The 72,089-nt window shown below is 35.7% G+C and overlaps 3 protein-coding genes across 3 annotated transcripts; 2 read left to right on the top strand and 1 right to left on the bottom strand.

Annotated features, from left to right (window-relative positions):
* The first annotated feature begins 29,221 nt into the window (after positions 1-29,221).
* LOC137942421 (uncharacterized) lies at positions 29,222-33,218 on the top strand. Its single transcript, XM_068788058.1, has 4 exons — positions 29,222-29,575; positions 29,901-30,004; positions 32,376-32,505; positions 32,787-33,218. The coding sequence occupies exons 1-4, from the start codon at positions 29,474-29,476 to the stop codon at positions 32,823-32,825; spliced, it is 375 nt and encodes a 124-aa protein (XP_068644159.1). The 5' UTR covers positions 29,222-29,473; the 3' UTR covers positions 32,826-33,218.
* Positions 33,219-36,121: 2,903 nt separating this feature from the next.
* On the bottom strand, positions 36,122-50,679 carry LOC137942683 (PGR5-like protein 1A, chloroplastic). The gene is made up of 7 exons (XM_068788416.1): positions 50,349-50,679; positions 48,078-48,140; positions 47,896-47,982; positions 46,789-47,020; positions 46,326-46,399; positions 46,145-46,243; positions 36,122-36,391 (listed from the first exon to the last, which is right to left on the bottom strand). Exons 1-7 carry the CDS (start codon positions 50,595-50,597, stop codon positions 36,302-36,304), a joined length of 894 nt encoding a protein of 297 aa, XP_068644517.1. The 5' UTR covers positions 50,598-50,679; the 3' UTR covers positions 36,122-36,301.
* An 8,881-nt stretch (positions 50,680-59,560) lies between these two features.
* On the top strand, positions 59,561-63,763 carry LOC137934970 (protein IWS1 homolog 1-like). Its single transcript, XM_068779580.1, has 11 exons — positions 59,561-59,828; positions 60,508-60,967; positions 61,137-61,253; positions 61,403-61,623; positions 61,732-61,861; positions 62,031-62,093; positions 62,176-62,253; positions 62,761-62,852; positions 62,952-63,017; positions 63,136-63,295; positions 63,491-63,763. Exons 1-11 carry the CDS (start codon positions 59,809-59,811, stop codon positions 63,587-63,589), a joined length of 1,506 nt encoding a protein of 501 aa, XP_068635681.1. The 5' UTR covers positions 59,561-59,808; the 3' UTR covers positions 63,590-63,763.
* Positions 63,764-72,089: the final 8,326 nt, after the last annotated feature.

Genomic DNA, 72,089 nt, shown 5'->3' with positions numbered 1-72,089 from the left:
AGGGTGGTAACATATATGTAGTAATAAGCATTCACAAGACGGCGATAAAAGACGTGATATGTGATAAGTGTCTATCATTCACAAGATGGCAATAAAAGATCTGATGATAATAAAAGACCCACGGGTGTATATATATAAGTCTCAATGGACTTAAAATACCCAACCATGATGACCTTAAACTCCAAGGGGGGAAGATCTCGGCTGAGATTCTGGTTGCACCACTTCCATCTAGTCTTGACTATTTCCATCATGTGAATCATGCTCATTTGTATCATTTTGATGTTCATTGTTGTAATTTGAATACTCACCACTTGTAATATTCAAGGTGTCCAAATGACGATAAGGGTCTGCAATTCAATCATGTTCTCCCTTGAATTGAAGACTCGGGAGTATAATACATGTTATCTTCATAAAATACAACATCAAGAGTGACATACAATTTGTGAGAGGGAGCATGATAACAGCGATAGCCTTTCTTATGTTGAGCATAACCAACAAAGACACACTTGAGAGTTTGGGGTTTCAATCTATTTCTCAATAGCATATGAAGATGAACAAAGGCTACACACCCAAAAATCTAGGTGATAGATTCAACACAGCAGGTGAACTCACGACTTCATGAAGAACAATCAAAGGGGTTTGAAATTGCAATGCACTCAAGGGTATTTGGTTGATAAGATAAGTTACAGATGTGATGACTTCACCCCAATAACTAGCCAACATATGAGCTTCAAACAAGGAAGCACGAACAACCTCAAAAAGGTGACGGTTCTTGTGCTCTGTAACCCCATTTTGCTGAGGGGTGTAAGGAAAAATAGTTTGATGAGTAATACCATGATCATCTAGATATTCCTTCAAATCTTGATTAATAAATTCTCCACCATTGTCACTGCGGAAGGTTTGTATTGTAGAATGATACTGAGTGACTATAATTTTGTGGAATTTTTTGAACAATGAACTAACTTTACTCTTTGATTTCATTAAGTAAATCCAAGTCATACGGGTGTGATCATCAATGAATGAAACAAACCACCGTTTATCACTAAGAGAGGGGGTATTTGTTGGACTCATATCAGAGTGAATAATCATAAAGAGTGTTGGACTCCTATTCATGATTATTTGAAATGGAACATGGTGCCTTTTAGCCAATTCACACACATCACACTTAAATTTTGAAATAGATAATCGAGTAAAGAGTTTTGGAAACAATTTCTTTAAATATTCGAAGGATGAGTCACCCAACCGTTTATGCCATAGCCAAATTTTATAATCTGCAGATTTATTCATGGAGGATGCTTGAGCAAACTAATGAGAACTCGCTGGCATTAGATCAAGATAATAGAGTTTACCCTTTCTAGTAACATAACCAATTGTCTTCCGAGTTAGAATGTCCTTAAAAACACAAAGGTTAGGCCAAAAAATCACAATACAATGCTAAGTGAGAGTTATTTGAGCCACTGACAATAAATTATGATTGAGGGTTGGGACAACTAATACAGAATCAAGACTTTGATTTTCAGTGAGGGTGATAGAGTCTTCTCCAATAATTGGAGAGGGAGTACCATTTATTGAAGACTTTCACAAAATAAAACTCTCTTCTTTAGAAGATTTTCTATGTCTTGTTTATTGTTCTTCTTTGTTTTTACATAAAGCTGAAAAAATGTAAGCTAATGATAGAGAGATAAGGAGAAAGAAAGAGAATAATGTGTGGGAAATTAACAAAGATAGTTATCTCCATAATCTCATCTCTCACAAATTAAAGACCTACAACAGATCTCCCTCTTGAGAAAATTTTATTACATAAATAAACTTGTTGAACCTTCTTCTATCCCATCACTTGTTAATTTCAAAAAATAAATATGAAGGAAAGAACTCCAATATGGCAGAAAGTGGCAAACTATGAAAATCAATTTCAAGACTTAACATGAAAAAGGTGGAAGAAATATAAACATGGAAGACATAAAAATGAGAAGAAAAATAAAAGATATATCTAATTTTACCATGAGAAGACTCAACATCCAGAATGTGTGAGCAATTAACAAAGAAGGAAAGAATGGAACAGAAGAGGGAAGAAGAGGTTGACTAGCTGCTTCATAACAAAAATATATTTTTCTCAATACCAATAAAACTGACAGAAAGGAGAGTTTCTTTTGTGAAGCCTTGATGGGATCTTCACTTCAAACAATACAATTCCATAAATGGAGCTCTCCGAACTTTTTATTTTGCGGGAAAAAGGCGAAGAAAACACGTTGAATGCCGAATCTAAGGAGCAAGAGGTGGTGAGTTCAAACATTAATAAAAAAAACACTTAAAACTCAAAACACAACAGAATGGTAAGAGCTAAAAACATAAAAATCAACAGTTGGGGAGAATGAGATTACCTTTGAGAAATGAGTAGGAAGGAGCTCCTAAAATAGCATCAGCATGAGGTGTTCGTCCAATTGAAGATAAATAATGGAATATAAAAGATAAAAAAAAAATCAGTGTTAGGTCGACGATGAAAAAAAAACCAAGAAGATAAAAATAAAACAACCTACCTCTTTCCGTCACTTCCATCGATGAGGAAGAACTTCGGAGGAAGAAATCGAAGAGGAAAAAATCGAAGACTAAGACTGAGAGTAAGCAATCATAGACTGAAATTGAGAGTAAGGAATCGAAGAGGGAGAATGAGGAGTAAGAACGAAATCCCCACATTTTTTTTAATCACCACCTAAAGAACGCCGTTCTATGTTCCCCTGATTCCCTCCAAGAGAACGAAAGGGGAAGAGACGAAATCAAAAGTCGACCTACTAGTCCTGCTCCCTCCTCCCAACTCCCCGAATCCTAGGCCCTCGTTAAGTTAACGACCCATCTCATGATCTTTTGAACCGAACTATGGTTCGGTAGAGCTTGGCTCGTTAACTTAAACGAGCCATCGAATCGAACTGAGCCGATCTCGAGCCGCTTACAAAGAAACTGACCAACATCAACATCATTACCAGTTCCTCGACACAACTTAACAATAGGTTCCATAGGTGTGTCCATAGGTTTACATCCAAGTATCCTAGTCTCCTTCAGTAAATCAAGTACGTACTTCCTTTGTCATAGGAGTATACCATATCTAGATTGAAGAACTTCAATCCCAAGGAAGTATTCGAGAAGCCCGAGGTCCTTGGTTTGGAACTCCTTACTAAGGTCTTGCTTTACCTGCTTTACATAGCTAGAGTTCTTGAGATTTTCCAATTTGAATTTTACTCTAGATCATCAAAATTTTCAATCTCTATTTCATGTAACTTTTCGTATATAGTAATAATCTTCAATGAGTTTTTGCTTTGGCTCTTTACTTGGCAACTTAATTGATCATTTTTTTTTGTCTTGATTTTTTTCCATTAACCATTTAATATTTGTGTTGGAAGACATATGTCTAACATACACGGATAACACCGTCAACACAATTTCTTACTACCCTTTTTTTGTTACCAAAATGATGGCGACCAATATGATTTTACCAATGGTCTACCACGTGCGACTACACAAACACCATTAGATCGAAGAAGAAAGAGAAAAATCATTAAAAATGTCCACTCAAGGATTCATCAAAATGGCCCATGTCAAAGAACCAATGAAGAAAAGAAAGAGATGTTTGATGAAGACTATCTGATTAGTCCGAATGACACATTCCAAAAAAGTTGTGGAACTAGATTAATGGTTTTGATTCTACAAGATAGATCTCCATAATTTGTAAGTGACTATCTATGTGATCAACATTTTTTATGAAAAATTAATATTTTATCATGTTTATTTAGTTGATATTTTATTGAGATTTTCAAAAGGACAAATATTCCCCTTAAGAGCTCAACGGCTATTTTAAAACATTCAGAACTCATCTATTTAATTTGTTTTTGCCTCAAACTATATGACTCTCATGTCCTAAAGCTTTCATGATCACTGCAAAGCACACTTGCACTCTGGAATCATATTTGGAGATTAGATTTGAATTTTCAAAAAAAAAAGTTGCATATGAACTAAATATTTTTTATCTCATATTTTAAAATTTCTATTTATTTGAAATATTTTAGCCTAAGCTCTCTACTCTCATTCTTTAAAATTAGATTATTCATTTTAGCATATCAATTTATTGGGGCAATTTGAAAAGAGTTTTTGCATGAAATTAGATTATGAAATAAATCTAAGTTTCAACATGCCTTTACTTGTGAAATACTTTGATTGAACTTGGTCGAGTACGCTCAACTTATGCGTTCATAATTTGAAAACCTTTATCAAAATTCAAATTACAACTCATAGACTTAGATTTTGAAATCAATCATATCAGCCCTAGGGTCAAATTTTCCTATTTTTTCCTTTTATTTTGGAACACAGCAGCTCAAACCGAAGAGGTATGACTAGTAATTCATACCATGGCCCTTCCTCGGGATATAGAACATACCATTGCTGTCTAGCCTCAAATGACGGTGAAGTGGGTTCCCCGCGGAACAGATAGATTCCCAGAAAAAATTCCATGTCGAAGTTCATACACAACAGTCGTAATTCCCTCAATCCGGTATTGTTTCTCCCCCCAATTTGGAACTTGGGTATGCTCTGGTCTACCGAGAAGTGGAGTGCGAGTGGGAGGTGGTGGCTGGAAGTCACATCCCATCGGAGATGTTTTCAACGGAACCTCATCCGTGTTCGGTGGCGAAGGGCAGCCCATTGGGGCTTCGCTGGTTGGGGGTTGTCCCTGTCGAAGGTGAAAAACCGACCTTCTGCCAGCCGTGATAATGGATTTGAGGAGGTCGAACCCAAATCAGCCTTGACCAATGAGATTGTGGCCACATACCCCTCCGATTTCAGATTTCCAGGGTCCTTCTTGGGGATTTTTGAAGCCCCCGTAGTCGGATTTGGGGTCGCACCAGTATCGCCCACCACCTACCCTTCCGATTTCCCCAACTCTTCATCATTGCTGTTAGGCTTTGGATTTCCTTGCGCGGAAATCTTGAATTTTTCTAGAGTGTTGCAGTTGGGTGCCCACTGAACTTTCTTCGACGGTGAACAGCACCCCTTAGGGGCTTCTCCGCTGGCCGATTTTATTGGCATCGCCTGTGGAATTCTGGTTTCCTGGGGTAAGGGGTTTGGAGTCGCCCCCAAACCTTCCGCAGGTGATTTGGCCGGTAAACGGGACGAAAATTTTGATTTTTTCGGCCCTTGGCCTATTGCCCCGTCCGAGATAGCTTCTGCTACCTCTTGTGCACATATGTGGTCAGAGATTTGAGGTCGTGTGACCTATTTTGCTGCAGCAACGAGTTCCTCCCTTGCATAACGTTCAATGGAAGCATCTAATCGTGCTCGTATTTCTTCCAATTCCTTACCCATAGCAATCCATCTTTCTTGGGATATGAATAACCCCTTGTGTTCCCGCTCTGATACCAGTTGTTAGGATCCCAGATCTGACACAAGGATTCTTTGGGAGGATCTGGGATCTGCCACGATTACGGGTCTTCCATGCATTACTGTAGGGATAGTAGGAAGACATGGGGAAGATGAAGATTAATGAAGGATGAGAGAATACATGGGTTTTTGAGGACAACCCTAACCTCAAGATCAAGAAGGTGATCTCAAGCCTGTTTACGCTAGATTTAACCTAATTCTCAATACTTCAATCCCCTCTTTCTCATTAATCTTACCCCTTAAATAGGGTTCACCCTGTTAGGGTTTAATAAAATATTACAAAAATATCCCTATGAATAAAATATTCCAAAAATATTCCTAGTAATAAATAATTCCAAAAATACCTTGTGACCTAAAACTGAAATAAAATAAAGTAAATTAAAGAAAAAAACTAAAATAATAATGTTATCCCGTGCATAACACACACCCCTAGGAGGGGTCCCCCCCCCCTCCAACCCCCACGGTGACCTTACCGCGAAGGTTGATCCAAGTACCGATTCAGCGTAGAGTGTTGATTAGGCTCCACAAGTTAACACATATTTGTGCTCACTAATCCATGTGGGACTATTCCTTAACACTCTCCCTCATGTGTAGGCCCTCTGGGCTCTTACATGTGGATAATTTTGAGTGGAGTCCCACATATGAGTACTTGCCCAGATACCATGTGAAGTTGGGTCCAATGCCTATCCCAAAATTATTAGCCAACTTACGAAACCTTTTCCAACTAATAAATTCAAGATATTTTTACTCGCTAATCCATGTGGGACTATACCTTAATGTAAGCATGGTGGGTTTGGTCCCACCTTCTAACAGTTCTAAAGTTTGCATTCTCACGAATGATTGTCTTCCTTATGTCCCATGACTTTTGAAGTACCTTGAGAACTTGTCATTTTGTCATCTCTTCTCCTAGTATATTCAATTCATTGATTATGTGAGTGAACCTAGAGTTCATCTCAGCTATTGATTCACCCATTTTCATCTTAAATTCAACATATTGGGCTTTCAACATACTAATTTTAGCGTCCTTGACTCTGTTGATTCCCTCACGTGTGACCTCTAGTTTTTCCCAAATTTGTTTAGTGGTCTTGTTGAGTCCTAAGGCATATAACAAAAGGCTGATAACCTTAGAGTTCATTTTGAGCTGCTTCTTATCTTCTGTAGTCAACTCATGAATTCCTTAGTGACTTGAATGCCATTTTTCAATTGTTGAGGTTCAAATGGCTCATTATTGGCTACATGTCATATGTCCCAATCCATGGATTGGAGGAAAATTTTCATTCTTACCTTCCAATATCCATAATTTACTCCAGCAAACAATGGGGGATGATTGGCTGATTATTCTTTAGGAATGAGCAATTTGTCTTCAAAGGCCATTTAATCGGTTTCAAAATCAAGTAGATTTTGAGTCAAATTAAACGCTTTTCCTGCTCATATTACCAATTGTTGGCCTAGGTAGCTTCTGAAGAGGGGAGTGAATTGAGATTGCAAATTAAAATTTTACTTAAGATGTGGAAATAAAAAACTTACAATTGTGCATTTCAAATGTAAAACATTCACATCCACAAAGGATAACGCATTTTTTTTTTTTATCAATTCCCCTATTGGTATTCACCACCCAAGAACCTTTGCTTGGGAAATTACATCAAAGAGATTACGACTCTCTTTAAGCCATGTTTAACTCAAATAAACTCTTTTAAAATAAATCTCTCCAAGAGATTGGCTAGATTCTAGATATAGCTAGGATCTTTCTATCTACATTATAATAGGTTCTAGATAAACCTTTCACAAAAGATAATTACAAAGGGAGGATAACCACTTAACTTGGATAATACTTTCTCCTTGAGAATCCAAGCATTAAACTTTTTAGTACAATGGAAATGTAGGAGTTTGATGGATGATATGATGTAATTAGGGTGGCAATGATGTAATTAGTTTATGATTTATGTCTCTTACTCACTCTTACTAGGGTGAAGTGTATTCTTTTAATATTAATACTTTTAATATCTATAAATACAACTTAAGGGGGAGGTTTTGTCTAAGTCCATAACCCTAATTATCCACCCTCTTTCTCCCTATCCTAATTCATAACTCTTCTTCTCCTCCTAATTCTTCTCTCCACAACTCTTCTTCATCTTCTCTTCTACTTTGATTATACATCATTAAATCCTAAGTTTCAACATGGTATCAGAGCGGGAAAATATCTGATGTGGAAAAGGAGAAGAAGATGGAGAAGAAGGGGAGGAAGAAGAAGAAGAAAAATAAAATAAAAAGAAAAATAAAACAAGAGGAGTTTCTCGTTTTTCCTTTAGTCTTCTTTCCCAATTCATATTTTTCATTGATTTTTAACTCTGTTACCATATGTTTCACATAGCAAATTTTACACATTAGAAATATAATTGAGTATATTTCTAACACAAAAAGAATCATTAAAATAAAAATTTTCTAGAAAGAGAAATCGACATCTGGAGCAACAAAGGTCAGGCAATAGAAAAGCTTCATGCAACAGCAAAAAGCTTCAAATTTTGAGCCATTTTATGCCATCAAGAACGAGAATTTATATGTAGAATTATATATAAAAAATAAATATTGTAAGTCTATTTTCATACTTATTCAACAAATTCTCAATCTGATTTTTTTAGATGGGGATATCAATTTCAAAAGAGTCCATGGTCATGTTGGCCAAAGAAGAACGAGTACTCAGTTTGACTAGATTACAGATCCAAAATCTATCAGATTATTTATCTGAAATAAGTATATTTTATAAAGATAAGTTATAAAAATAGTTGGATGAAAGGTATGTAAGTTTAGTTTCATAAGGAGAAAACTTCATATCAATCTAATCTATATTTAAGGAGAAAAGTATTGGAAGATTCAAAGGTCATGTTGGAATCCTACTGCATGCGAAGATCCTAATTTAAGCCGAATTTTTTGCTTCACTTTTTGAGTTGATGATATTGATCAACAATATCAAGAAACTATCTCACGATCTACCTGTGGAAAAAAAATTAACTAAAAAATCTGGAAAAAATCTTTAGAAGATCATCTTATTTTTAGAACCTTTCCTTGATTTATTTGTCAAAGAGAAGAAGTTTTCCTATTCAAAATTATGGCAACTTCCCAAAAAAATAGTTGATTTAATGCTGCAAATTACATAAGCATCTAGGATCATATTCAAAACGTGTATTTCTTCTCTAGTTATCATAAATCCTTGCCGCATATTAACAACATATAGCAACAGACATCCTTCTAGTAATTAAGAGGATGCAGGTGTTTATTGGTGGTGATAAATTTCTATTTTGTTACATTGATGACATATTGCTAAGATACGGATGTTTGCTACTGATATAGGGATATAAAGCCCGTCAAATTTGGACTATCTATATCAAATGGTCAACAAGTGGTTTGTGAATGCTGTTTGGATTACAAAAATTGAAGATTACAGAATTCGATTCCCACTAAAGAATCCAGGTTTCATGTTGTTTCTTATTTGCAACAAATCACTGGTTCATCAATTATCATCTAGCATCGCCTACTTGGTTATAGAACTCATTTAGTTCTGGAGTTATACGTCAGCTTATTATTTAGTTCAACTTATTATGGGCCATCTATTACTTGGATTGGGCTTATTACTTGGTGCATAGCCTATTGTTACTTATTTGTTAAGGACATACTCGTTCCAAGATATCTCATGTTTTCTTATTGCTCTTTAGGACTTTCACTACCTACCAGTTATTTGCTACTATATAACCATATTATTTGGTATGTGTTATTTGGACATTGGCTCATATCCGTTATTTCTATTGTTTCTTTTTTACTGATACATTATTATTGAAGGACTCCTCGGTTGTTGATTGTTGTCAGAATGGTTCAAATGATGAAGAATTTGAGTTACTTTAGAAAATAAACTACATGATGGCCCCCCCCCGGCTTATTCACATTATCTTCCGTTGGTTCTCCATTATCCTGATATTATTTGGCAAACTTTCTCCTATCATCTTTTATTTGACTCTCATTGGCTAACCTTTTTGGAGTGTTGCTTTGGTTGGTCCTTTTATTTATATTTCATTGGTACCCTTGGGTCTTTTATCATTGTTTTGTGAATGATAAGCATTACCCACTTTAGTGATTATTAACACCGTATTTGGTCGAAATCCTTTGAGGTTGGTTTTGACTTATATTTTTTCACCCATTTCTATCCTTTGAGAGTATGTGCCCAGTGTTAGGACACCGTGATGGAGGAGCTTATTATTACATCTATGTTATTTGGTTCAAGATAGGATTACTACCAGCTTGAGAGGGAGTGTAGGAAGATATGATGTAATTAGGGTGACACTGATATAATTAGTTTATAATTTATGTCTCTTATTCATTCTTACTTGGGTGAAGGGTATTCTTGTAATATTAGTATTTGTAATATCTATAAATAAAACTTAATGGGGAGGGTTTGTCTAAGTCTATAACCCTAATTCTCCATCCTCTTTCTACATCTCCAAATTTGTATCTCTTCTTCTCCTCCTAAATTTTCTCTCCACAACTCTCCTTCATCCTCTCACCCCTTAATTCTCTTCTACTTTGATTATACATCATCGAATCCTAAGTTTCAACAAAGTTTGTCTACTGTAGATGCAAAGGAGAGATTTTGAGAAGAGGGTGTGGAATTTTCAACAATGTGGGGTCACTCTTTCTCACAAAAACACTTTGAGAAGATTTTCAAGAATTTGAGAATGAAGGCTTAGGAGTATGTCAATAAATGCTCATCAACGTCTCAATGAGATGTCTGATAGGGTATTTATAAGTTCCCTAAGCCAAAGTAGTTTTTTTTTTGTTTGAAAAAAGTCAGTGCATACATTGGTCGATCACTATAAAATGACTGATCGATCAATCGAGTGTAACAATTATTTTTCTATTAGAATGTGTCTTATTGATTGATGGTATAATCGATCAATATCTTCACATTGGGTTTGTCATTTTAAGTTAATCCATCAATGCAAAGGTATGATCAATCAATCGGAATTTCCTTTGGAATACATTGCAAGTATGATTGATCAATGATCTTCCCATTGTTAAATTTTGGAGTCAAATCAATGTCTTACGCTGAGTTATTACGCACTTGGGGATTCTACTCTTGTATTGTGGATATATTGACTGTTGTTTCATTTAGGGTACTTTGGGGATTTTACTCTTGTATTGCGGTTGCCCTAATTTTTTCTTTTTACTTGAGGGTGCAGTGATTAGGGTTTTTTTATCATCATCATCATCATTCAGAGAAGAATCTTGAGTTGCGGCCCGAGAGAGGTTAGAGAAAAACAAGTTGAGTGTGTGCGATTTTTCATGTAAACTATTTCATCTTCATAATGGATTATTGCAGTGGTGGAAGACAAGACGTAGTCTCACTTGAGGCAAACTATTATAAATCTTGTTTGTTCTCGTTAGTTTGCAATTAGGGCATCTAATTCCTAACACCTTTGACCGATCATGTTTTATGTCCCTGATAGACAAAGTTTTGTATGATTGATCAGTCATATAGGTTGATCGATCAATCAGAGTAAAATTCACTTGTTTGGACAGTATTGATCGACCAGTCCAAGTAGGATGATCGATCATGCTTTATAGTACGGTTTGGCCATGTTTTGGATGATTGATTCATCGACTTAGGTTGATCAAACATGTTTTTTAATCTTGGCTTGTGCACTTTTGGACGATCTATCATTGATAGATGTTGATTGATTGTTCGAGTACTAGTTCAACTAATTTAACTTTGAAAGTATGAGAATGAATGATCCTAAGTGCTTATAACATGTTGGAAGAGTGTATATGATGGATTTAAAACATGAAGGAATGCAAAATATGTCCTAAATATCCAAGTTTGCATTGTACCTCAAATTGAAGGAATTGGATAGTTCTCTTTTACATAGATTGATTTTTGACATTTCTTAATAAATCCTAAAATCTACTTTTCACTTGTCTTCATCTTTCAAGGGTGGGTCTTCAAATTTTTACTTTCCATGATGCTTGAGGTATTTGAGAAGCTTGATTCATTTTGATGCTTTAGACCCTGAAATGCATTTCTTTTAAAGGAAAAGTATATGAAACACTTAATTTACAATTGTTTGTTGATTTCTAGGGCCAACACATAAACACAAGACATCTCGAGGGAAGGAGAGATGAGAGAAACTCTAGCTCTTGGAAGAGAAGAGAGAAGAAACCAAGAGAGAGAAAGAAGAGGAAAAGAGAGAGAGGTATATAGATGAATTTGAGCCAAAAGGATGAGACTTGAATGCTCTACCCCATGACTTGAGGTCATATTTATAGTTGTGGAAAGATATTTACAATGACTACAATGCCCTTAGGGCTACATGCTTGAAAAGGAGAAAGACATACAAGGACATATACCAGCTTGCATAATTGCAATTACATGTCATCTCTATGGGAGTTCTCTTTATTTACTGTAAAAGATAGGCACCAACCCACACGACCAAGGAAGGCCCACATATCTAAGAGTATTAGAATATGGGCCACAAGACCAAGAAAGGCCCACAATATGGGCTCAAGCCCATAAGAAGTAGGACCCACCATGATTACTACAAGCTGGCATCCTTATCACATAAGTTGGAAGATCAAGGACTCACAAAGGCATCTTTATCTTATGGTCACGTCCTAGAAGAGTTCTAATTTGAGTTATTTTTTTCTTTTTTCTATATTGACTTATTTAATTATGCTAGGACTTATCTTTATGTGTTAGAGTTTGGGTATAATTGGGACAAAGGTAGTTTTATTGTAATTGGAATCTACTACCTTCATCTATTATAAATAGAGGTTCATGTACTTTGATTATAACATGTCAATGAAGTATTTTTATTTTCTATAAATTCAAAATGGTATTAGAGCAGGTTCTGTGAGTTGACTTGATCAACCCACAGAGGTAATGAAATCCTTTTCTCCAAACCCTAAACTCAAATTCTAGGTTCATAGTTATGTTTTTTTGGTCCCCACACCCGTAATTTTCTTTGCGTTTTTCACATCTATAATGAGATTTCCATATTTCAAATTATATATTTAAGGAAAGATATTTGAGTCTACTTTCCATTAAAAAATTATTTTTTCCAATCGGAGTTATCTGAAAAGAGATATCAATATTTGAATGAGCAAAGGTCAGATTGCAAAAAGGTTCGAGCAGCAGCAGCAGAAAGCTACAGATTCTAAGGTATTTTATGCTATCAAAAACTAGAATTTATACAGAGAAATATATATCAAAGAAATATCTTTAAGTCTATTCTTTTACCTATTCAACTAATTTTTTATCTGAGTTGTGTACAAAGAGAAATAGATATTGGAAGCAGCAAAGGTCAGATTGAAAAAGAGGTTTGAGCAGCACCAGAAAGCTTCAACTTTCGAGGTATTTTTTGCTATTAAGAAAGAGACTTTAAATGGAGAATTATATATAAAAATCAATATATGTAAGTATATTTTCTTACCTATTCAATCAATTCTTGGCAAGAGTTTTTTATAAGGAGATATTGATCTTGGAAGTGTCAATGGTTATGTTGGAAAAAAAGGAGAAATAGTGCTTAGTTCGGCCAGATGACAAAGACCGAAATATATCAGATTATTTATCTTCTTATAATTATATTTTATGAAAATAACTTATACTTTTATTAAAGGTATTTAAGTCTAGTTTCATAATGAGAAAGTTTCATGTCAATCTGATCTATATTTAAAGATATATTCTTACTGGAAGAATCAAAGGTCATTCTAGTATCCTGTTACATTGAAAATTCCGAATTTAAGTTGATTGTTTTGCGTCATTTTTTGAGTTGCTATATCAAGAAAATATATCACTTTTCCATGGTTTGAGGGCTTATTTATACATCTCTTTTATTTTGTCTTATTGCTACATCTATGACATTTGGTTCAAGCTTGGATCACTGCCATTACCTCCCAGCATGAGGGGGAGAAGTAGAAGAAGTACAAGGAAGAGGTATTTTATCCATATGTTGTGGATAAGTTTATGTGACCAAAATATTCAAGAAAGGAGATGCACAAAAGATGAAGTTTCAGCACCTAAAAAAAAATTTATATCAGATTATGATTATTTCATGGGTTCTTCTACAAGGTTTATTATTTTGGTTCGTGTTATATGTGTTGGAAGATGGTCGTGTTACATTATAGTTACTACTATTATGTCTCTTTGGATTTGACATTATTATTGAAGAAGAGGTGGCTTCAGTACCTTTTCTCATACTATAATTTATTTGACTCTCAAAAATATCACGATTGGGACACCATGAGAGTCGGTACCCGGATTGGGACACCAAGATAAATTTAACTCTCAAAAATAACATGGTTGGGATACCATGAGAGTCGGTGTCCAAGTTGGGACACCATTATAACTAAACCCACAACCCCCCCCCCCCCCCCCCCCCCCCCCCCCCCCCCCCCCCCTTGTAATGGCTTTTATTACTCCTACACTTGAGAGTCATTTGTCATGTGGAGGGACACGGTGATGAACACTTCATAGTTATGCCGATAGACACACTGCCTATAGAAGACGGAGTGTGCCCTACATCCAGCATTAGGACTGGAGCATGGAGCAATGTCATACAGACTAGGAGTGATTTTTACTCTCACTTATATTATACCAACAGGGCCTCATGGAAGGACGCAATAGCGTGAGGGGTAGTATTGGAAGATGAAGGCATATTGGGAGATGTGCCATTTCATACAAAAATATTCTATACATCATTTGCAACAAGTTGGGAGTTTATGATATTCTCTCACCCCCAGCTTGAGGGGGAGTGTTGAAGATGGGCACCAGCCCACACGACCAAGGAAAGCCCACATATCGAAGAGTATTATAAGATGGGTCACACGACCAAGAAAGGCCCACAAGATGGGCCCAATCCTATAAGAAGTAGGACCCATAATGATTACTACAAGTTGGCATCCTTATCACATAAGTTGAAAGATCAAGAAGGACTCACAAAGGCATCTTTATCTTATGGTCACGTCCGAGAAGAGTTATAGTTTGAGTTATTTTTGTCTTTTATCTATATTGAGTTATTTAATTATGTTAGGACTTATCTTCATATGTTAGAGTTTGGGTGTAATTGGGACAAAGGTAGTTTTATTGTAATTGGACTCTACTACCTTCCTCTATTACAAATAGAGGTTCATGTACTCTGATTATAACATATCAATGAAGTATTTTTCTTTTCTATAAATTCAACATTTACTAGCCATGCCTCCCCTACATATGTGGGTTTCTTTCAACACTCCCCCTCAAGGTGGGGTTTGTAACTCCATTTTTTAAATAATCTTGCTCAAGAAACTTGAGTTCTTGAAAAAAAATTCTATTGTCTTTCTTTCATTCATTTTTTTCTTGTTCACATCTTTTTTGTCGTCTTCATCTTATTCTCATCTTATTCTCCCCCTTGGATATTTTAGTTACATAAAAATTAATTACCACAACACGTGGAATAATTCATTGTACATTATACTTCTTCTTCTTAAACATAGAATTCAGAAGGAGGCACAACCATTGTAGCACTCAACTTCCAAACTGAATTCTTACATGTAAAAAAAAAAAGAAAAAAAAAAGAGGATTTACATCAAATCAATAGAATAATGAATTTGACTTGACTTAATTCAGCTTGTGGAATCCTTCATGGTAGATTATGTCACCTCACTAATCCATGTGGAACTATTTCTTAACACTCCCCCTCACGTGTAGGCCCTCTTTTGTGGCTTTACATGTGAATAATTTGGGTGGAGGCCTACATATGAGTACCTGCTCTGATACCATGCGAAGTTGGATCCGAGGCCCATCCCAAAATGACTAACTAACTTAGAAAGCTTATTTCCCAACTAATAAATTCAAGATTTTTGTACTTAACATGGTGATTTTTAGGATTCCATAGATCACATTTTTATGCAACGGAGAGAAGAAAGAAGGAGAAGTAAAAGGAAAAAGAAAAGAGACGACCAAGAGAGGGAGAGAGCATGTTGAGAAAAAAAAAGGAGGAATAATTAGGGTAGTTCATTTCACACCCTCCCCCATAAGCTTTATTTATAGATTTCAGAAATATGAATATTATAAGTATACTCTTCACCCAAGTAAGAGTGAAGAAAAGACAAGAAACTTAAACTAATTACACCAGTGTCACCCTAATTACATCATATCTCCCAATACTCCCCCTCAAGTTGAGAGGTAATGGCAGTGAACCCAGTTTGAACCATATAACATAGATGTAGTAATAAACTCCTCTATCACGGTGTCCCAAGGATAAGTACGACACCGGGTTGAAAAGGGACACCATGATAAAATAATAATCAAATGGTAGAAATTGGTGATAAAATATAAGTTGAAATCAACCTCAAATGATTTCGAACAAATATAGTAATAATAATCACTAAAATAGGTAATGCCTATCATTCACAAGACGACGATAAAAACCCAAGGGTACTAGTAAAAAGTCACAAAGGACTTTAAAACACCCATATAAATTAAAGGGACCACCCAAAGCAATGCTCCAATAGGGTTGGCCAATAGAGGTAAGTGAGAGTCTAATAAAAGTCGGTAAGAGAAAGGCTGCCAAATAACTAATGGGTAATCGGTAATGAGGAAGATAAGATGTTGAGGCCACCATATGCTTTATTTTTCTAAGAAATTCAAATTTTGTATAAGAAGAACCAATGCTGACAACAGTCAGCAAATAATGAACCCAATGTAAGCAACCGATGAATTTTTCTTTAGAAATAATATCTTAATCAAAGAGATGCAATAGCAGTTGCAGAAATAGGCCAATGCCCAAATAACATGTACCAAATGTGCAATTGTATAGCAGTGAATAATCGATAAATAATGGAAGCCCTTCAGAGTAATAAGGACACATGAAATAATTCACAGCAAGTCCATCAGGAAGTTGTACGCCAAGTAATAAGCTCAATCCGAGTAATAGACTGCCAATAATAAGTTGAACCAAATAATAAGCTGAGGTATAACTCCAAAACTAAAGGAGTTCTGAAATTGACCAGGTGACGCCAGATGATAATTGCTGAACCAGTAATCTTCAATTTCTGTTATCCAAAAAGCATTCACAAAAGACTTGTTGACCATCTGATATAGAGAGTCCAAATTTAACGGATTGTATATCCTCCCATCAGTAGCAAACATCCATATATCATCAATATAACATCAATGTAAAAACATGTAAATTTATTACCACCAATAAACACCAACAGCCTCTTGGACAGCAAGAGACTTCAATAATAACCTGAATTATGTCTACTAATAATCAATACATAAAAAACCCCAAATATGTATACTAGATAACAACATACCTAGTATACGAGTGAGAAAATCAAATCCTTAAGAGGACTATGCTGAACTGACGTGGGCATCCATGTTACTCCATGGGGAGTATTTATTGACCAACTAGATTCAGACAATAGATGGAAAGTCGCTGATTAAATTCCATTACTAATTAAAATAGCCGATTCACCAGCTTGATAAAAATAGCCAATAGAAACTGCAACGGGTGGAAGTCATCTTTATGTTAGAATTCAAAAGAACAAAAAAAGTTGGCAACAGAATAGCAGAGGCACGTAGATGAATCTTCATCATGCTGGAATTTAAAACCATGCTGATTCACCAGTTAGATAAAGACATCAAGAGCAGCAACATCACCCAATTATCTCAACACCAAGTGTATTTCAATTAAAACAACAATCACTAATGAAAGTTGTTGTATCAAAGCACCATCATTAAACAGCAACATCACCAATAAAAACACCAAGTGTTAGAATTCAAGAGAGAATAAAAGGCAATTGTTGCTTCTCTTATCAAAGCAGGTGGCATATGTTGAATTTGTCTTGACACGGTTAGCTTGTTAAGATAAAAGATTTAAACTATGCCAACAAATTTCTATGATTAGATTTTAGAATTAAGAAGTATGCTCAGTAGCTCACCTTACCAGAATATAAAACTTTGTTGCTAAGAGAACTCAAATCGAAAGTCTCTTATTCTACTGCTCAAACAGCTACTATAAAACAAAGAAAGATAATCGAGTAGAAGACTAGCTGCTACTGTTGGAAGAAGAAGATACACTCTTGATATCTGCTGCTATACTTACATCTTAAAAGAAGAAGAGAAACGTCTTCCTTATGCTGCTTAGAAGATAATCTTTGCTGCTAGTAATTGATATGTTTTGAGAAGAAACAACAATGTTTCTTCCTTGGTATTGCAATAGACGTAAGAAAAATTATATCTCTTGATCTTCTCTACTGCATTCGGTATGTAGTGCAGAGGTAAAACAATAATGCTGATATGTAGTTACATAACTAAAATAGGTTCTGAATAGTAGGGAGGTTAGTCATGAAGCTTGATAATTCAGCTCGAATTAAGGCTATAATGGGCTGGATCTGAGAGCTGATGCAAGGTTTTCTCAAAACAAAAGGTAAATAAACAAGTAATGTATGTTTCTTACAAGTTATTGCACCAGTAATTATTTCAGACATTCAACCCAGAGCTAGCCATATGAAACTAGCCATATGAAACTAGTTGACTAGCAGCCAATACCATAATAACTAGCAGCCATATAAAACTAGTTGACTAGTAGCCAATACCATAATAGAATTTGTTCTCTATTGCTGAATTTGATCCAAGTCTGAGAGGTACAATTACAGAACTAAAACTAGTTCTAAAAACGTGTTTAAGGCAAGAGACAAGAAGTGCAGGTTGTAGATATTTTCCTCAAATTTAGTAGCAATTGTACGGAAACTTCCCAACTTCTTAGCAAAAGAAAGATGAATCTTGATTTGGTAATTGCATATCTTAGAAGTAGGAAGTTTATCATAGGTAATTTTCTAGAAATAGAAGTCTCAAAATATTTTGTGTGTAATACTTTCCAGAGTATGCTGATGAAAAATTAGAAACTTACCTTGAATCGTACTTGCCTTAAATACAACTTGTCTTTAATAGAACTTCTCTTAGCTTAAATACAACCTGTCTTTAATAGAACTTGTTTTCTAGATCAAGATACCAAATTCAGATAAACTTCAGAATCTGAAACACAATTGTCTCAAGTTATCTAGATCTTTGAAGCACAAAACAACTTGCATCAATGAGTGATTTCCAAATCCAATACCTGCACCAAGTAAGATGAGGCTGATGATAGGCATAGTAGCATCATTAACAACTACATCCAAGAAAAAAATAGTAGCAGAAAACAGAAGACAATAGACAAGACAAGTTCAAATTTCTGATTTGATAAGTTTATGAATAGAACAATTATTATGCTGAACTGAAAATGACTTGATAAGGATTCCATCTATTTGTTGTAACTTCCTAAAAAAACAGGAATATTGATCAGCCATAGATACTCAGAGATAACAGAAGATAAGATACAATATAATTTGAATCACGTGCAATCACAAACCAGAGAAGAAAACACGCAAAAAAAGACTACAATGATGTAGCAAAAACTATAATTTTTTATCCACAGAGATAAGGTTACTGGAAACCAAGATCCATAAACTAAACCGCAGGGTAGCAAAGACAGATAAAAAAAAGATAGATTGATCATTATGTTGATCATCCACTGAGTAACAGTAAACAAAATGGTGACGAAGATGATTATCAGAATAAGACTCCGTCAAATTTCATCAAAATAACAATGCCTTCATGGTGCATAATCCAAGTAGGGAAAAATAATTAGAATCCTGAAAATCACTGCTCTAATACCATATTGATTTTCAGGATTCCATAGACCATATTATTATGCAACAGATAGAAGAAAGAAGGATAAGTAAAAGGAAAAAGGAAAGAGACGACCACTAGAGGGAGAGAGAGCACATTGAGAAAAAAGGAGGAATATTTAGGGTAGTTCATTTCACACCCTCCCCCATATGTTTTATTTATAGATTTCAGAAATACCAATATTACAAGTATACCCTTCACCCAAGTAAGAATGAAGAAAAGACAAAACACTTAAACTAATTACATCAGTGCCACCCTAATTACAACATATCTTCCAATATCTTTCTATTATCCCCCCTCAAAATGGGATTTAATGGCAATGATCCCAACTTTAGAAAAAAATAGTTGTAGTAATTAGTTCTTGCACAAGGTGTCCCAAGGATAAGCACTCAGTCGGACACAGACTCTCAAAAAGTATAAAACATGGGTGATAAAGCAAAAGACAAACCAACCTCAAAGGATTTCAAAAAAAATAGTGATAATAATTACTAAAGAGGCTAATGCCTGTCACTTAAAAGATGACGATAAAAACCCAAAGTGTACCAATAAAAAGAGTCAATGCATTTAAAAACACCCATATACAAAAAAGAGGACCAACCATAGCAACACACCAACAGGTTGGCCTAAGAGGGTGGGTAAATGAGAATAAAAAAAGGATGGTAGGACAAAGACAATCAAGTAAAAGGTAATGGAGGATGAAAGGAAGAGAAAAATTTAGAAAAACTTAATCAACATTAGCAAATCAAGAAGTAAAGCAAACAAATTGGCTTAAATTCGAACTTTTACATGCAATGGGCTACCAGCATAACCTTTGATTCTTCCGAGTTGATAGCTCTCTCCGTTCAAAAAGTTGAGGCTTTTTGTTGCTTGACTTTTGTTACTTCTTATGTCGAATTCTCTTTCCATTAAAAAATGAATTTAACAATGCTTTTTGAGTTGGAAACTAGACTCAAAGATCTTTCCAACGATATAAAATTTTCTATATGAAACTTATGGTAAGAGAGTAAATCATCCAATGAAAAATAGGAATTGGGAAAGAAGAGTAAAGGGAAAAACGAGAAACTCCCCCTTTTCTTCTTCTTCTTCTTCTTCTTTTGCCTCTTCCTCCCATTCTTCTCCATATTCTTCTCCTTTTCCATCTCAGATCTTTGCCCACTCTAATACAATGTTGATTTCTTGGGCCAACACAAGCACAATAGATCTCAAGGGAAGGAGAGAAGAGAGAAACTCTAGCTCTTGGAAGAAAGGAGAGAAGAAATTGAGGGAGAGAAAGAAGAGGAAAAGAGAGAAAGGTGTATTGACAAATTTGAACCAAGATAAAGAGGCTTGAATATTCTATACCATGCCTTGAAGCTGTATTTATAGTTGTAGGAAGTTGTTTACAATAACTACAATGCCTTGAGGGCTACATACTTGAAAATGAAAAGACATAAAAGGAAATAAAATAATTTTTATAATTACAATCATATACCATCTTTGTGGAAGTTCTCCTTATTTACTAGTCATGCCACCCTTACACATGTCTTTAGACATTGTCCATATATGATCAGATCGAGAATTGGTTAAATATTTAAGAAAATAGACTTACTAATGTTGAATTTATGGAAAAGATAAATACTTCATTGACTTCTTCATTGATTTATTATAATCAGAGAACATGAATCTCTATTTATAATAGAGGAAAGTAGTAGAGTCCAATTATAATAAAACTACATTTGTCCCAATTACACCCAAACTATAACTCTTAAAGATAAGTCCAAACATAATTAAATAACTCAATATAGATAAAAGACAAATATAAATCAAACTAGAACTCTTCCATGATGTGACCATAAGATAAATATGTCTTTGTGAGTCCTTCTTGATCTTCCAACTTATGTGATAAGGATGTCAGCTTGTGGTAATCATGGTGGGTCCTACTTCTTATGTGCTTGGGCCCATCTTTTGGGTCTTCCTTGCTCATGTGGCCCATCTTATAATACTCTTAGATATGTGGGTCTTCCTTGGTTGTGTGGGCTTGGGCCTATCTTCCAACACTGCCCCTCAAGATGAGGGTGAGAGAACAACATGAACTCCCAACTTGTTGCAAATGATGTATAGAATCTTTTTGTATAAAATGGCACATCTTCCAATATGCCTTCATCTTCTAACACTCCCCCTCAAGCTGTTGCCCTACTGGCATAATATAAGTGAGAGTAAAAATCACTCCTACCCAATAAGACATTGCTCCATACTCTAGTCTTAATGTTGGATGTAGGGCACACTCCGTCTTCCTTAGGTAGTGTGTCTATCGGCATTGCTCTGAAGTGTCAACCACCGTGTCCCACCACTGGACAACGACTCTCAAGTGGTAGTAGTAATAAAAGTCATTACAAGGGGGGAAGTGGGTTTATTTATAATGGTGTCCCAATCTGGACACCGACTCTCATGGTATCCCAACCGTGATATTTTTGAGAGTTAAATGTATCATGGTCTCCCAATCCAGGCACCGACTCTCATGGTGTCCCAACCAAGATATTTTTTAGAGTCAAATAAATTATGGTATGAGAAAAGGTACTAAGGTCACCTTTTCTTCAATAATAATGTCTCATCCAAAGAGACATAATAGCAGCAGTTGTAATGTAACATGACCATCTTCCAACACATATAACACAAACCAATATAATAAACCTTGTAGAAGGACCCATGAAATAATCATAATCGATATAAATATTTTTTCTTAGATGCATGATTTTCATATTTTTTGCTCCCCCTTTCTTGAATATTTTGGTCACATAAATGTTATCCACAACATCTGGAATATAATACCTCTTTCATGTACTTCTTCTACTTCTCCCCCTCAAGCTGGGATGTGTTGAATTTATGGAAAAGAAAAATATTTCATTGACTTGTTATAATCAGAGTACATGAACTTCTATTTATAATAGAGGAAGGTAGTAAAGTCCAATTACAATAAAACTACCTTTATCCCCATTACACCCAAACTCTAACACTTAAAGATAAGTCCTAGCATAATTAAATAACTCAATATTGATAAAAGACAAACATAACTCAAACTAAAACTCTTCTTGGACGTGACCATAAGATAAAGATGCCTTTATGAGTCCTTCTAGATCTTCCAACTGATGTGATAAGGATGCCAGCTCATAGTAATCATTGTGGGTCCTACTTCTTATATGTTTGGGCCCATCTTGTGGGCCTTCCTTGGTTGTGTGGCCCATCTTATAATACTCTTAGATATGTGGGTCTTCCTTGGTGGTGTGGGCTTAGGCATATCTTCCAACACTTCCCCTCAAGTTGGGGGTGAGAGAACAACATGAACTCCCAGCTTGCTGCAAATAATATATAGAATCTATTTTTGTAAAATGTGGCAGATCTTCCAACACTCCCCCTCACGTTGGTACTCTCGTTCATGAGGCTCAGCTGGCATAAGAAAAGTGAGAGTAAAATCACTTCAAGTCACATGATATTGCTCTTTAATCCAGTCAACTAACTCCTATCTTCTATAGGCAGTGCCACTCCTATCTTCTATAGGTAGTGGGTCTATACGTTGTTCAGAAGTGTAATAATAAAAAAAACTCCTCCATCACCCTGTCCCTCCACAGGACAACGACTCTCAAGTGATAGGAGTAATAAATGCCAATTCATGGGGGTATAACATAGAGTTAGTAATAAACTCTTCCATCATGGTGAAATAACATAGATGTCCTTACAATTAGTGGATGTGGTAATAAACTCCTATGTCATGGTGATATAACATATATTGAGGCCACTTCTTCTTCAATAATAATGTCTCATCCAAAGAGACATAATAACAACAACTGTATATAACACGACCTTCTTCCAACTCATATAACACGAACCAAAATAATAAACCTTGTAGAAGGATGTTATGGGCGTTACACCCAACCCAGGGTAATATGGGACACCCTGGGGGGGCAAATATTAAGCACCTAGCCAATACTACCCAAAAGACCGGCCTACTAGGAGCGGAAGACATAGGTACTCAACCCTTAGTCCAGGACCACCAAGGCCCCAAGGTGTTCCATAACACCCAGTGCCACCACCCCCCCCCCCCCCCCCCCCCCAAGGGTGTCTCATAACACCCTAGTTGGGTGTAACGCCCATAACATTACACCCCCCCCCCCTTCGCGGGCCGACGCCCACGGCCACCCACTCATCCACAGCTGCCCACTCTTCTACGTTGGCCCACTAGGACTTAATACCTGTCGCCCCTTCCGTGTGGTCGCTCCTTTCCGCAAGCTCGCCTTCGCTGGGAATAGAACCCGCGATCGAGGGTTGGCTCTTATACCAAATGTTAAGCACCTAGCCAATACTACCCAAAAGACCGGTCTACTAGGAGCGGAAGACATAGGTACTCAACCCTTAGTCTAAGACCACCAGGGACCCAAGGTGTCCCATAACACCCAGTGGCCCCCCCAGGGTGTCCCATAACACCCTGGGTTGGGTGTAACGCCCATAATAAAGGACTCATGAAATAATCATAATCCAATATAAATATTTTTTCTTAGATGCAAAAGCTTCATCTTTTTTGCACTCCCTTTCTTGAATATTTTGGTCACATAAACTTATCCACGACATATGGAATAAAATATGGCTTTCTGGTACTTCTTCTACTTCTCTCCCTCAAGCTAGGAGGTAATGGCAGTGATCCCAGCTTGAACCAAACATCATAGATGCAGAAATAAGCCCAAATAACATAGATGTAGTAATAAGTCCTCAAACCATGGAAAAGTGAGATATTTTCCTGATATAGTAACTCAAAAAGTGACGCAAAACAATCTGCTTAAATTCGGATTTTTCAATGTAAACAAGATACCAGCATGACCTTTGATTCTTCCAGTACAAATATATCTTTAAATATTGATCAGATTCATATGAAATTTTCTCCTCATGAAAGTAGACTTAAATACCTTTCATCCAAGTATAAATTAACTTCAAAAAATATAATTATCATGAAATAAATAATCTGATATATTTAAGTTTCTGGCCGAATTAAGTATTGTTTCTCCTGTTTTTCCAGAATGAACATTGACTCTTCCAAGATTAATAACTTCTTATAAAAAATCATACCGAGAATTGGTTGAATATTTAAGAAAATAGACTTATGTATCTTTCTTTTTATGTATAATTTTTAATATAAAATCTCTTTCTTGATAACATAAAATACCTCGGAAGTTGAGGTTTTCTGCTACAGCTAGAACCTCTTTTTCTATTTGACCTTTGCTGTTTCAAATATTGATTTCTCTTTGTAGATAACTCAGATAAAAAATTGGTTGTATAGGTAAAATAATAGACTTATAGATATTTCTTTTGATATATATTTATCCATATAAAGTCTAGTTCTTGATATAAAAAAATACCTCTAAATCTGAAGATTGTTGCTGCTGCTCGAACCTTTTTGCAATATGACCTTTGCTTATTCAAATATTGATATCTCTCTGTAGATAACTCCGATTGGAGAAAATCATTTTTATTTGGAAATTGGACTCAAATATATTTTCTTCAATATATACTTTTAAATATGAAAAACTTCATATAGAGGTAAAAAAACGCAAAGCAAATTACAGGTGTAGGGACTGAAAAAAAAATAACTACAAACCTAGACATAGGGTTTAGGGTTTAGAGAAAATGATCACATTACTTCTGTGGGTTGACCACGTCAACTCACAGAACCTATTCTGATACCATGTTGAATTTATGAAAAATAAAAATATTTCATTGACTTGTTATAATTAGAGTACATGAACCTCTATTTATAATAGAGGAAGGTAGTAGAGTCCAATTACAATAAAACTACCTTTATCCTAATTACACCCAAACTCTAACACTTAAGATAAGTCCTAGCATAATTAAATAACTCAATCTTGATAAAAGACAAACATAACTCAAAGTAAAACTCTTCTTGGACATGACTATAAGATAAAAGTGCCTGTATGAGTCCTTCTTGATCTTCCAACTGATGTGATATGGATAACAACTCATGGTAATCATTGTGGGTACTACTTCTTATGTGTTACCCATCTTGTGGGCCTTTCTTGGTTGTGTGGCCCATCGTATAATACTCTTAGATATGTGGGTCTTCCTTGGTCGTGTGGGCTTGGGCATATCTTCCAACAGGATGTAATGGCAGTGATCCCAGCTTGAACCAAATATCATAGATGTAGAAATAAGCCCAAATAACAAAGATGTATAAATAAACCCTCAAGCCAGCCAGTGAGGAGTGAGATATTTTTCTGATATATCAACTCAAAAAGTGACACAAAACAATGGGCTTAAATTCGGATTTTTCAATGCAAGAGAATACCAGCATGACCTTTGATTCTTCCAATGCGAATATAATTTTAAATATAGATCAGATTGACATGAAATTTTTTCATACTAAAACTAGACTTAAATACCTTTTATTCAAGAATAACTTCTCTTCAAAAAATATAATTATCATTAGATAAATAATCTGATAGATTTTGGTCTCAATCATCTAGCTAAACTTAGTATTGTTTCTCTTTTTTTTCCAGAATGACCATTGACTCTTATAAAAAATCATATCGAGAATTGGTTGAATAGGTAAGAAAATAGACTTACATATATTTCTTTTGATATATAATTATCCATATAAAATCTCTTTCTTTATAGCATAAAATACCTTGAAAGTTGAATTTTTCTTCTGCTACTCGAATTTCTTTTGCAATCTAACCTTTGTTGTTTCAAATATAGATTTCCCTTTGTAGATAAATCAGATAAAAATTTGGTTGAATAGGTAAAAGAATAGACTTATAAATATTTCTTTCGATATATATTTCTCCATATAAATTCTAGTTCTTGATAGCATAAAATACCTCAAAAGTTGAAGTTTTCTACTGTTGCTTGAACCTCTTTTGCAATCTGACCTTCGATCATTCAAATATTGATATATCTCTGAAGATAACTCCGATTGAAAAATATCATTTTCCTTGGAAATTAGACTCAAATATCTTTCCTTCAATATATAATTTTCAATATAAAAATCTCAGTATAGAGGTAAAAAGTCAAAGAAAAATACGGATGTAGGGACTAACAAAATAACTACGAACCTAGACTAAGGGTTTAGGGTTTTGAGAAAATAATCTCATTATCTCTGTGGGTTGACCAAGTCAACTCATAGAATCTGCTCTGATACCATGTTGAATTTATGAAAAAGAGAAATACTTCATTGACTTCTTCATTGACTTATTATAATCAGAGTACATGAACCTCTATTTATAATAGAGGAAGGTAGTAGAGTCCAATTACAATAAAACTACCTTTGTCCCAAACTCTAACTCTTAAAGATAAGTCTTAACATAATTAAATAACTCAATATAGATAAAAGACAAACATAACTCAAACTAGAACTCTTCTAGGACGTGACCATAAGATAAAGATGCCTTTGTGAGTCCTTTTTTATCTTCCAACTTATGTGATAAGGATGTCAGCTCGTGGTAATCATGGTGAGTCCTACTTCTTATGTACTTGGGCTCATCTTACAATACTCTTAGATATGTGGACCTTCCTTGGTATTGTGGCCCATCCTACAATACTCTTAAATATGTGGGTCTTCCTTAGTCGTGTGGGCTTGGGCCCATATTCCAACAAGACATAAGTCCTTCAATTGGCAAGCCATGCTAAAAATTCCCATGTGAGTTTAGGCCAAGTGTGTATAGGACAACTGCTACAAATCCTTATGTGAGTCTAGGCTTGTATAGCCTAGTTAGTTGTTGGAAAATCCCTTTGCATATTTAGGCTATTTGTGTAGTTTGCTACTGTTAATCTTATGTGAGGGGTGAGTTTATATAAGTTGGTTGTTGTGGTCATTGAGTAGCGTAAGTCCTTGTGTGGGCAACATTTTAACCAACCTTATAGCCAATTTATTGTAAGTATCATTTGATAACCCAAATATAGTTGTATAACTATAGGGAGTGGATTAGTGATCCATGATAAGATTGTGAACCACTATAAATCTTTGTGTATTCTTTGTGGGTTTAATTGATTGGGGTTGAACCTTGATTGTGAATTTAATTTTACATACTCAATTGTCTAAGAGTGTAAACATCTACAAGATACTTAAAAAGAAGCCACAAATAAGCAACGAAGTTAACAAACCCCCTCCCCCCAGGTTTATTCCTTATTGGACCTAACATTTTAGATATAAATTTTTTTATACAAAAGATGTGTTAATTTTTTTTAGAAATCACCATGCTATTGTTGTGCTTGGGACTTAGCATTGTGACTATAGATAAACATTAATTTTATATTTTGTGATAAATATAATTTGAATTGAATCACCTTGTTTTTAGACAAGCAACAAAAACAATTGCTTGTTTTTTTAGAAAATTATACGTTTCATCTTTCTGCTCAAGTATCTCATGCCCACACATTCCTTTTCTGGCATAACCATATTTTAGTTAAAATTACTTTAACCAAACCCAATCTTATAATAAAAAAAACAATGTTCGTTTCCTTTTTCAACTTAACAAACAAAAAGACAAATATAGATTTTGCTCAAAACCTATAAATACCACCACTTCCGTTTTCCTTTCACTCAACACACAAACGAACATGAAAGTGAGGAAAAGAAGGTAAAAGGAGAAGCCAAGGAGGTGGATGATGGACACCAAGTAACTTCTAATAATGTTTGTATCAATTTTAGTTTTAGCATATGATGCCAAGCAATCTGCTGCAGAATAGGACAAAGTCACAGCATCTCGTAGTGAAGCCCCTTGTTGGCTCAGTTGCTATGATCCATGCCACAAGGACCACCCTGGAACTCTTGGTGGTACATATTGCGGCATAAAATGCTTTGCTAAGGATCCTTGTACGACACCAAAAGCTGGTACTAGTTCATTTTAACAAAATATTTCTTAAATTTGTTTATATATGCCATTTCTTTTAATGCCCTTCGACATTTTTTTTACAATTCTCACTTTAGTTTTTAAAGAAAGTACAAGTACAAGGTACATTTTGTTTACATGGCTCACTTGTGATTGTTTTTTTTTTTTTTTTGTAGAAAAATTAAGTACCAAAGATGAACGGAGGGGAAGAAGGTTTAGGCTGCATCTTGACTTCCACAAGCAAAGGCCCTGAACGAATGAAGGAAGAATCTTTATATATTTAATGCCTTTGATGCATTGTATTGAATAAGTTGAGTGGGTTGATGAGAAGTATATGAAATTGCGACAAAAATATTTAATAAGATTTTTGTTGTTCAATTCATTTATATGTTGTTATTTACTATGTGGGAACGATCTAATATGAAATGTAAACATCAAAATAAATAAGAAAGTAATGGGAACAATATTACATTCCTGCCTTATTGGTATTGTAGTTATTCATATTAATGAATAACTAAAACCTTAAAAAAATTTGGTCGATTTTTAAATACTTGAAAAAGACAGTAGAAACTAACAACCCAATTGAAAAGTGAGATATTGTGCAAATCAAAGAGAGAATGATGGGCCCACATTAAACATCTCATATGTACACAAGATAGTTGTAGTGTCATGTTATTATTATACAACTAAAGTATTTATAGGAAGACCCCTTGCACATCAACTAAACCATTTCTCTTTTTCATTTTAGCCTTCTATTTATGTGCTTCTAAATGTTGTATGATTTCCTACTTGTTGGATTTGGATGAGAGTTTGAGTTTGAGTTTGTCTTGGCTTCTGTCTTGATTTTGTCTACTTTGATCACCAAAAAGTTGTAGAAAAACGGATGAAACTGTAATTTTTAGCTTTCATGCCAATTTAGTGGATAGAAAATTGATTTTTCTTGTCCCACAAAAAAAAATTATAAGGGATAGAAAAATGAGTTTTATATTACTCTAATTCTGTTTTTGTAATATTATTGTAATCATATATTTATTTTTTAATAAAATAAATAAAATATAAAAACGCAGCCGTAATACTCAGGATTGTGGAGGCTGGGCTAGGCACGCACATGCGTAAAACATTGAACATGGGCCAACGCCTTTCGTCCCCTTTGCACGGAGTAAACTAAAGCGAAGGAATCCTCGTTTTTACATCTTTTTAAAGTACTTCGATCAGTGTAATATCTCTTTCAAAGTGGTTCTTTGTGTTTTTGGATTTCTCTGTTTCCATCGCCGTCCGCTCTGTCAAACCCTAGCGGATGCGATCCTCCAGGCGGTGAAGCAGGTCGACTTCGGCTGTTAATGGAGCTCATAACGAGCCTTTGATCCACTCAATCCAGTTAACTGCCGCTTCCGACTTTTCATCTTTGCTGATTTCACACGCCATGAAGGAAGGGAAATCCGCTAAACACCATCTGCAACAGAACGGTCACGTTTCTCCGTTTAAACTTTCCAAATTATTAGATCCTGAGGCTTCCTGGGACAAGGTATGGACAAGTGCGTCCCGCGATGAGTACGACACCTGTTTTTTTTTTTTGTGCTTTGTGGCGTTTATTGAATTTGAATTGAATCGTGGGTCTTGTCTGGATTACTTTCTGGACGTCTGGGGTTCGAGTTTGGTTCCCATGTCGTTAGATATGTGATTTTTTATGCCTTGGAAGTAGTTTCAAAAGTATGTATTTCTTTCAACAAACATATGATTATATTTTCTTTCGATATTTGCGTGGTGATGAGTTAAGTTTGAAGACTTTTAACTTGCTCAATGCAACAGTGATCACTACTAAGTGTTCGTAATTTATTTATTTTTTTCAGGATCAGTTAGGAGATGTTTTACACTGGATTCGGCAATTTGTGGCCGTCGTATGTGGTTTACTGTGGGGTGCAATCCCTTTGGTCGGGGCAATATGGATTGTTTTGTAAGTTCAGAATGATATGTTTTGAGTTGTTAAAAAGTTTCATACAATGCGATGCTTTATTACCAAGTGCTTGGTTTGGCTTTTTTAAGTTTTTTTAATGTATCAAATTTTTTAACTCTTATTCGGATGCTATTACTTGCTTGAGATATACCTGAGCTTTCTTGTGTAGACATGTTATATATTCATGGATGTTGAAGTTTCTGAGTTCCTGCAAAGGGATGCCAAAATCACCAATTTTCGTATCATGATTCTCAAATATGTAGACCTTCAAAATGAATCAAGCATGTATTTGTGTGAACTGAGTGACAGATAGATTTAATCCTTTTAGGGCTGTATCAATTGAAAAGCAAAAAGAGGGAACCATGTGAAATACAGACAATGTCAATGTGCGCAAACATTTTGATTTGATGTAAATCATATTCTTAATGTACAATACTTCTCCCTGTGGTTATCTCATAATGGGATTGAATCTTAAGAGGTATCAAAAAACAGACCAGATTATATGGTCTCATTTCATATAAATTTAATCAACCTTTGATGATGCGTGTGGTACTGGGTTCTCATTCATGTTTTTCTGAATGCAGCTAATTCTACATTGGCATCCATTGTCAGAAATTGAAATCTCACTTGTTTTTCATGCTTATTGCTAATTGGTAGTTTTTAGAATTCATTGTTCTACTAAGATCATTTGATTTATAGTACCACTTCGGATGCTGCTCGAAGATCTTCTGTATGTATCTCGCATACAGGTGTGTTCATAAGTTAGCAATTTATAGATTCCTCACATACACCCATTTTTCTCCTCATTTTGATGAGCAAAATTGGGACTCGTTGACTCCAAATTTTTTAGTTTAAGGAGCATACTATAGACATTAAGGTCATGTTATTTTCTGTCAGTTTCAGACAGGAAAATGCTGATTTCTACTTATGCACTCTTCTTCTCTCTTTTAAGATCCTTTTTATATAGTATAAGTTGGACATACTCAAGCTTCTTTTTTTATTGTTGTTGTTAATGTTATTAATGTTGTTATTGTTGTTGTTGTTGTTAACGTTGTTAATGTTGTTATTGTTGTTGTTGTAGTTGTAGTTGTAGTAGTAGTAGTTGTTGTTATTGTTGTATGAAAAACCTTAAAATTCCTGGTTAAAGGATTGTATGCAAGGGCCCTTATTTTTAGGCTTTTTTAGCTGAGGGGATTTTTCTACTACTGTTGCTATTCTACTTTTTATGATCTGGGCAAAGTTTTATTAGGATGTGAAGAGAATCTTTAAATAGCTGGAGAGCCCAAAGCATGAAATAGTAAAAATTGCTAAATCTGTTAAACATTGATGAAGAGGTCTGGCCTCAAAAACAGCTGAATTTATCTGAGAATTGGCACAAATGGGCACTTGAGGCCATGAGGGCCAAAAAACAATGATCTCTTCAAATGGCACATGAAGTATCCATTGCCATTTTCATTCAGGTCTAGATGTATGGCTACTTTTAAATGTATTCTCCTATTAATCATTAATAAAGAGCTCTGACTTGAAAACAGCTGAATTAATTTGAGAATTGGCATAGATGGACACTTATGGCTATGATAGCCAAAGAGTATGATCTCTTTGAATGGCACAAGCAGTATCAATTAGCATTTTTTTTCAGGTTTAGCCTGATAGCTGATTTATATGTATGCTCCTATAACTGAAGAGTTCTTGCCAAGGTTGGAAAAAAGAAAAGGCTGTGATTAGACCCTTTCTTCTGCTTCCATGAAAATAATAAAACCTGCAGGCAAAATAGCTCTGGCTGAGGGTCAGACATGATTTTCTTTCCACAGTGGCATCAATATGTTATTCAACGTGGTTCTTTTCTAGGTAATTTGTTTGAAATACCAACTTCTGCAATGTTGTCGTAGCACTTGAGAACCAGAACCTAACAATTATCTACTGTTGACTTTTACTTGATTTTTAGTTTAGTGAACATATGGCTGCTACTAAATGACTTATTGGGTGATCCCCCCCCCACACACTCAAATTTTTATGTGGTTCTCCAAATTTGGACTGAAAACACTTCAGGCTTTTACAGATATTGTTATGAAATTAAACTACCTGCAAATTAAAGTTATTTAAATAACCATCTTACTATTTTAGATAAGTAGAGCACATGAGGCACTTTCATTCCATATTTGTTTTCATTGGCAGGTGCTTAAATGTAATTTCTTTGTTTTACTGATTGTGGGTTGAGATTTAGCGGTTTTGGTGTAATGTCTCTTTTGATTCTTGTTATATCGTCTTTGCTTGTAATTTGTGGATGAGTACACCATTCTTTATTTCTGTGTTTTGTGGATATTTTCTGACAGAATTATTTTGGAAATCTAATTCTGTTAATGATTCCCAGATTCTTGATGATCTCTTCTGGCATTGTTTATGGGTATTATGCGGTCATCTTGAAGGTTGATGAAGAAGATTTTGGTGGGCATGGAGCACTTCTTCAAGAGGGACTCTTTGCATCTCTTAGCCTCTTTCTGGTAATTCCAACTTCTTTTCTTCCGACTGCTAAGCCTCTACCTAATTAGCTTGTCGTTTCCATCTCTCTAATTGGTGCACTCGTCATCATTTGCCATATGGTTGTCCCGACTCTCATCCCTTTGTTGATAACTAACTAGGATGTGTAGTAAGGTGTACAGTATATGGTAAACTGATAAAGTGTATACAAACTGGTGCCTCGTTAGCTTGTTTTTATTAATTTAAGTCTAAGTGGTTTCGTGTTATAATGACGGTATATCTTTCTTTTTCTTGGAATTTACAGCTTTTATGGATCCTTGTGTACAGCTTGGTGCACTTCTAAGTGGCCAGTTTCTACTGAAAGATTCGAACTTTCATTACTCGTTTTCTTCTTACCACTTACTAGAAGCAACTGTACTATTTTGCATTTTTTGGGTCCCATTGTGTGGATCTTTAGTGATGGGAAAACAGTATTTCATAATATCATGTAGTCTCAGTTGATTTTTATATTATTTAATTATTTGGGAGAAATTATTTAGTTCCAAGCCTCAGTGCTACGCTATATTGCCTTTCCTCATTGGGAGGAGCTCCGCAGACTTGGTATAATGTCTCTCCTTGTTGAAGCTTTCAAGGCCAAGGAGATCATTGATGTTGCCATGCCCTCTCAACGGCTTGGGTAAAAATATCCATTAAATGCTCTTTTTAGGTATAGCTCTTTGAGCACCCTCTCTTTCAGATTCTACAGCCGATAATCAAATAAATGCTTCCTTAGGTTTGAAGTTGGGGTTGTTTAGTCGACTTATTTTATGCTAAAGATAGGGATACCTAATATTATTTAGTAATCTATGTGTTGAATCTCTTCATTTTTTCAGCTTTTTCGAGGTTTTAAAATGATTCTGGCTATTTAATAGTAAAATAATGTTTGGTGGTTAATAACTTAGAAATCAATTGTTTGCAGTTTAGTAAGTACTAAATATCTAATTAGTATGCATTTTTTAAAATTTTCAATTCTACACCTATTTTGACATATTTTAATTTAATAACATATGACATATAATACATCAAATTTGTCTTTGTTGAAATAAAAAAACGAAGTTAAGAGGGGAGGGTCATCGTCTCCCTTCTCATAGTTCAAGCCCAAGAAGCATTTATTCGATAGTTTCGAACCCAAGTTGGGTGACATAGATCGTGCCAGCAACTGAAGAGGCCCATGAAGGTATAAAACTGAGAGAAACAAGGGGGACTCGACAAATTATGCAAAAATTTTCATGAATCAGCCACTTCATCTCGTCTCCCTTGCCCTTGCATGGAGGGAGAAGGGAAGGGCAGAAAAAAAGAAAGGCAAGGAAACTAGAGGGGTTCAAATTTAATAAATGTATCCAGAATTTGGATGTGTTAAGAATTACAGCAATAGATCACATTCAGAGATGCAATATATATAAAAGAATTGTTTTAAAAAAATGTCGATTTCAAAAGAAAGTATTACCAGTTAATATCAATCGTTTCACTTAAAAATAATATTTTTTTCTGTTTACCTGTCTGTGTTATCATGCTGTTTTTTTCTTGATTTACATGCTCTATCTTGATGGGGAATTTAAAAAATGGTGAAAAATATTTTCATCATTTTACATTTGTAGAAGCTAGAGGTTGCATTATCACATTCAACGTGTTCCTGTACATTCGTTTTCATATAGTTTGAACACTGTATTAGAAGATACAAGTAATTTGAACCTGTGTATTGAAAGATGTAAGTGATTTGATGTGTTTGAGTAAGGGTTTTTGTGTAACTTGAATCAATTTCACTTAAGGGGGGGTTAGTGCACATGACTCAGGACATGATCTTCATGCGCATTACGCAGTTCATGTCCTGATGTCGTTAGGGGGCGCCGAAATTCATGTCATGTACATGAATATACATGAATCACGAGTTCATGTCTCAAGAGTAACGGGCGGAAAGTGCTTTCCGCCCGATTTTGAGAGTCATCTACATGACTCTCGCGCGGGCTCTCTCTCGGCGAGCGGGGCTGTCTCTCGGGGGGCTCTTTGCCGCACACCCTCTCTGCCGTTTCATTTCCACAACCCTCTCTCGGTGTTGCCGCAGCCCTCTTTCGTTCCGCAACTGTCTCTCGTTCCCGCAACCCTCTCTCGGTGTTGCCGCAGCCCCCTCTCGTTCCGTCGCCGGCCGTCGCCGTTGCCTACTAGCCCGTCCTCGTTGCCATCGTCGTTGCCCGTCGTCGTCGCTGGCCGTCGCCGTCGCCTACTAGCCCGTCCCCATCGCCATCGTCGTTGCCCTTTGGCTCGCAGCTGAGGAAGACGACGATGGTTTAATTATTTTTATTTATAAATTAATTATTTTTATTTATAAATAATTATTTTTATTTATAATTAATTATTTTTATTTATTTAATATATTTATTTTACAGTTACTATATTAAAATAGTGATTTAATAGTCATAATTAAAATATTGTTAAAATAAATATTTGATAAATTATTTTTGGCATAATTATCCGATTGCTATAGTTAATTAAACCAATAGTTTTAAATTTTGTGATAATATATTAATAATTAATAATACATAAAATATATTATGTACAAATATATAGTGTGTTAAAGTTATGATTAGATCATTTTTTTCTCTTAAATTATTCATTTTTAGGTTAAAGTATATCATATGTTATTAATAAATTAATAACTCAACGTATTACTTTCAGTTTTGTTATTTATAATGTTATTTATTTATTATTTGTAATTAATCATGTAGTTATTTCATTGGCTCATGTAATTACCATATTAATGTACAATAAAATATCTAATTCAATTAATAAATATATTAGTATATTTAATTATACATTAAATAATTTATTCATGTAGTAATAATAGTTGTTTTACCTAATTTGGGGTTTAAGGATTATGTTGTAATTAAGTACACTGTAAAGGTTTAGAAATTCTCTTGTTTTTTATGTTTTTCTCATGTTGGGGCACTAACACTGGAAACTGTTTTCCAGTGCACATGAAGTCGTCAACACTAACACAAATTCTTACCTGATCTTCATGTACATGACATGACATGATCTTCATGTTGGACATGACTTGATCTTCAAGAATCCACTTTGGGGCACTAACCCCCCCTAATAAAAGATGGGGAGGTCATGCACGATCATCAAAGAGTCTGATTTCGAAAGTCTCTTCATTTTCCCTTCTTCTCTCTCAATTTCTCTCTTTCCCTTCTTGATTTTTAGACTGTCTTCACTTACCATCTGAGAGATATTCAGTAATACCATAAGAAGAGGTGTCCACCCAAAAACTCGCCGCTGCTTTAATCAACGCAGTCAATGCTGCAATGGATTCAATACGGCCGACGAGCGTCTGAAAATTCCTACAGATGAGTAACTACATTGTGGACGATCTGGACATCTATTTGCTATCGAATTCCATCATTGGCTGGAGCAATATAGAGCTTCTCGCTGGAAAAATATGAAGCAACTGACCACATAACAGGTCCACATTCTCTTGTTTAAGAAAAGTTCAGAAGGAAAATATGAACCTCCGGACCAAATCGCAAGCAATTTTGAAGTTTTGTAGAAAGTTTAAATTTTAGTATAAACAGATCTTTTGCAGCACAAACTTCTTTTGCTCCTTAATTTGCAAGTTCGGATAAATCAGATACAGATAAATACAGGATAATGTGTTTATTGGCAGTTCATATAACTGATCCTGACATGGTGTTCGGCGTTCAAATGATCATTTTTCATAATGAAAAAGAATGCAACTATACAAAAAGCTCAAATCCAATATGTGAAATCCGTCGATTTTCCCACTTATCTCCACCTTTGGTATCTTGTTCCAGAGCCTGAAACGAGGTAAATTCGGCCATAAACCCATGTTCGGCCACGTCTAGAACTGGATTGCTGCATAAAATAAACACAGGAATAAGGTGAAGACTATATAGAAATGCAATTTCATGAAATAGAATGAAAGATGCATTTAGAAAAAGATTCTTAAGGGATTCGTTCAGTCTATTTTTGGTAACAACTATCTACACTATTGACCTGCCATTTCAGTAAAAGAAACATCAGTGCCTAACAAGCCATTTTTTCTTAAAATGGCCGCTGTTTTTGCCATTCAATAGAGAAAAAAAAGAAATGACTAAAATACCTTGAAATGATATTTTAACACTCCCCTCAAGCTGAAGAGTAGATATCAAACAACCCCAGCTTGTCACAGAAAGACACATGTTCATGTCTACCCAAAGGCTTAGTAAACACATCTCCCAACTGGTCTGAAAATTTCACATGTGGAGTTACCACTTTTCCTGGTATAATTGCATCTCTAATGAAATGACAATTAACCTCTATATGTTTAGTTCTCTCGTAAAATATAGGATTGCTTACAATGAAAATGGCAGCTTGATTATCACACTTGATGACAATAAGATCTGATAATTGGAAACCAAACTCAAGAAGAACTAACTTAATCCACATAAACTCACTAACTATAGACATAGACACAACTATTTGTTTCTTACTTTTCAAGCTTAACGGGTTAACTCCAACAAAACAACAATAGTTTGATGTAGACCGTCTATCCATCTTATACCCAACATAATCAACATCAGAATATCCAAGTACATTAATCTTTCCATTCTAAGTATACAACAAACCTTTTCCAAGTGCACCCTTCAAATACTTTAAAATCTTTTGAACAACTTCTAAATGCACTTTCTGAATATTTTCCACACACTTGCTCACAACTCCCATAGCAAAGGAAATATTTGGCTTGGTAACTGTAGCATAAATCAATTTACCTATCATAGGATTAAGGTTGACTTCTATAAAAGTGTCTACTGGTTTAGGAACCAACAAGCCATACTTTTGTAACATATCTAATATATATTTTATTTGAAAGAGAACAATACCTCGTTTGTTGCGGGTAACTATAATGTCAAGAAAATACTTGAGGGAGGCCAAATCGTTCGTCTGAAAATGTGTGGCCAAGTATTGTTTAACTTTGGTAATGCTTTCAAGATCATCCCCAAACAATACAGTATCATGTACATAGACCACCAAAATAACCCCGCCAATCTTCCTCTTAACTATGAACATGGAATGATCACAATGGCTTCTGTAGAACCTAAACTACATTAATACAGGGTTAAATTTCTCAAACTAAGCATGTGGACTCTATTTAAGTCTATAAATGACCTTTAGTAGTTTACATACCTTCCCTATCTCCAAATAAACTTCCTCATGTAAATCACCATACAAGAATACATTTTTCACATCAAGCTAAAAAAGAGGTCAACCTCTATTAAGTGCCATGGAGACTAAGATATATACCAAAGTAAGTTGGGCCACAATGGAGAATGTCTCAAACACATCAACACCAAATGTCTATGTAAATCCCTTAGCCACCAGTCGTGCTTTATGTCATTCAATAGATCCATCTGCATTATATTTTATGGTATCAACCCAACGACACCCCCACAACAACAGCCCCTGTCCAAGGATCACATAAACACAAGTTCCCCGAGACAAAAAGCACTCATTTCATCATCCATAGCTCCTTTTCACTCTGGAGAACACAAAGCACCCTGCACTAAATAGGGATAGTAGAAGTATACAAGGACATACAAAGGATTTAAAGGAAGGGGACAAAAGTTCAATAGAAACATATTATGAGATTGGATGAGATATGCAAAACCGTTTTCCGTAGACAAATAGGCAAGTCCAAATCTCATTTATGGGATCCATAGGCCAAAAGGAAGGCTATTGACCATGAGAAAAGAGCTATGTAGGGGTATCTATTGGAGGCACTATAGGAGCACGAGGATGGCAGCAGTAGACACGAAGAGGCGGAGAGGACCTCGACATAGCTGGGACATCCAAAACAACAACTGGAACTAGAGTGTCTGAAGAAGACTCGGAAAAAATAGGAAGCTCACTATATGACCCAAAATATGAAGTATGCTCAAGAAAGTCACACTAGTTGACACATATATCTTCCGGCGAATAGGGTCATAGCATTTGTACCCTTTTTTGTCAACGAGAGTACCCTAGAAAAACACATTTGATAAATCGAGGTAACAACTTATCAACTGAAATGCTAAACATGTGAGAAAACAAGTACAACCAAAGACACGAGAAACCACATCGAACAATTTACAATTTAGTTTTAAAATCTGGGAAGGAACTTGACCGTTCAAAACAAAGGAGGGCTTGTGATTAATTAAGAAACAAGAGGTTAAAACTGCATCCACCTAAAATGACTTAGGAACGTTCATGTGGAGTAATAGTATCTGAGTAACCTCAAGAAGATGTTTGTTTTTACGTTCAGTCAACCCATTTTGTTGAGAGGTATAAGGATAAGACATTTGATGGGTAATACCATGCGAAGGCCAAAACATCGAAAACTTATAATTAAGGTATTCCAACCCATTATCAATATGAAGCATATGAACAAGCACCAAATTGAATTTCTATTTCACTAAAAAAAATTCAGGAGTACATCAAAGACTTCGAATTTCAACCGTAGGAGATACATCCAAGTTAATCTACTAAAATCATCAACAAATGACACAAAATACTTGAAACCAAATGGACTAGGAAGCTTTCATGGACCCCGTACACCATAATGGATTAACTCAAACAATTTGGTTCTACAACTAGAACTAATTGGGCAATTGGATCGGATCGACTATGCTTTCCCAACTTATAGTACTCACAACCAAATGAAATATCTGATAGTAACCAAGGAAAAAACTAACGCAACTTAACTAGTTATTGATGTCCCAAGCATAGATGCCATAAGTAGGACATATATGTAGTAGTGAGTGTCACAACTCAAGAAACAACTACATCATCCAACATGTAAAGTCCTCTCTTTTCACATCCAGAACCTTGGTTGTCTACAAATCCTCAAAAACACAGGAAATAGGATAACAAGTTACTAAACAATTTAAGGATTTAATAATGTGACTCACAGACAAGAGAATGACTAGAAACTTGGGAACAAATAGAACAGAGTCTGGGGATATTTGTGGGGTAGTGTGAACAATACCCTCCCTCTGAATGGGAGAGGTGGACCCATCAGCTAAAATAACTCTACAATATGAAGGAGATGGATTAATGGATTGAATTAAGGAAGGCATGCCTAACGTGTGAGTAGAGGCTCCTAAATCAATGATCCAGAAGAGAGAATAGGACACATTCAATGCAATCATACTTGCATTCGCCATTGTGGCACTTGCTGAGGATGAAGGATGAGTCTCTACAATTGTAGAAGATGATGCAATCAACTGGCCTAGTCACTGTACTAACCATTAAATCTCTTTATAAGACTCGATGTGTGAAGAACCGTCTTTTTCTGTGAATATAGAATTGGCACAGGTAGGTTTTTATTCACTATTGCACCTTTACCCCGAAGAACTATGTTAAAAGCATGCTCTAGGGTTGTCACATCCTCATTAGCCAACAACTGAGCTCGAATAGAAATGCACCTTTACCCCGAAGAACTATGTTAAAGGCCTGCTCTAGGCTAGTCACGTCTTCATTAGCCAACAACTGAGCTCAAACAACATCATACTCAGAGCCCAAACCATCTAGAAACCAGGCTACCTAAATCTAATTCTCCCTCTTACGAATGTCGTCAACATTCGCAGTAAATGGATGAAATGTGCTGATTTCCTATAATACCCCTCTCATCTCAGCGAAGTAATTTGTCACTAATTTACTTCCACCTTCATGTTAAAGTATCTCACATACAACTCATAGATTCTCAACAAGTTACTTTCTTGAGACAAAATAGATTCCAAGGTTGTCCACATGGCTTTAGCAGTACTACAACTCACATTTTGGTCATTGAATCATGATTCCATGTTATTGACCAACCAGGTCATCACTAAATTATTTTCCACCACTATCTTCAATAATAGGTACAAGGGGATCATCTTTTTATGTATTTGGCCATCCTTCTGGCCCTCAAATACATTAAAACTGATCTTGACCAATTCATGTAATTTGATCCATTCAATGAGATCGTAGTGATCTAAATGGGATGAGAGAATCGCATCTAAGCTCTTAGTGGTCTTTTGGACAACAACTTGGGTGCTGGATTCAGCCTTGGAACATCACAACTACCACAATTCAGTATAATAATGCATCAATCAATCAAATGGGAACACTTTTCCTAAAATTCTATGTTTGCAAAGTCAAGTGGACCCACAATTGAGTCAATTAGGGAAATCCAGCAAAAATCGCAATCAATTCTCAAAGAATAGCACTCAATCTCAACAATTAAGACCACGAATTGAAGAAGAAACAGTTCAATTGCATGAAATTAGGATGATGTAGTCATCTGGTATGATGATGTAGGCAAGGTTGAGAATTACGCAGGCATTTCAAATTGTGATCACTAAATGACTCTAAATCCCAATAGTCATTCGATTAGAAGTAGTCATTAACCAAGAGGTTATGGCAGGCAAAAAACAGATAAAAAATAAAAAATTTACCCTACCAATCTAGAAATCTAGGAAGATCCTTCAAAAGGGTTGTTGAGAGAATAACCACAAAATTGAAAAAAATCTGCCAAAGATGTACGCTACTGCTCTAATACCATGAAAAATCTGAGATTTAGGAGAGAAAAGGAAAGAAATAAGAAGGAAGAAGAGTTTAAAGAGAAGCAGCCAAGGCTGCATTGAAGTGTGTGATCAAAAAGCACACCCTCTTCTTTTAATGCTCTACAAGACACAAACTTACATATATCCTAAAATACATCTATATACTGAATTAAATTGAATTATAGGTATATAAAGATGTTGTCTATCTAACAGACATAATATAAGACAAAAACATAATATAAAAAATGACAAAAATACACCTGATCTGATATTTTAACAATTACAACGAGTTCAATTCTGCAATACCTATGAAAGAGTTTAAACTTTAAAGGTTAGTGTTGAATTTCTGAAAAAGAAAAAAAATTTACTATCTTTTTGTAATCTGAGTACATGAAACCCTATTTATAATAGAGGAAAATAGTATAATCTAATTACAATTAAACTACCGTTGTCCCAATTACACCCAAAGTCTAACACTTAAAGATAAGACCTGACATAATTAAACAACTGAACATAAATAGAAGAATAACATAACTAAAACACATTTTAACTAAAACTTTTCTGTGAGACCTCCTTCTATAATAATTTAAGCTCTATAAGACTTCTTATTGTGAGAATCATGTAAAACTTCCATATCTTCTCTTCAACACTCCCCCTCAAACTGGAGTTTATAACATCAACTTGCAATGAGAATGATTCTTGGTCTTAAATTTTCTTTTGCTAAAAAAGTTTTTCATTGATGTAATTCTTCATAGATGCAAAATTTCATCTTTTGTGCTCCCCTTTCTTGAATATTTTGGTCACATAAAAATTACCACAACATGTGAAATAAAATATTTTTTATTGTACTTATTCTTCTACTTCTTTCCCTCAAACTGAAAGGTATCAGTGTAATCCCAACTTGAAACAAAAACATAACTATATTTATTATCTCCTCTATATTTATTATCTCCTCCATCAAGGTATCCCGAGGATAAGAACTTAATGGGACACAAACTCTCAAAAAATAAGATGGGCGATGTATGTATAAAAAGTTCAAAACAAACCTCATAGGATTTCAAACAAAAGTAGGATTTTTTTTTGGGAAAGTGTGTGAATATTCAATAAAAACAGAGAAAAAATATAGAACCTATTGGGGAGGGCCGACCTCCACAACAAGGTGTTAGAGGGAAGATCCCCGTTTTGCGTGTAAGTTTGCCAAATGATTGGCAGATCTAGAGGTATGAGTCCATATACAATTTAGATTACAAATTATGTTACAAATTTTGAAATAAATGTACCAATATCTCCAAGGAGGGTGAATTCCTTTTGCACACTAATCGATGACAACCTTCGAGTCCCCTTCAATGATGAGGGGCCCATCGAAGTGGTTGGAAGACTATGAGTCCATGAAGTAGCCCATTGAGTTCTGTAATAGTAAAATCACAGATCCCCAAAGGCCTTGCAAAAGTGTAGAGTATATGGTTTTTATCATCATGAATAACTCCTCCGAATCCAATTGGACCTGGGCAACCAAAGGCACTTCCATCAAAGTTCAACTTGTAATGGCCCGAAGATGGGGGGACCAAATCTTCATTGTTGGGGGGCAGGGGGATCCAGTCATCTCAGCGATCAGCCTCCAATTACTTCTAAAGTCAAAATTACTAAGATGGGTAAATTCCTTCCGGGTCAATAGCCATACAGAGACCTGAACAATAATATTGACAACAATTACCTTGATGGAGGAAGATTTGAATTGAAATTTGCGACTGTTTCTTTCTTTCCAGAGGACCCAAGGGATGTGGCCCACACAGCAAGAGATAAGCAATTTTCCAAGTTTTGGGAGACGTTTGTGATGGAGAGGATCATTGAAGGTACATTTTGGGGGCACAGTAATTAATTCCGGTTTTGTTAAGAACGTTGGACCAAACTGTTTGTGCATAATGGCAATGGAAGAGGACATGGGTGGCAGTTTCTGGATTAGTTTGACAAAATGGGCAAGAAGTGTCTTGAACGGGGTGCTCCGTCTGATAAGGGAATCGGATGTGAATATATTACCTCTGCAAGCATACCAGATAAAGAATTTTGTGCAAGACAGGGCAAGCAAGGACCAAGCAATTGCAATAGGGTGATGAGGTTGAGAGGGGTAGGGGCTGCGAAGGAGGTTGTAGGCAAAGTTCATAGTAAATGTTCCTTTTGGGCATGGGTTCTAGATGAGGGTATCCGGTATATGATCGCGGATGTTGACTTTGGAAAGGTAAAAGAGAAGGTTTGAAGCCATAAGAGCTTCCAAGTCTGTGAAGAACAAAAGTAAGAATAACGCATGTCACTCAAAAGACGACAATAAAAACCCACTTAAGGATACTCATAAAAAGGTCTTGATGGACTTAAAATACCCATATGTAAATAAAAGAGAAACCAACCGAAGCAATGCACAAGAGATTGGCCCAAAGGGGTATGCGAGAGTCAAAAAAGGATGGTAGGAGAAAGGAAACAGATAAAAAGGGGCACATGGGGAATTTAACGAAGGAAAAATAACTACCTCGATAATAAGGAGACAATAACGAAAGAAAAATATCTTGAAAAAATTTGACCCAGTATGACCTCTAGATAATTTCATGAGGGTGAGCAAAAAATTTCGAAGGTGATGATGATGCAGAAGATATACAACCAAGTAACAAAAACACAAAACTTGAAAACAACATTGACGGTGGAAACTCTGTTAAGTTTTTATTTTCATATTGATCAATCCATATGAGGAAAGTTTCTAATCAAATACTCAACAAATTCCTATCTAGAATACTTTCTAGATTATGTAGAATCAAAATAGAAACTTTCCACTGATAGACTTTCTTGAATTAGAACCACTTTCCTAAATTAAACTTTCCAAAGATAAAAGATTTTTAGGATCAAAGAGGCTTAAAGAAAGAAGATAGTGTTGAGGTCGGACCAAAATTCTTTGATTAGAAAACAAATTAGGCTAAAAAACTCGAATTTTAGGAGAAAAGGAAACTCAACTCACATCAATGCCTGGAGAGATAATAGGAGAGAAAATAAGAAAAAAAAAAAGAGACTTTTTACAAAACTTACCTTTGGTACTTCTGATATCAATATCTCCAAAGATATAGCTCAAAATCACAAAAAATTTGTTTCTTCAGAAACTAAACTCGAAGAGAAGTAATTTGATACCTAATTAGACACAAAAAGATTTGTTCTTGAATCTCTTATGATCTTGTAATTGTCTTCATTTTGTAACTTGACCCTTACCGACTCCAATGCAAATATATCTTTAAATATAGATCAGATTGACATGAAATTTTCTCCTTCTAAAACTAGACTTCAATACCTTTCATCCAAGAATAACTTCACTTCATAATATATACTTCTTTTGAGATAAAGAATTTTCAAACTCTGTAATCTAGCCGAATTGAGTACTCTTTCTTCTTTGGTCAACATAACCATTGATTTTTCCAAGATCAATATCTCCTTCTAGAAAACTCAGATTGAAAATTGGTTGAAAAGGTAAGAAAATAGACTTACAGATCTTTCTTCTGATATATAATTATTCATATAAAGTCTCGTTCTTGATGGCATAAAAAGGCTCGAAAGTAGAAGTTTTTTGCAACTGCTCAAACTTCTCTTGTAGACTGACCTTTGCCACTTCAAATATCAATTTCTCTTTGTAGAAAACTCTGATTGCCAAAATTCTTTTAGTGTTGGAAAGTAGACTCGAAGATCTTTCTGTCAATATATAATTTTCGATATAAAATGCTCAGTATGAAGGTGCGAACGCTAAAAAACAACAGATACTAAGACTAAAAGATAGAAAAAAATATAGAATACGAACCTAAACTACTAGAAATGATAGATAAGAAAATGATCACATTATCTCTATGGGTTAACCAAGTCAAATCAAAGAACCTACTCCATGTTGAAATTCTGGAAAAGAGAAAAACTTCATTAACTTCTTATAATCTGAGTACACGAGCTCCTATTTATAATAGAGGAAAGTAGTAGAATCCAATTACAGTTAAACTACTCTTGTCCCAATTACACCCAAAGTCTAGCACTTAAAGATAAGACCTAACATAATCAAACAATTGAACATAAATAAAAGACTAACATAACTAATACGCCTTTTAACTGAAACTCTTTTATGAGACCTCCTTCCATAATAATTCTGGCTCTATAAGACTTCTTAGTGTGAGAGTCATGTAAGACTCTTCTATATTTTCTCTTCAACAATTAGAAAGCTTAATATTTTATGTTTCATAATTTTTAAATACCATGAATGACTTTAGTTGGGTTAAACTAGAAAAAAGCAGCTTGGACCAAACCACCCTCTTCCTCCTTCATGGTTCAACATCCAAATTCTGTTTTTGAAATATCATTAATGCACTTATTATACAGCTGACCCCAACCAGTCAACATACAGCATCGGATCCCCCCTCCCTCTTGGCAGCATCAACTTGAATTTTACGGCAGCTCCATAGGTAACATGGGGCTGACTGGCTATGGAGGGATTTTCCAATCAAGTACTGGTTCAGGTCTTGTCTCCTTCACTGGTCCTCTCGGCACTTCAGACAACATTACTGTTGAATTATCTGCTCTCATTCATGGGCTCAGGCTTTTTGGAGAACACTTTCAAGGCAATCTTATTGTGGACGGTGACTCCCTATCTGTAATTAAACGATGTACTAAGCACTCCCCTCCCCCTTGGCACTTGCGCCACCTTTTCTTTGAAATTATGGACCTCGAGTCCAATGTAATCTCATGGAATCATGTTTTGTGTGTAGCCAATGCTTGGGCTGACTTGCTGGCCAGAGAAGGAGTCATTCATCAATCCCTCATTGTGATAGACTCTCCTTCTCATGCATTGTAATCTCCTTTTGGCCTTGTGCCTCTTAATAGAGCAATTCATTCCTTAAAAAAAAAAAAAACTACTGCACTTATTATACCATAGTGATTTTTGAACCTACTAAGATGAAGTGGTCAGATCATGCTAGTTATTCAGTACAAAATAGACAATAGGTTTTCTCTCAAGCAACCAAGCAAAAGAATGGCATACCTCCACCTTGGTCCAAAATTCCAGGGAGCTTTCACACACATGACAGTCTGCCCGATGGGGAGATTGATTTGATTGAACTGCTTGGACAAATGCAAATACCTGCAAGAAAAATGATTACTTAGACCAATCAAAAGCAAGACCCTGCTGACAGGTAGCAGACATTGGTAAAGTATAAACTGACCTCCTCCCCACAATTTGGGCATGAACCTTTTAGGGCCACCAGTTCTCTATTGCACAGGCCTTGAAGAGCTTGGACTGAAAAGAAGAAAAGTCACTGAAGAACAGTGTAGCAAGGTTTTTAAGGCTTGTATAGTAGAGCAAAGACAAATGTACTTTTCCAGGGCATAAATAACTTATACATAATTATATCTTAACATATTACAGGAAACAAATGGCAAACAAACCACAACAATAATTGCTCCTTGAACAATATTTTTGAAAAAAATAAAGCACAAAAAAAGTGTCTTTGACCTATTATTCAGCTTAAAGAATAAACTTTATGACCTAGACTCCCACTTCCAGTTCAACGTAGAGATAATGGTTAAGTAATTTAATTTTTTTAAATGGATTTTTCTCTTTTCCATCTCAAAAAATACCACAACATATATTTTTTATTTTTGAAAGCACAAACTGAAATATCTTACCAGAAGCCCGCATAATAGGATAGCCAATTACAGAACCCAATCCCATGAAAAGAAATCCATTCATTGTTGTAAGAAGATCTACCACTGCTCTAGCACCACTAAATCTTGAGCCCACTGCATCTTGGTGTGCCACACCAATAAAATAAAAAGCTGGAACGAGAAAACTGAAACTGGTAAATGCAAGAACCAAGACCCATATCCCAGCTAGTGCCAAGGCCTGTGAAGGATCTTCCTGCCCTACATCCACGTTATATTTAAACTTCAAATCGAGTATAAACCAGTAAAATGATGCAATCCTAAATGATGTGCCATAAATATGAGAACAGGACCACATGATGGATTCATGTTCTAAAACATGAATCCAAAATCTATTCATTGGACCAGGTCCATAAGCCTCCAACAAAAATTCACAGGTCTCACTCCTCACCTCTCTCTGTATGTACTAATGTTATAAGAACAGATCTAGAGCCGTGACTGGGTCCAATCAAACCCAGTTGAAACGAATTTGACCATCGGCTGACCCGGATGACATCATTATTACAAAAGAAAAAAAGAAAAATTGATTGCGGGAGAAATCTCTCCCCTTTTGCAAGATGACGGAAGAGGTGGAGATGCAGGAGTCTGCCCCCCGATGCCCACACACACACCTCCTCTCCCATTTTTTTACTGAGATAGGGGAGGGATCAAGCTGCTCTCCACACTATCATACAGCAGACCCGTCTCCTGTGACCCAAGGAAAAGAAGGAGGGGCGACAGCTAGGAGACGACACATCCCTCCCCTCTTTGCTGCACCTCAGACAAGGGTCCTGGTCTGCTTGAACCTGGGTTTCATAACTCTCCCTTGCTCCTTGTGACGGACTTATGTTTTAACATGCATCCAAGGTCTGGTCATTGGACCAGATCCATAGGCCTTAAACAAAAAATCCACAAGTCTCCAACCCAACCACCCCGTATATACTAATGTTACAAAAGCCAACCCAAAGCATTTCTTCATCAAGAGTCGTGCAAGTTCTTCATTTAGACAATTTATCCTGTGTACTATTCACAAGTCCCTCCAGGTAGGCCAACTGAAATATAGAATATGAAAACTGATCAATTCAAAATTACCTCAGCATCAGCATAAGTGGCATGTCGTCTAAGACTACAACGAGGATACTTGACCACAGATTTCGAACCATACCACCGAAGTTTCAACTGTACAATTGAATTAGTTAAAAATCTGCACTCGTCTAATTCCACTTATGAAGACAGATGTAATAGAATGAAGGGATAAAAGAGTTAAAAGTCACCTCAATTTTATCAAACATGTCATCAACAATTAAAGGTCTTCCACTATAATATGAATCTCGTGCCTTCAAAAGGAGGAAAAAGAAAAGAGAAAGAAATTAATTAATCCCAGCCACTTCAAAATGGATCAAGCATCAAATAATCAATAGTGATTAACAACTATGTAGTCACAAGAAACAAGCCCTAAACCAACCTCATCATGTATAATAAATGGGATTTGCTAGTCCCATGGAGTGGAAGGGGAACACCCTCTCAAGTGATTGGAGGGGACTAGACCCATGCTACTAAATGGTAGTAGCAAATACCAACACCTCACATGAAATATGAAAAATTCATTTTACAAACCTACAGTTCGTAGGGATAAAGAACAGTCAAGCATGTTTATCACCCATTACAACAGCTATGGAAACCCGGTATAAAGAAACAGAAATTTTATCACCAAGGTAATCACTGTATAAGAACAGTTCATGGTTTAAAAAGAAAAGAAAACACCATTGGAATTATCCTAAGACTTCTAACATCTAAGAGCTCTTTCAACGAGAGTTACTGTATTCAAACCAAGTCACTGGAAACTAGAGAAGCTAGAGTTTCAGATAATAAAACTGTCCACTACTGGTACACAGGTTTCCCTCCGTTTCACCTTTGACTGACAAATAGTATTGTATCTAATTTGATAAACTCTATGACCTCTACACAACAAAGTCAACTGGAGTTTGACTAATCAAAACAAAGTTCACTGGAGTTTTGACTAATCAAGTTGATAACTTGAGCTATTTCTTTTATCAAGATATAAACAATTTCAAACCAACTATTGAAAAGCATGGCTTTACTGACATCCAGCTAATCAGCATCACAAACTACATGAGCCAGACCTGATTCTGGGATCCCTAATAACATTCAGGCTGAAACATGGATAGAGATGGCAATACCACAAGTCCTACCCAGGGGTATTTCTATTGTAATGTTTTGAGTTCAAGTCTCAACCAGGTAATGGGATGTCCCATTTGTGTGTACTCAACATTCAGAAAAACGGCCAGATTTTTTCTCTGAGATAATTCAGACTGCACAAAGAAATAGATGGAGTTATCATAATGAAGTTCTCATTTATAAGGAAATAAATTTGTACATCTATTGAGGCTTGTCTGGGTTGACTTTTCAAGAGTACATGTCCACTTATTTAAAGAGAAAGTTCAAGAAGAGAAAGGGATATATAGATTCTGTTGTTATCTGCATTTGAAAGGAAGTGGAAAGCCAAAGTGTAACATTCAAGCATAAGGAGAAACCTTTTTTATTCAAAATAAAAAGCTTGAGACAACAGTTTCACTGCAAGAAAACATAAGTTAGGAACAGAGAGCATATAGCTAGAAAAGGTTCAACAGCTCATCAATTTAAAATTCTTCCATGATCCTGACTTCGAAATCCATTTTACTAACTACCAAATCTTCCATGATCCATGACTTCGAAATCCATTTTACTATCTACCTATCTTTGGCTAATCTTTTCAGCTGACAAAAAGTAAGAGATCACACTTCCAGGAATGGCCAACATTTCTACAATAGATACGCTTTTTAGTAGTCAAGCTGCCGTATTAACAAAAGGTGTATGAAAGGATAAGTTTAAATTGTTGAAACAGGTGACCTTGCCTTTTCTGGTCAATCTAGATAGTGTTTCAATAAATACTTCATTCTTAAGAATTTCTTAGGAAGAGCGTTACTACAGTGATTTCAAGGGGACCGGTTCTTCATTCTTATACCAAGTCATGGGATGAAAGTTTTCATGAAAATAAGTGAATATGCAATAGAATTTAGTATTACACTGAAACTTATTATTTCCAATGAACAATCACAGAATCTCATCACTTGCAATTGTTTTGAGTTATTTCGAAACAACCATCTAAAGCAGCTAAAACTCTTTAGATTAATATGAGCGCATTTCAGTTAGAACATTTGTGGAATTCTCTGCTTCTGACTACTGAATCGAAACTTTCATCTTTTCGGTCGAAGACAATTGAATTGAAATCCCCATAGTTCCCAATGAAAATGAGGCAATAATAACATAATGAATTCCTACGATCACAGATAAGGAAAACAGATTGTCAGACCAGAACTCAACAGGGCAGTGTTTAACCAATAATTTCGCAGAAGAACGGCTTCGAAATAGCAACACCATACAGTTTTAAAGGTTCACATATCTGTCCATCTTAACTACAAACACAGGTCCTGTTTCTAATGGCACCAAACATTTCCAAACGTTAAATTCAGAAAACCGTCTACCTGATGGTAGAGTGCTTCGAGCACATCCTTGCTGGCCGTCTCAACCGGACCCACGAAAATACAAGAAGGAGCTTCTGCTAACGCAGTTTTCCTGCTCATGCATGCAAAGACAGCGCCCGTCCTGGCAGGAACTTTCCAACACAAGGGAGCACCAGTCCTGGTAAGCTTAGACAGAGCCCTAACGCCGCTTTGGGAGCGCTCGACACTCGAACCTGTCACGTGCGAGGAGAAGGTGCACGTGCCGGCCATGAACGGAACTCGGACTTGCAGAGGTGGCAACCATGAGACAGGCAATAAGGGAACGGCGGCCGCCGAAGGCCCCCAGCATTGTCTACAGTTTTTTTTTTATAGAGAAGATGGTTGATTTGGACAAGCAAATCAATCTCTTAGATGAAGAAGCAACCGTTTCGATTACGTGGCAACATAACAGCCAAGAGATTGAGGGAGTACGGACAAATCTGGGAGATTTTCACCGAAGGTGCCCGAAACCTGAATTGGGTAGTCGGACAAATTAGCCACGAGTTTCCCGGGAAATATCTTGTGAATTGAAAAGAGCGCACAGCCACTAACTGGGAAGATATCAGCGTGGAAGCTCCCTGCGAGATCCGATCAAGTGGGTCAACTTTTATCCTTGGGAGTCCCTAATGCCTCGTGGCGTTTCGGTTTTTCATATCGGCTGATAAGTTCCCATATCTATCGGCAGAATAGGCCTCCTCTTGGACTTGAACAAGCTAGATAGTAGGGATTACCAAAGGCGGAACCGTAGATTTTGGAGGAGGAACAAACTGTAATTACTTAGTAGGAGAGGGATGTAAATTTTGAAAATAAGAGGGGTAATTACAATGGAAGGGGTTGTTTCTAAGGGGGGGGGGGGGGGTGGAAGTTAGTCTAGTTCATTAGATGAATGGGTTAGTGGAGAATGAATTACTTTTCAAGTGAATTACGTCACTTCATTCTCTCTCGCAAAAATTGGAAAATTTGGATTCACACCTATTTTGCGAATCAACCAATTGAAGCCCCCCCCCCCCCCCCCCCCCCCCCCCCCCCCCCAGCAATCCTTTGGCCAAATTTTTTTTCTCTTTCTCCCTCCCATCGGCCTCCCTCTCTTCCCCCCTTATCGGCCTTCCTCCCTCTCCTCTCCCTCTCGACCTCCGTCATAGAGCACGGGAGGCCGAGAGGCTTGGCCTCCCTCTCTTCTCACTCTCAGCGTACCGTCGGAGTGCCATTGCCATTGACCGTTGCCCTACCTCGAAGGAAGACGACGCATGCCGTGAGGAAGACGATGGTTTAATTTTTCCTAAGCCGCTGCCCTGCCTCTAAGGAAGACGACGCGTGCCGTGAGGAAGACGATGGTTTAATTTTTCCTAAGTTAGGAAAAATTAAACCATCGTCATTAAAATAATAATTTATAATTTTTATTTATTTAATATATTTATTTTATAATTATTATATTAAATTAGTGATTTAATAGTCATAATTAAAATATTGTTAGAATAAATATTTGATAAATTAGTTTAGTTTACTTATCCCATTGTTATAATTAATTAAACCAATGGTTTTAAATTTTGTGACAATATATTATTAATTAATAATACATAAAAATATATATTATGTTATTTAAAAATATATTTTTATTTATTATATTAATTATTATTTTATTATTGTATCAAATTAGTGGTTCTAATGTTAAAACATATCTTATGTTATTAAAAAATAATTTATTTATTTATTATATTCACTTATGTTATTTTATTTATTTATTTATTTATTTTTAATAATTTATTCTAGTCACACGTAATTATTGTATTAATTTATAATAAAATATAATCATTAAGTAATATAATATAATTTTTCATTAATTAGAATATTAATATATTCTAATACTACACATTAAATCACTTATAAGTGTAGTAACCATGTTTATTTTGGTTAATTATCTATTTAGATATATGTTCTATTTAAGTATATTATAAAATGTTACTCATTCTCTTCTATATATCATACTTTTCATTTGGGGGCACTAACACTGAAATCTATTTTCCTGTGCACTTAAACTCGTCGACACTAACACCCAAGGATGAGTTGAAGTTGAATCAATTCATTTATGTTCAATTCAATTCTTCATTTCAATTCAAGTTCATTGTGGACTAACCCCCCCTTATATTTTATTTTAATTAAATAAAATTCTAAGTATAGTCCTTTTATATCTACAATTAATAGGATGTAGTTAAGATAACAACCTTCCAGTTGATCTTGTTGTATACTTAATACTATTATGAGACTATATAAGACGTTTTAAGATAAGTTTTAAGTAGATAATTCTCCAAATGCTATGGCTACAATAAATACCCATTTGTTGTAATTATTGATATCATTTGTAATCATGATGTTAATTTTGGGTTACATGTGGTATCAAAGCCAATTGTTTTGTGATCGTGTTAGAAAAAAATAGTTTTTCTACTATTTGTTCTATAATTTTTTTTATTGAACCAGGCTTCATTTTGAATCATTTAGAAACCATTGCCCCTAAAGACTTTTTTGCCTCATTTATCCTAGAACCTTTGGTTTTTTTTTTTTTTTTGTGCTTATTGGTGGGTTTGTCCTCCAAATCACTCTAAGATCCTAATCCAATCCTAAAACGCTTTCTCCACGACATTTAAAAAATAAAACCTATACCTTGGGCTTATCTTCTTTCTTTTGCCTTTTTAAATCTCTAATCTAGTCATATTAAGGACACAGTGGACAACACGACATGAAATATGGAGTGACCCTCCCGAAAATTCCGTTTGGGAGGGGCATTTCCACACAAAAGTCGGTAGAAACTGATGTATGGAGTTATTTGCTGACTATAGCGTAGTGGTTCCCTCTACATTGGACATAAGCTTTTGCCAAAGGGAGTTGTTTTATATTTGATGATATTTTTTGTTCATACAAGCGTTTTCTCAGTATGGAGGAAGAAATATTATCAAAACCTGGTAAAAAATTTCTACTCCAACCTAAATCTTATGGAAGGAGTGAAGGAGTTGGCGTTCACCTCCTATGACAAGAGAGTTGATATCTCCATGATGATTAGTGCGCTCAACTCACTATTGAGACACCAACTGACAGGTTGAGAAAATGTGTAAAAGAGAATTGGTCGACCAATATAACATGTTGAAAGCTCGTACAAAATCAACATCAAGGACCTTGGGGTGGAAATTGTGTCACACTTCCTCGGCCCATGCAAGAGTACTTTCTCACACCTCACCGCCATCGATTCTGGATGTGAGCTCTATCACTAGGGTGCAACTTGACTATGCTTCTCATTGTACACCAAATGATGGATGTAGCCAATAACCCAAGGACTAACAATTTGCCATTCACGTAATCCATTACACTGATTTTGGTGCACAAGGTTGTGAACTTACCCTTGAGCATACTCTAGTGGTCCGAAGGAAATTGACCATTGGTGATGTCAAATTTGAAAAATTCGGGTACAAGAAGATTCTTGGGGAATGGGTCCCCAAAGCAAACTAGGAATAATAAGCCTCATATAGAAGAAGCTTTCGGAGATTAAGCGAGCTGGTTCGTGAACCGATCGAACAAATTGCATTCATTAAATGGAAGAGAGGTGATGTCTCTTCTAGCTTGGAATTCATAATTCAACTAGAAGAAAATGTGGTAGAAATTAAAGAAAATCATAAGCAAATCATGGTCGCACAAGTATGCTTGGAAGACTTACTTTATAACATTTTACTTGTGTGTCACCGGTGTCACCATCCTCATTGAAGGAATAGGTTTGGTTTCTTATCCCCTTTTTTACCTAGGTTTGAAATTTTATATTCTTTTTGTCTATTATTTTGATAATATGTAATTGATGTCATTTTGATATATGTAATCACTTATTGAAATCAATGAAACTTCTCTTGATGTCTCTATAAGGGCAATCTACTATTCTTTTTTATGTATGACAAAAAGGGGGAGAGAGAATTTATATGCATAGCTTAAGGGGGAGAATAAACATTAAAAGTTAAATTAAAGTTTTTAAAAAATTGCAATTCACAACACAATCACTTATATATAAAAAAAATCAAATAAGAGATTTGTTTTTGCATTTTATAAGTTAGGTTTTGTCATCATAAAAAAATGGGAGACTGTTGACCTAGGTTAACTCATTCCCAAATTTTGTTGACAACAATCTTATGCTAAGTATGCTAATAAATTTACAATTCATAAGTATTTTAGATACATTTCTTTCAAGTGACTCAATTGCAAGGTGTATGAGGAGCAATCAACAAATCCGATATAAGACTCAAGCTTGAATGAAAAATTAGTCACATTGAAGAAGCACTTTAGAAAAAAACAAGGTGTAGATATTCTCTAAGGTGTTTCCGAACCATAGAATTGCAAACATTTGTATGAACAAAGTGAATGAAATGTTCCAAAACCTTGTTTTCCAAGTTCATACAAATGTTTTGGGACATTTCATCACTTTTTAGGTTTTTATAATGCAAAAACTTTGAATTTACAAATTACAAAATTGCATGATCGATCAACTTATACAAGCTTGAAAGATCATACACTGGCAACAAGCTTGCAGTATATAGGCTTGATCGATCAACCAAAATGTGTACAAGCCAAGTTATAAAATTTGATCAATCAATGCCCCCTAGGCACGATAGATTAACCAGATTGTTGCTAGTGAAGCTTATAAAACATGATCAGTCAACCCTCGTAAAAGCACGATCAAACAACCTATGTCATTGATCGATCAACCACTTTACATTGTCGATTATAAGCTAAAAATATAGTCGTTGGGAGTCAATTAATCGATCATACCTTTACATTGATCAATCAACCTACTGTCCAACTTTATGAAAATAGTCTTAAGCGACTATTTTTGCCAAGAATCTTATAAATAGAGACCCCAGTTCATCCCTCATGAGAAAATGAGTATTTATTGGCAAACCTACTCATTCAAAGATTATTTTTCAAGTGCATACTTCCAATTTTACTTAATTACTAAAGCAATCTCATATTTCATTCAAAATGCTTAAAATTTATTGTTTTCAATTGTCCTTCCTAGTTCTCTCAACTCCCAAATCATTTCATCTATGTGCCTAAAGTGTAGGAAGTTTGGAGACACTCTAAGGAATGGCTATCTTTCCATTGAAAGTGCAAGTTTTCTATTTATCTTTTATATTTTCACTTTCAACAAAGGGGTTTTCTAAAGTAGTTAAATCTATAAAGAAATTGCCCACTAGAGTTAGAATCTAGTTGTATTCAATCTATTTAGAAGAGATTTAGGTTCTGTAATATGATAGTTTACTTGGGTTAAAGAGAGCCAGAATTTCTTTATTTTTAATTTATGCTAGTAGAGTTTATTAGTAAAAAAATTCTAAGGGTTCTTGGCGAAGATTAAAGCTAGGAGAACATCGAAAATAAAAAAAAACTTGGCTTCCTTGTGGTGTGTGCATTTTTACTTAAGTTCTTTAATTCATCTTACATATGCAACACTCAAATTTTATTTTATTTTCTCAATTCACCTCCTCTTGAGAAGCCACCTAGGCCAACAATTTGTTCATAATTATACAAATGAGAAAAAAATTTGCTCACACTATCAAATTATGTTAGACTTAATTAGTTATACATGGAATGAGGTAATCTTTGAATATGCAAAAAAGGTTGAGATCATTTATAAGTTCTTGAACACTAAGTAAAGAAATGTGTACAGTCTTTTGGTCAATTTGGTGTTCAAATTCATTTTATTTGAACTTATTGTACATAACCAAAGATTGATTTGGTGAGAACTTCTGTAACCAGTGGCTTCGACCTTCAGATTCGTGGTCACATAGAGGGTTTTTAAGTGTGAAATCTTGTATGAGTGTGTGCCTAATCAACATAAAAACAGGTTTTGAACTAGATAATTAGTTTTGTTTTTTATGGAATTGGGTTTAGTTGCCATTTCAAGATCCAATATAGGCATTTTGGCTATGATGTAAACAAAAAGAATATGTTTTGGTAAGAGTCATAAGTCATAGGTTTAGTAAGTTCTAACTGGGTGAATCTATTTATTCAAAATTTTATTAAGTTTGATTTTACTCGTATTTATAACATAAAACTATAATAGCAAAGCGGTAAAAGTTACAAAAATTGATCGTCATATTATGTTGGTCTCAAGATTCTTATTGAGATAATTTTGATGATAACAAATACTTTTAAGTTACTAATGATGTATACTAAAGAAAATCATGTAGCACAAAAAGGTATCAAAGAAATTTTTGACACCATCCGTTCGATTGTCCAAGGTTCAATTGAAAGATCCACACAAAAAGAGAGCAATGAGCTCAAGCCAAAAACAACAACAGGTAGGGGTGGCTTCGAGCCGAGCCGGTTCGCGAGCCGGCTCGGTTCGGCTCGGTATCGGCTCGGTTCGATTCGTCATTTTTCGAGCTCGAGCCGAGCTCGAATACAGAAATCGGCTCGTTTACCTTAACGAGCCGAGCTCGACCGAAGCTAGGTTCGGTTCGTTGGTTCGCGAGCCGGCTCGAAATGAGTCGGATCGGCATGAATCGGTACGGGATCGCGAGCGAGCGGGGGAGCGGGAGCGGGAGCGAGAGCGAGGGGGGGAAAAATTTTTCCTCCCCCCTCGTCACCGCCGACCCCTCCCATCGGTTGTTGTCGCCGCCTCTACCGCCGTCGTAGCTGTTCTCCGGCGTCTATACCGCCGTCGCAACTGCTCGCCAGCCGCCTCTGTGTCCGTCCGTTCGATTTCTTCCTCTCCTCGCCGTCGCCTCTGTTTCCGTCGCCGCCGCTTCCGTCACCGCCGATTCCGTCGTCGCCGACTCCGTCGTGGCCGTCATCTCCGACGATAAATCCTCCCCGGCGCCGTAAGCCCCTTCCGTCGGGGTCGTCTCGGCGGAAAACCAGAACAGGGGAGAAATAATCTCCCCCTTCCTCGCGAGAAGATGATCTCGCACGTGCGATTTCGCACGTGCGAGATCATAAAATAAAAAAAAAACTTTTTTCTCTGGAAATTTTTTTTTTTTATTTTATAGAAATAATTTTCTTTAAACTATTAGTGTCTCATGTTTTTTTAAACACTTTTCTAATTGAAATTTTTTATTAAAAATCATATAATTTTCAAAGTAAGATTTTTTGTACCAAGATGGGGTAGAAAACTGTATAGAAAATTTTTGAATAAGTATTTAACAGTTGATGCTGTAATACTTTTAGCATGAAATAATTTTCATTGCAATTTTGTGTTTGATATTTTATTTAATTAAAAATTTATCGATAAGTATAATATTAGATTGATTATTAATTTTTATTTATTTCCCTAGAAGAGACAATAAAAGGTCCATTTAAGTTTCCTAAGAAAATTTTAAAATATTTCCTGTAATTTTCTAATAAGTCACTAATAGTAATAAGATTTTATTTAAAGGTTTTTTTGGGAATATGTATCATAGGAAAAATATTTTTAGTTTTTCCTAGAATATAAATTTTTATCTAGGGGCACTAAGGAGGCCATAATAAATTATGGCCAAATTCAAAAATTACAAAACAAGCTAGACAACAATTGGAGTAAAAAATATTAATATTGGTGCATTTTAATCCATTATTGAAATTCAATCCTGAACCTCCCCTATCATTATATTTTTTAAAAATGTATGCATAATTTTATATATAATTTATTCAAAGCCACCCCTACGTGCGAGATCATAAACAAGGAAAAAAAAACTCTTTGTCCCTTCCTCATGGCTCTTAAATAAATTGAAAAGATATTTTAGTAGAAATACGTTTCCAGAGACTAGTTTTTTCAATAAATATTGAAAAAACGTTTTTAATAGAAATATAGGGACCATTAGTGCCTCGTATTTTTTCAAAATATTTTTCTAATTATTAATTCTTTTTAAAAAATCCTATAAATTTTCAAGTACGATTTTCTTGCCAAGATGGCTTAGAAAACCATATAGAAAAATTTTGAATAAGTATTTGACAGTTGATGATATAATACTTTGAGCATGAGGCAATTTTCATAGTAATTTTGTGTTTGACATTTTATGTGATTAAAATTTTATCGATAAGTATAATAATATATTAGATTAATTATTAATTTTTATTTATTTCCTTAGAAAAGGCAATAAGAGGTCCATTTAATTTTCCTAAGAAAAATTTAAAATATTTCTTTTAATTTTTTAGTAAATATGTAATAGTAATATGATTTTATTTAAAGAATTTATAGTTTTTATTTGGGTGATTGTAAATTGATATTGATATTTTATTTAATTTTGTTGTGTTTGATTATTGTATGGAGTTTATTTATAATGTTATGCAGTGTATGGAGTGTTTAGATTATTTTATGGAGTGTATACACAATTTCATGAAGTGTTTATGGAATGTATAGACAATTTTATGGAGTGTTTATGGAGTGTTTATGCAGGTATTATGTATATTGATTATGCCCAATTTTAAGTAAAGGTCATGCCGAATTTTATACAAGTATTATATATATAAATTATGCTCAATTTTAAGTAGAGGTTATGCCCAATCTTATACACATTATATATATATAAGTTATGCCCAATTTTATGTAGAGGTCATGCCCAATTTTATATAAAATGTATGCATAATTTTATATACATTTTATTCGATATATATTTTTTGAAAAGTTTTAAATGTATGTTGAGGCTCGAGCTCGGCTCGAAGCTCGGCTCGAAGCTCGGCTCGAAATATTTAAATCAAGCTCGACTCGAACATAGGCAGGTTCGGGCTCAGCTCGGCTCGATGCCACCCCTAACAACAGGAAAGTGAAAATTGTTTGATTGATCAACCCAAAAGGATGCTCAACAAAGTAGACAAGCAAAGACCATCCAATTGAATAGAGAGTAGTCAATTGCCCGTCCTGCAGGAGAGAGAAAACTCTCTACTACAAATTCATTTTCCCCGTACAAGTGAATGGCTAGCACAATGAAGGCAAGCAGAGAAAGATTTTCTCTTTGTGAGGGTGTGTATTATAATTTGGTAGCATAAATTTCTATGTGAGTAACACTGTAATTGGCATTAAAGCTAATTTATTTTGAGTAGTGTTTGGCAACACAAACATAGTCGATTAACCCGGAGGTTTAAAGACCTTTGGAGTGGATTAATAATCAAGATAATATTGTGAACCACTATAAAATCGATACGTGCTCACTTTTCCTGAGCTCAGCAAGTTGGCTTTTAGTAACTCCAGATCAGGAAGTTATATTTCCGGCTCGTAAATCCCTTTTCATTTATTTGGCGCCTGCCTGGGTTAATTGAGGTCAAGATTAGGCGTTGCTCTTCGGAGGCGACATCCGTTCACTGGCCTTGTCTGCGCGTTGTTCTTCTCCTAGGGTTGCAGTCCTCGCTGGGCGGCCGCGGTAGGAAGTTGTTGTAGGACTGCAGGTTACTTGTCGCCTGCCGATCGCATTAAGAATTTTAAGAATCTGCTGAAGGAATGGGATACGAAAATGATCCGTAAGCTCTGTGGATTGATTCTGCTTTTGTTTTACTTCTTGGACTTATTTAGTTTATTTTTTTATTTTTTATTTTGCCGTTCTTTTCTTTTTGGGATTTGTAATCTGTTTGCCTATCGGAGTTTTAGGGTTGTTGAATAGCTCCCGATGGCAAAAAGGTTGATACTGATTTGCATTCTGTTGCTTGTTTTTAATTTGAATTTTTAGCATTAGCATTATATGCTAGAAAATTCAAGTTTCAGATCTTGGGTGCTTACTCGAATTGACGGTGTAAAACTGGATCGTTCAGAAATATTTTCTTTTTTCGGGACGTGATGTAGACATAGCATTTTTACTTGAGATATTAGGGCTTCTTAATAAATTTGTTGATGCAAGTTGCCCTTTGGAGTTGGGAGTTTTCCCCTTGTATTTCTCCTCCTGTATCTTGCTTTTTCTATAAAATTATCATTATTGAAAATAAAAATTTATTGACGAAAATCAATTTTCTCATCGTCCTTTAGCTGTATCAACATTGTTTTGGGATCAGCTTATCTGAAATTTCATTGTGTTTTAGCTTCTGCCTAAATACTTTCTAATTTCTACAATTTATCTCTTTTCACGTGGAGGAAGGCATTAGGCATCTGAAGTTACAAATTTATGCTATTTGAGTTTGGCTGATCGATTTTTCAACTAATGTATAGTTACCGAGATGAAGATGGGGAGCCATTGATGGACTTCGATGAACAGTCTGACCGTGAACAATCCCTTGAGCACGTAGAGGATGACTGGCGGCGTGAGCGATCACCGACACCTGTGCTCGATTCTTTACCAGATGAAGCTGGTCCATCCAAAGGGAAGCCTAGAAAGAGGCTGGTGAAAAAGAGTGTTGAAGAGGAAACACTAGATTTAGAGGATGAAAATGTTGCTTTGAGGTCGTTTGGAAGAGGGAACTTTTCAGATGAGGAGGATTCCTCTAGGAAAAGAAAGGTGGGGAAAGATGGTAGGAGCGAAAAGAAGGAGAAGAAGTCAAAGTCAGATAAGAAACTCAGGAATGGGATGAAATTAGGGTCCAAGGATATGGCCTCTGGCAAGTCAAGAGATCATAGAGGTGATTCAGAGATGAAGGAGATGTGGGATACCGTTGCTGGGGTTGATTCTGAGGTAATCCTTTTCATTAGTTTGACATTTGTTAGGTGGTGCCTTCATTAACTAATACTTTTGGTTGTGTGATTTTTTGGAGAGAAATTTAGGACATATTTGGCTTAAGTTTTGATCAAAGTTCTTTTATCATATATTGATTACTCCATATCTTCTTATGTCAATGAAATAGGATGATAAGGAGGGTGTTAGAACCTTGGATGATGATGCATTTATTGATGATAATGGTGTGGATCCAGCTCATCGATTTGGTAGTGACAATGAGGGCTCTGCTGGGGATGCTCCTCAGGTTCGTGCTTCATTTAATATATGTTTTGTTTTATTTCATTTCATGAATGTAATGAAATTGTGATGATTGAAGGCACTTGTGGAGTCTTATTGATATGTTATGTGGAAATAAGTATGTGCATTATAACTCTTTGTTCTGATACCTTATAGGCAGAAGAGGGTGAGGAAGATGATGAAATTGATCAACTATTTAAAATAGGGAAGAAGAAGAAAAAAACTGAGAAAACAGCTGCAGAAATTGCATTAATCGTTGAACATCTTATGGCTGAACTTGAAGTTACAGCTGAAGAAGATGCAGAGCTAAATAGGCAGTCTAAGCCTGCTATCAACAAACTGAAGAAGTTGCCCTTGCTAATTGAGGTCCTCTCAAAGTAAGTTGGTCCTAAAGTGCTTCTTTTGGTCCTACTGGAGTACGAGGTTTCTTTTTGGTTGGTTGATAATATCTGGCTCTTTTGTATTGTTTGGATGTACTTTTGCAGGAAGCAACTTCAACAAGAGTTTTTAGATCACGGAGTATTGACTCTTTTGAAGAACTGGCTTGAACCTTTACCAGATGGTAGCTTACCTAATATAAACATCCGAACGGCTATTTTGCAGATTCTGTCTGATGTATGTCTGTGCTTTCCATTTGTTTGTTTCCCTTGATATTTGTTGTGTACATGTATGTATGTGTTGGTTCATCCATTTAAGAAGCTTGTTTCATTATGCTCTTGCTTATCCACTTCTTTGATTGAAATTGTGATTTGCTTCTTTTTGTCATGCAATATTTTTTATGCAGTTTCCTATTGATTTGGAGCAGTATGACCGGAGGGATCAATTAAAAAAGAGTGGTCTTGGAAAGGTGGTCTATATGTTTAATATGTATACTGTTTATCATTTTTGAGTGTTTGAGTTGAAAGACACTAATATATATTTCCCTGCAGGTTATAATGTTTTTATCAAGATCTGATGAAGAAACTACATCAAACCGGAAGCTTGCGAAGGAATTGGTTGATAAATGGGTGAGGAGATTGGTTTTAATTTATAGTGGTAGAGTATCTCATGAAGCAATTAGTTTGCTATATACGAATTTAAAATGCTATTTGTTTTGTTAACCAAACCTCTCGTAAATCTCCATGAATATACTTTTATTTTATTCCTTAGTTTGCTGAATCTTAATGTTTCTGATATTACACAATACTCCTGTTTCTCTGCTGGAAGTGGTTGACAGTTCTCTCCTTGTCTCTGCTGTCAAATCTGTTTTTTTTTTTTTTTTTTTTCTGAATTTCTTGCAATAGGATTTTTTAGAAGGATTTCTATCAATAAAAAGCTTTCTTTTACTAGACACCATTAGATTTATAGCATGCTCCGTAGGGGTTTTGCTTTGTGTTTCTGCCAAAAAAAGAACTAGGTGTGGTCTGCCTTGTAAGTTGTCTCTTTGTTGGGAGAGAGAACATTGGCGGCCCCTCCTTATCTGTGAATTAAAATTTAAAACTGGTCCTCTTATATTCCGCTGATATGTTTTGCAGAGTCGACCAATATTCAACAAGAGCACCCGCTTTGAAGACATGAGAGGTTTTGATGATGAAAGAACACCCTTTCGTCGACCATCTGCAAAGAAGTATATAATCTGACCTTTCCTGTTGCTGACACTAATATTTGAACTTGACTAATTAAAAAATGATATTTCTAATTACCTTTATCAATTTTTATTAATCAGGGCTGTGACAAAAGCAGCTGGTCTGGAATCCAGAGATGATGATCTTGACTTGGCTGGATATTCACAGTAAGTGAAAACCCCTGAACTCCTTGCCAGTAAAAAGACTGACATACGCACATGCACATTGCACACTTTAGTACCCAGTAATACTAGGTGCTAAGATTTTAATATGGTAAAATTTCAGGGAATCGAAATCTGGGTCAAGTATGTCTGCTCAGCGGTTTCATGCATCAAGGCCTGAAGCATTACCTTTAGATTTCATGATCCGTCCTCAATCAAAAATTGATCCAAACGAAGTAAGAGCTCGGGCTAAAAATGTGGTGCAGGATCCGCGTAGGATAAAGGTAGGTTATTTTCCTTTCTGTGGTAACTTGTTCTTTTCAAGTTATTGAGAGCGAAAAGAATTATGGATTTTGAAGTACATAATTTTATTCTAAACAGATTATGTGAATAGAAGCTTTTGGTTGTTTGTACTTGCGTTATCAACTTGGCTTACTAGACTTAATTTTTTAACAAGTTTTACCTGGTGGGGTGTGCAGATGAATAGGAAGCTCCAGCAGTTGAAAGCACCCAAGAAGAAGATGCTTCAAGCTACTAAGTTGAGCGTAGAAGGACGTGGGATGGTCAGATTCTGTTAGCCTGTAAAAGCTGATATGTTGGTGTAGGCGTGGGGCAGGGGATACGACGTCGTCGTAACTTAATAAGTTTCTATTTTTATGCTCTTGCAAATTTCTCGACAAATTCTTGCCGAGCTTTTCGCACTGAACCGAGTCGATTTCTGAAGAAATAATTAGTATTGCTCTTTTTCTTGTGATTGTTCCCTTGCCGATTGCTCTTTAATTTCAACAGCCATAGAGAGAGGCTCCCATTGTTGCCGAAAGTGGAAAATTTTCCTTTTCTTACTTAATACTAGATTTGATGTGATGGGCATAAGCCTGATCGGTACCATATGTTGAAACTGTTTTATTTGTAATCACCTCCTTTTCAGCCCCCGTCATTATTTCATGCAAAACGGAGTAAGTTTGTTTAGAGTCGGAGAATAAATACGATGCAAAAAAGAAAAAAAGATGTAGAACAGCTTACCCAATCTCAACGTTCGATGCTTCATCCAGCATGGAAAATAATTACCAATGGTGCCGTCCAGGGTCACCTGGAGTTTGTTTGAACTTTCAAGTCATCATGTAACCTCGGAATTGTGGAACAGGACCGTACCAAAGAAGCATCGACATATTACAGAGATGGGTCTTGGCAGGAAAGTTTCAATACAACAGTTTCTGTTATTAACAAATAGCCTTTCCCATGGAAAATCTCCATCCGGGTTTGTCAACTAAACAGATTTTTGAAGTTCATGTTCATGTTAATCATCTACATGATCTTTATCTTCGCACTTCATGTGTGCTCTGGAAAATAATTTCCATTGTTAGTGCCCCAACATGAGAAAAACATAAAAAACAAGAGAATGCCTACCCCAAATTAAGTAAAACAACCATTATTACTATATGAATAAGTTATTTAATGTATATGCATTAATTTAATGATTATGTGAGCTAATAAAATAGGCACATGATTAATTACAAGTAATAAATAAATAACGTTATAAATTATTTTTTAATAACATAAGATATATTTTAATATTAAAAACCACTAATTTAAAACAATAATAAAAAAATAATATAATAAATAAATTTATATATTTATCAATAACATAATATATTTTATGTATTACTAATTAATAATATATTGTCACAAAATTTAAAACCATTGGATTAATTAATTATAACAATGGGATAATTAAACCAAAATAATTTATCAAATATTTATTTTAATAATATTTTAATTATGACTATTAAATTACTATTTTAATATAGTAATTATAAAATAAATATATTAAATAAATAAAAATAATTATTTTATAAATAAAATTATAAATTAGTGATTTTTATGACGATAGTTTAATTTTTCCTAACTTAGGAAAAATCAAACCATCATCTACGGCGACGGCGGCGAGCCAGCGAGCAACGACGATGACGGCGGGCCAGCGGGCAACGCCGACAGAGGTGGCGCTCCGACGGTACACTGAGAGGGAGAAGAGAGGGAGGCTGAGAGAGAAGAGAAGTCGGGAGGCCGAGAGGATCGACTTCCGTGCTCTGCGATGAAGGTCGAGAGGGAGAGGAGAGGGAGGAAGGTCGCCGAGGGAGGAAGGCCTCCCTCTCCTCTCCCTCTCGACCTCCCGTACTCTGCGATGGAGGTCGAGAGGGAGAGGCCGTTGCGACGGAGGTCGAGAGGGAGAGGCTGTAGAGAGGGAGACCGGAGTGAGATGCCAAAGCCGAGAGAGGGAGCAGAGAGATGGATGCCGAAGCTGAGAGAAGGGGTGCAGGAACGAAATGAGAGGGGCGCGCTCGTTTCATGTACATGAATGCCAAAATTGGGTGTAAAACACTTACCGTCGTTTACGCTTTGGACATGATCTCTTGAGTCATATTAGTCATGTGTATGACTTGAAGTTCGACTCTCAACTAACGACCTCAGGACATGAACTGAGTAATACGATTGAAGTTCATGTCCTGAATCAAGTTGACTAACCCCCCTTTATGAGTTCTTATTTGGTGAGACATCTTACTATCATCACCTGGTAGCTACAAATAATGTTGGCCCATTTGAGTCATGTGGACACGACACATGTATTGTAGCATAGTCGGTCTCAGTCGTTAGGTTGCCACTTAGCACGCATCGAGTCGATACTCCACTTCACCCAGAGCAACCTCGACCCCTACTGAGTTGACTACATAGAATTCTCACATAATTATCAAGTTGAGTCGAACTTATGCAGTCGAGTCTACCCCACATAATTTGTCATCATCTGGTCAATTGAATGTCTTCCCATACACTTCTTTTGATCGACTTGATCATTCACTGATTCTGCTTGATTATCTATCTCCTCTATTAATTTACCCCTCTGTCTCCTTTGTCATTTTCTTCTTCTATTCATTCTTCCATGTTTCCTCCATCTTTATCTGATGTCTATTTACCTCTTGTCCCTTTTGGTCCCGATCCTTGTCACTCTGGTAGTGCTCCTGAAGTTACAACTCTCTACCCTAAGTCTGAATATTATATTCATCTAGTTATTCTTCTGCGTCTTACAAAAATTCGTAGGATGTCAAGACCTATTTTACTTATTTGGAAGCCACCTAACATTCTCAATGGGTTGAGGCCCTGCCCGAGGAGATTGATGCTATGAAAGCGCATCATACATGGGATACTATTCAATGACCTTTTATTCTAATGTTGTTAGCAACAAGTGGGTATTTAATGTTAGCTCCAGCTATCAAATAGAAGAACTTAAGGATCAGTTTATAGTAGCATGAGTTGTCAAAGAGAAGATTTTACGGATCTATCAGAATCCGTTTCTTTCTTTCATAGATAGTCCATGATATCAAGAAGAACAACCCATCACTGTTGAATTTCTCCCTTTGTATTGTGTTTTATATACATTGTAAATCAAAGAGAAAAATAATTTGAAATAAAGGATTCTTTGTTTTATCATGGTATCAGAGCGATTTACAAAGGAAAGAACAACTCGGTGATCCAATCACTACATCATGATTTTTTTCTGTCCCGTGTTTTCTTCCCTGGGTTGTGGTTGCATGTGATTCAAAATATATTGTATCTTATCTCTTGGTGATCTCTGAGTATCTATGGCTTATCAACACTCCTGTTTTTCAAGAAGTTACAACAATTAGATAGAATCCTTATCAAGTCATTCTCTATTCTAATTGTTCTAATCATAAACTTATCAAATTAGAAATTTGAACCCGTCTTGTCTATTGTCTTCTATTGTCTTCTGTTTTACACTACTAGTTTTTTTCTAGGGTGTAGTCATTAATGTTGTTCCTGTTAACATTGTTATGCTCACCATCGGCCCTATCTTACTTGGTGTAGGCATTGGAGTTGAAAATCACTTTGTTCCTCTTTATCTGCATGGATACAACAACAGAGTAAAGGAGATGACTTTGTAGCAGCCATTTGTTTGGTTTATGATCATTAGAGAGTGATATAGCTCTTTCAACCTTTGAAATTATTGCACGTGAGCCTTTGAGATTATTTTCTTTTAGTTGACATTGTTGCTATCTGTTGCTTATAGTAGAGATGATCTTCTTGCTGCTGGCATTGTAAGTTATCTGCTGCTTAAAAAAGTGATTTCTTTTTGATGTTGGCGCTAATTATCTTCTCTTGTTGGAGAGGTATTTGCAGACGTTGATTACCAGTAGTAGACTTTATACAGACAATGAGATTTTTGTTTAGAGACGATTAAGTTTGAAACCAAGGTAGTTTCATAATAGATTTAGATTGCTCTCTGCAATTCTACCTTTCCTAATAGGCAACAACTCTTGCTGCTCTGTCCACCTGAATCTTGATGCTTGTTGCCACCGGTCATTGAATCTCCTGTCAAAAGGCCTTTTAATCCATTTTCAAGGCATGGTTATCAACACGTTGCCGCCATACTTCAGCAAAGCAGACCACACAGTCACTTGCTTTCATAAGAGAAGCAGTTGTTGCCTTCTCTTCTCTCTTGAATTCTAACACTTGGTGCTGTTATTGGTGATGTTGCTGCTTGATGAAGGGGCATTGATACCTCAACTTTCATTGGTGATTGTTGTTTTAATTGAAATACACTTGGTGCGGAGATAATTGGGTGACATTGCTTCTCTTGATGTATTTATCTAACTGGAGAATCAACATGGTTTTAAATTCCAGCATGATGAAGATCCATCAACGTGCCTCTGCTATTCTGGTACTTGCTTTTTTTTTGTTCTTTTGAATTCCAGCATAAAGATGACTTCCACATGTTGCAGTTTCAGTTGGATGTTTTTATCAAGCTGGTGAATCAGCAATGGGATTTAATCAACACCTTTCCATCTTTTGTTTGAATCTAGGTGGTCAATAATTAGGGTATCATGGATGCACACGTGAGTTCAACATAAGGATTTGATTTTCTCACTCTTATATTGATTATCATATGCTGTTATCTAGTATACGTATTTGCGTTTTTTGATATATTGATTATCAACAAACATAATTCTGGTTATTATTGAAGTCTCTTGTTGTCCAAGAGGCTTTTGGTGTTTATTGGTGGTAATAAATTTGTATTTTGTTACATTGATGATATATTGCTGATATACAAATATTTCCTACTAATGGGGATATAAAGCCCATCAAATTAGGACTATCTATATCAGATGGTCAACAAGTGTTTTGTGAATGGTGTTTGGATAACAAAAATTGAAGATTACAAAATTGGATTCCAGTTGAAGAATCTAGGTTTCATGATGTTGCTTATTTGCAACAAATCAATGGTTCAACAATTATAATATGGAGTCGCTTACTCGATTTCAAAATTTTTTTAGTTCTGGAGTTATACCTTAGCTTATTATTCAGTTCTTATTATTGGCAGTCTATTACGCGGATCGAGCTTATTACTTGGTGAACAACCTATTGTTACTTTTTTGTCAAGGATGAAATCACTGCAAGTTATCACATGTGTCCTTATTGCTCTTGAGGACTTTTACTACCTACCAGTTATCCGTTGCTATAAAACAATATTTTTGGTATATGTTATTTGGACATTGGCTCATTACCGCAATTGCTATTGTGTCTCTTTAATTGAATATTATTATTGAAGAAAAAATCCCCAGTTGCTTGCCTTGAGTTCATTATTTACTAACTGTTGTTGGCGTTGGTTCATATGATGAAGAATTTGAGTTATTTTGCAAAATAAAGCACATTTCACCTTATCTTACGTTGATTCCACATTACCCTTTTATTATTTGGCAACCTTTCTTCTACCCTCTTTTATTAAACTCTCATTTATCTCATTTGGCCAACCTTTTGGTGTGTTGCTTTGGTTGGTCCCTTTTATATATATGGGTGTTTTTAAGTCATGTGCAACTTTTGATTGGTACCTTTGGGTTTTTATCTTCGTCTTATGAATGACAGGCCTTACCCACTTGAGTAATTATTATTCCTATATTTTGTTCAAATTCCTTTGAAGTTGGTTTTGGTTTATGATTTATTACCCATTATTACTCTTTGAGAGTCGGTACTCGATTTCTTACTCATTAGTGGGACAACATTGATGGAGGAGCTTATTACTACATCTATGTTATTTGTTTCAAGCTGGGATTAGTGTCATTACCTCCCGGCTTGAGGGGGAGTGTAGGAAGATATGAATAAGTTGGATTGCCATTGATGTAATTAGTTTATGTTTTTGTCTCTTATTCACTCTTACTAGGGTGAAGGGCATACTTGTAATATTGGTATTTTTGGACTCAATAAATAGAGCTTAAGGGCCCTAATTATTTCTCCTTTTTTCTCAATGTGCTCTCTTTCGCTCTCCTTAGTCGTTTCTTTTATTTTTCCTTTTACTTCACTTTCTTTCTTCTATCCATTGCATAACAATGTGATTGATCTATGGAATCCTGAAAATCAACAATTGTCTTCCAGTGGCTCCACTGTTGAACACCTTCTCATTCATCGTCTTCTTCCCTAGTTCATCTTTGGCAGCCTCTACCCAGCAAAGGTTGCTTAGCTTGCTCACTCTATTTGATGATTAGTCGTAGCAAACTCCTCACTCACTCCCTTCCACACAAAATTTTCAAAAGAAAATGTTATACCAAACACTATTTGGTTCCCTTCGTTTCCAGTGACAAAAACAATGACCTTTGTCGCATGCAGCCATAGCAGCTTCTTGTCCCGTTGCTACACTCCCAAACAGTTGCATTTCCCATTTGTTACACACCAACGATAACCCCTCCATCAAAAGTTCTATTCCATTTTCTTTTCCCTTTTATTGATTCAAACAAACATATTCTGGATTTTTTTAAAGCTCCTTCTTCCTCTTCTTGTTCATCCTCATCGACGTGCAGAACAAAGACCGTAGCAAGCTTCTCTCACAGGCATCGAGGAAGCATATGCCGCTCTAGAGACAACAAACGTAGGTGGCAAATGGTATGAGATTCTATTGCTATAACCTTTTATGATGGCAATGATGTTTTCCAAGTATATGATTTAAAAAAGAGGGTGACTAGAATGAGGCAACCTGGAGGGTCTATTGAAAAATATTACAATGATCTTCAAGGCTTGTGGAAGGAAATTGATCTTCGTAGATCGAACCCGATGGAGTGTGAGGTCGATATTTCAAAATATAATTCCATCTTAAAAAAAGATAGAGTCTATACTTTTCTTGATGGGTTGGATGATTGACTAGATAAGATTCAAAGTGATGTGTTACAACTGCCACTGTTTCCAACGGTAGAATAAGCTTATGCTTATGTAAGAAGAGAAGATCTGAGACATGCGGTAATGATAACTGGAACTGAAAATACAACTGATGCTGTTATGGTTTCTAAAGGAATCAAGATGGAACAACAATAACCATCTTTACTCCATATATCCCCTTCTACAGGAAATGGAAAATCGAATACCCCTTCTGAGACAAAAAGAAAATCAGAAGGAAGATGTACTTATTGTGTAAAAATGAAGCATACTCATGAAACTTGTGTTAATTTACTTGGGTATCCAGAATGGTGGAATAAATTCAAGGTTTGGAAACAAATTGAAGCTACCTCCAATGGAGGCAGAGGATAGGCTGCTCTAGTGAATGCAGAACCTCAATTATCTCTTATCTCACACATGGAATTAACAATAGATGCTCTCAATGACCATGGTAATTGTGGGTATGCATTACTTAGTTCTAAAAGGAGTGATTACAGTGGTTGTATAATTGACTCAGGGAAAACCGACCACATGACATTAGATCCAAATGATCTTATCAAAGTTATTCAACCAAGGCAAACTAGCATTGCAAATGCTAATGGAGTTATATATCCTGTTATAGGAGTTGGAACTATTGTTTTATAACCCTCACTCTCCTTATCTAGTACCTTGCCAGTTCCATCCCTCTCAAATAAATTAAGGTCAGTTGGTCAAGCTACTGATGAATTAAATTGTGATGCACTAGTCTATCCCACTTTTTATCTTCTTCAGGATATTATCACCAAGGAGATCATTCAGCATGGTACTAAGGGAGGGGGGAGGTGTGGTTTACTACATGGTTAGATTTGGAAAAACTAATCATATACAACATGCAACTAATGTCAAGGAGCGACAAATTTGACTATGGCACCGTATATGAAGTATTTGTTTCTAGATTTATTTTCAGAGTTGCATGAATAGGATTTTAAATGTCCTGTCTTCATTTTGACAAAAAACCATCATGTACCTTATCCAGTAAGCTTGCATAAAAGTGAATTCTTTTTGCTGTAATTCACTCTGATGTTTGGGGCCCTTCTACTACCACTCCCTCTGGTGTCCGATGGTTAATTTTATTTATAGATGATTGCATTCGAATGACTTGGTTATACCTGTTGAAACATAAAGACGATATTTTTGTGTCTTTTGATTCTTTCATGTAATTGTTCAGACACAATTTTCATCTAAAATTTAGATTCTCTAATCTAATAATGGAGGAGAATATGTCAATCATGAACTACAAGCTTATTTTGAAATTCATGGTCTTCTACATGAAACTTCTTGAGCCCATATGCCACAATAGAATGGAGTTGTTGAATGAGACAATAGGCATATCGAAGAAACAACCTGGGCCCTCTTGATTGGATCACATATACCAAGCAATACTGGGAAGATGTTGTGACTACAACAATTTACTTGTTAAATTGAATGCCATCTAAAGTGTTGAATTTTAAGACCCCCTTATAGATTTTTTTTAGCCATGTTTCTTTACCTTCCATTTTCGTGATACCTCCATGAATGTTTGGATGTGTGACCTTTGTTTATCTTCATAAAGCTCAGTGCACTAAGCTTGATCCATGTCCAATGTGCTATATTTTTCTAGGGTATGACACAGGTAAAAAGGGATACTGATGTTACAACCCTGTCACTAAGCGCTCCTATGTCACTATGGACGTTACCTTCTTAGAATCAAAGACATTTTTTCCTTCATCGATACGAGTGTTCCTCTTCATGGGGAGATCAAAAGTGAAGAGCAGATTTGGCAGAAGTGACCAGGATTTGAAGACAATTTGATGAGTGAAGAGATTTTTTTGGTAATTAATGAGGAAG

This window comes from Aristolochia californica, unplaced genomic scaffold, assembly GCF_029961685.1.
Source record: "Aristolochia californica isolate CCGP_79_NKW_82.1479 unplaced genomic scaffold, dmAriCali1.0.hap1 SCAF_10, whole genome shotgun sequence".
Lineage (NCBI taxonomy): Eukaryota > Viridiplantae > Streptophyta > Magnoliopsida > Piperales > Aristolochiaceae > Aristolochia > Aristolochia californica.
This window is presented reverse-complemented; position numbering and strand designations above follow the sequence as displayed.

Excerpts from the sequence above, each read along its gene's own strand:
- LOC137942683 (XM_068788416.1), bottom strand. The coding sequence starts at position 50,597 with ATGGCCGGCACGTGCACCTTCTCCTCGCACGTGACAGGTTCGAGTGTC. Across the intron at positions 47,983-48,077 it reads ACATGTTTGATAAAATTGAG|TTGAAACTTCGGTGGTATGG; the intron begins GTGACTTTTAAC and ends TCAATTGTACAG. Across the intron at positions 47,021-47,895 it reads CCACTTATGCTGATGCTGAG|GAAGATCCTTCACAGGCCTT; the intron begins GTAATTTTGAAT and ends GATGTAGGGCAG.
- LOC137942421 (XM_068788058.1), top strand. The coding sequence starts at position 29,474 with ATGAAGGAAGGGAAATCCGCTAAACACCATCTGCAACAGAACGGTCAC. Across the intron at positions 29,576-29,900 it reads CTGAGGCTTCCTGGGACAAG|GATCAGTTAGGAGATGTTTT; the intron begins GTATGGACAAGT and ends TATTTTTTTCAG. Across the intron at positions 32,506-32,786 it reads CATCTCTTAGCCTCTTTCTG|CTTTTATGGATCCTTGTGTA; the intron begins GTAATTCCAACT and ends TGGAATTTACAG.
- LOC137934970 (XM_068779580.1), top strand. The coding sequence starts at position 59,809 with ATGGGATACGAAAATGATCC. Across the intron at positions 61,862-62,030 it reads TTTTGCAGATTCTGTCTGAT|TTTCCTATTGATTTGGAGCA; the intron begins GTATGTCTGTGC and ends TTTTTTATGCAG. Across the intron at positions 62,254-62,760 it reads AGGAATTGGTTGATAAATGG|AGTCGACCAATATTCAACAA; the intron begins GTGAGGAGATTG and ends TATGTTTTGCAG.